Below are 72,089 nucleotides of genomic sequence, written 5' to 3' on the forward strand. Positions count from 1 at the left end.
TGTCAGGAAGTTAGATAACACATATTGCCATTAAGCCTGTGCTTCTTTAACAGCCATGTTCTCTTCTAATTGCTTTGGGCAAATAACCCAAATGAAGCCAGTTTTTTTGATGCAAATATAAATGAACTTGGAAACCATACATTTTTAACTAGCAGACTTTAGCACGTGGACCGTCATCCCACATGCTCATAAGCTTCGAACATTTTTCTTCATGTTAACCTGCATTTGGGAAGAGGTTATTTGAGGTCTGATCTCCAGATATTTTGTTAGACTGTTATTATTAGAATTTTATAAGCTGGATTTTACAACAGAGTTACCCTCAATCAACACACACATACACACACACACACACACAATCATGCTTTTTGCTCACAGTGCAATTGCAAAGGACAGACTCCACTCTAGCTGGTCTAAACTGCACTGACTAATAAAAGGTTTACAAAATCACCAAAAGGGATAGAGGCACAGGCTGTAGGCTCAGCTTCCAGGAGCAACTCTCAGCTCCTAGAACCATTCTGCCTGTGCTCCAAGTAGGAAAGGAAGCTGCTACTGTCACTGCGAAGCCACACTGTCTCCAGTACAACCCATGCCAGTTGAACAGATGCCCACATGCAATGTGTTTCCCTCCATATCAAGTCTCACACAATAGATAAGTGAAATCTGGTATATCCTGAGCCCCACCTGCAAGGGACTCTGGGAACTGTAGTTCTAACCTTCCAGCATCAACACTGTAGGAAATAATTCTAGAAAGGATTTGGAGCATGTATTGAGAAGCCAATCCATAGAACGCCTCCTCATATCTCACAATCTTGTCATACCATTGTATATAAACAACTCAAAAATTATCTAGCGCAAAAGAACTATTAAAAAATTCCAACAAAGTGCTAGTGGAGTCTATATCTGATAAAATATTCTTATTTTTATGTAAGTCTGTATATGTGTGTATGTATGTGTATCTGTGCATATACATGTGACATATATACAATCGGGGGCACTGTGGCAGGAGACAGTCATGTTGTACCAAATATGGCTAACCACGCCACTCTTCAAGCACGCTCTAAAGGTAGACCTTAGGCTTACAAGGGGTGGACTGGCATTTATCAGGCTATGTGCTAGGTGCTGACTATACAATTTTGTCCATGTCATCTAGTAAGAAGAGGGAGACACCCATGTATGAATAATTATAAGACAACAGGGTAAGTTTTATGCTGTGAAAATATAACTCAAATTTTTCATCAAAATATCCCTGAACTATAGACAAGGACAGAATAGAGGTATAGCTAACAATGGTTCTCTGTAAAAAAAAAAAAAAAAAAAAAAAAAAAAAAAGAGTTTTTTGCTATCCATGTGAATTTTGTGGTCTGTTTTATATTTGTTATCTTTTAAAATGTAGGTATATATATGTTTTAAATAACTTGCCATCATGAAAAACACATTTTATCTTTTGGAAGAGGAAATTCTTTTCTCTGTGCTGGTGTCAGAATATTTCTAGTGGTGCCTGGGTGGCTCAGTTGGTTAAGCATCTGACTTTTGTTTTCGGCTCAGGTCATGATCTTGCAGTTCATGGGTTCAAGCCCCGTGTCTCACTCTGTGCTGACAGCACAGAGCCTGCTTGGGATTCTCTCTCTCCCTCTCCTTATGTCCCTCCCCTGCTCACACTCTCTCACTCTCAAAATAAATAAATAAACATAAAAAAAAAAAGAATACTTCTAAAATCTAGGCCCACCAAAGTATATGCCTATTAGTGGCAACTGTTTCCAGTACTTTTATGAGATTTATGATTTTGTGAGTTATCCTTTATTCTTATGATTACCAATGAACTCATTTCCTTTGTTCAGGTTTTCCCCCTTTGTTGCACTTTTTTCTCATGGAGAAATATACCATGGAAGCTTGAGAATACCAACTCTAGGGAAGCACCCAGTGTCTGTAACAGGGGTGAGCATGGGACTCCATGTCTGTAACAAGGGTGGGCATGGGAGGGCTGCAGGGGCTCTACCCCTGTAGGAGGAGTATGTATTTTATCACTGAAATTATCTGCGATTGTTGGGACATACAGTGATAATAAAAAACAAACCAAATTCATGGGCTTTGCAATGATTTTTCAATTCTCTACAGACAATGCGTCCCTTTATTGCCTGTCCCCAGGACAGATGGCTCCTGCTGACCAATTTAAGAAGCCACTGCTGTATTGTGTGGGCAAATCTTCAAGTTATTTCCCATTATGCTGCCGTGTGGCTACAAGATGATTATTCAGTGCACTTTTCTCCTTTGTGAAATCTATCATTTTGACCACCTCATTGAACATACACAAATACTTCATAAACATCATCTTTATAAACATAGGGAACAAAGAAACCAATACAGGCAACAGCTCATTACATCTAAGCACACATTCAAATGTAACACAAACAACCAGGTTGAAATTGTTTTCCAACCAATTGTTCACATCTGTCTGTGGAGAGGAACAAAATCATCATCTGGTCGTGGGGGAGTATCTAATACACCCTGTGGCCACCTTTGAGTCAGAAACAGCTGAGGCCAGAGCCAGAGCTCCATCCTCTTTTCCTCTGCAAAATGTCATTTCTAATGGGCTTGTTCGGTTGTGTTTTACATGGTTTCCTGGCCAACACTTGCTTCATTTTCATTGCAAACATTGCTGAAATTATCTTTAAATTTGCACATGGCATATTTGAAAATATCTCCATAATAATGATAGTTGGGGGCAAGAATTGCTCAGGATGTTTGAGAATGTGGAGGAGCACAGGTAGGACAAACAATAACACTGGATTTTCTAATAACCCTGAACTTTCCAGTCAAAATCGTTTACTTCTTGGGCTTTTTTTCTTCCTTCTCTTATTCACTGTATCAGTTAATTTTTGCTGCATGGTAAATCATCCCCAAATGTGGGGTTTAAAACCACAGTACTTGAGGGGCACCTTGGCGGTTCAGTTGGTTGAGTGTTTGAATCTTGATTTCAGCTCAGGTTGTGAGCCCAGGGTCGTGGGATGGAGCCCCACACAGGCTCCATGCTGAGTGTGGAGCCTGTTTGGGATTCTCTCTCTCTCTCTCTCTCTCTCTCTGCCCCTCTCCCTTGCTTGTGCGCTCTCTCTCTCTCTAAAATGAAATAAAAACCCACAATCATTGATTTACCTCACAATTCTGTGGGTCAGCAATTTAGAGCTGGGCTCGGTTGGGCAGTTTTTCTGATACGGGCAAGGCTGATCTTTCCTGGGCTCACTCATGTGTCCTGTGAGCTGACAAATTGCTCTGGGGCTGGCTGACAGCTGGGGTGCCTCTGTTCTTCTCATGGCCTTTCATTCTCCAGCAGCCTAGGCTGAACTTCTCACATGGTGGCAGTATTCTAAGAGCAGTGATCCCATGCACAGAGCTTTTCAAATCCCTTCGAGCATCACATTTTACACATACTAGGGTCCTCCCAGGCTCGAGGGCTGGAAGAAGACTCTACCTCTTCATGGGAAGAGCTAAAGAGCCACCTTGCAAGGATGTGGATACAGGGAGTGGAAGCATTGGTATCCATCTTTGCAGACTACCGCACTCACTTACATTCACGTCTAAACACAGCTGACACACAGTTTGGGGTAGGCCAACATAGGAAAAGTGGAATTCTACTAATATGTACTTGAGTATAAGTGCACCAAAAATATTTACGAGATTGGGGCTCCTGCGTGGCTCCTTTGGTTGAGCATCCAACTCTTGATTTTGGCTCAGGTCATGATCTCATGGTTCGTGGGATCGAGCCCCACATCCGGGCTCTGCACTGAGAGCACAGAGTCTGCTTGGGATTCTCACTCTCCCTCTTTCTCTGCCCCTGCCCCCCCCCCGCCCCCAACTCTCTCTCTCTTTCTCAAAATAAATAAATAAACTTAAAAAAAAATGTTTAAGAGATTAAAACAAAAGCTTCCCAAGTCTTCAAGTAAAATTGGCACTGAGAGAAATCATTCTATGCAGCCCACTGTTTTTGGCTGCCACCTGGCCCCCACGGTGTGTATCCCTAGGTGTGAATGCACTGTCCTTGAGAAATGAGTTGTCAGAGGTGAATAACAAACCTGTGATAGCATGAACAAGACACGGACTAGCTGTCCCTAGGAATAGGGTGTTGGAAAAGAAGGGAGGAGTCAAACAGTGCAGATGGAAGAGATTTAATCAGGGGAAGGAAGAATGAAATAGATACAAAGGAGGGAACAAGAGCTCCCAAGACTAGAGAAATGCACAAATACAGGAAACAAACTTACTGCCTAATCTCTTTAACCCTGAAGGTACCGGATGAGTCACATAGTGCAACATACATCAATACAGTGAATCTCTGTTACCTGCCACTTTGCAAAACTTGAGGCTGGGATTTAAAAAAAAATTTTTTTAATTTACGTTTATTTATTTTTGAGACAGAGAGAGACAGAGCATGAACGGGGGAGGGTCAGAGAGAGAGGGAGACACAGAATCTGAAACAGGCTCCAGGCTCTGAGCTGTCAGCACAGAGCCCGATGTGGGGAACTCACGGACTGCGAGATCATGACCTGAGCCGAAGTCGGTCGCCCAACTGACTGAGCGACCCAGGCGCCCCGAGGCTGGGATTTTAGATACCTCCCCTGAATTATTTTTAGAAAGTTAATTGGGACAGAGTAAGAATAGACTAACCAGATGATGCATCTCCTATCAACTTTCTAAAGAATTATTATTTATCAGTCATGCTGCTTACAGATAAGTAATATGAAGCATAAATACATACGATGGGAAGGCAAGATGGAATTCTGTCTAGAAATGCCACAGGTGGAAGGTTCTTCAGAGAGCTTCATGGAGGAGACACTTGAGCCAGGCCTAAAAGTATGATGGATGAATAAGAATGTTCTCTCAGTCTGGGAGCCTGCCTGCACTGGATCAATCTGTGAACCTTACCTTGCATACCAGATACTTCATCTGTGGCCCACAGTGACTTTTGGAGATAAAGAAAGGGAGCCAGAAAAATCAGTCCCACTTGCTAGTTGGTCAGGGGATCCTCATGATGGATCCACACTACCTTCTGTCTCTCGCATTGGGCTTGGGTCCAGCATCTGCTTCTGTTGGTGGTGGCACATTCATGTATCTCTCAAGGCTCAGTGCTGAAGGTTCAAACAGCCCTTTATCCTAGTCAATGGACTCCAAACTACTGAGCAAGGGAGTGTTAGGTGTGTGCTTAGTGGGAGGCGTGGTGACCATTCACTGTTGTCACCTGTCTACGTAGCTGTCAGCCCTGACTGCAACCCTGGAGCTCCTCTCCCCAGACCCTGAAGGCATTCAGTCCTCTTTACACACCCTGTTTCCCCTTCTTCCAGCACCTAAGTCCTGGTAACTCCCTCCCTGCAGGGGCTGTTCCCCAGCACTCTTTGGGTGAGAAGTCTTCAGTCTCCAGTGTGAGGTGAGAGTCAGAGTTCCACTGCCTGTTGCTCAGAAGGGTGAAGGGAACGTGTCCAATGGTGAGGTTGGGGAGAATAAGGGGACCCATGTGGCCTCTGGCTCTCCACCACCTCCTTCCTCTTGTGTTTTGTTTCTTTGGGTGGCCATGATGTGAGATAATAGGAAACACACACACTGGTCTCTGCCCCCATTTCTGATACAGGGCTCCTTGCAATCCAGCTTCTTTAGTTCTACGAGGCAACTCTGGGTGGACTCCTGGATGTTTCCTGGATAGGAGCTTGTCACCTGAAAGGCCAAATCATGATTAGAAGGTTGGAATTTTCACCTCCATCCACCCCCACACACTTATCCAGAGAAGGGGGAGGGGCTGAAATGTAGGTAATGATCCATCACGCCCTTCCTGAAGAATCCTCCATAAAAATCCCAATGGTACAGGGTTTGGAGAGCTTCAGGGGAGTGGACACTTCCACATACGAGAGGGTGATGCACCCCAGATCCACGGGGACAGATCTCCTGCCCTCAGGACCTTCTCAGACCTCACCTTATGTATCTCTTCATTGGCTGTTCATTGTGTCTTTCCTCACGTCCTTTAATAAACTGGTAAATGTAAGTGTTTCCCTGAGATCTGTGAGACTCTCTAGCAAATTAATCAAACCCAAGGAAGGGTCATGGGAACCTCAGATTTATAGTCAGTTAGAGCACAAGTGATAACCTGAACTTGCACTTGGGTTTTCCTAACACACCTGGTTATTTAACAGAAAGTCAAAGACCTCATGCTGTGAAGAAAGAACAATATGATAATCTCCTCTGTTGGCTTGTGTGTGAGGAGTAAATGCGTTAAGGCCTGTATAAGCATTGGCACAGTGCCTGGCACATACTTGGTGCTCAATGGCACCAGCTGTTCCCTTCTCGGCCCTCCCAGTACCCAGGCATAGACAGCAGCCTCCACAGATGCTGTGCATACACCAGGAACTCTGCCACCTTCAAGGGCACAGTGTCCCTCCTGTAGTTGCCATGAGGTCTGGGAGGGTCCCAAACAGCACAGTGTTTGACGAAGTTGCTGGAAATAACGTCTTCCCTTTGGCGTGTTCCAGTCCGTCATCATCATACCAAAGCAATACCGCCTTGTGTCTCACAAAGTTTTGGATAAATCTTGAGCGAAAATTGCTCTTTTTGTGTTTACCCATAGTTCATCCTGGGTTGCAGGTCAGGGTGAGTATCACGGCACAGAAAATGTAAGCGACAGACACATGCTGTGTGAATTCATTCAACAAATATATATTGAGTACCTACTACTACATGTCAAACAATGTACTAGGAGCTGGGCTCCGTCAGTGGCTGGGAAGGGAAGAGGTATGACATCTGCCTGGGCATTCACTCCCTCCTTTTACTGGGGCAACACTCCCTGGGGGAAGAAAAAGTAGGCAAGTGATCCTTCCAAATTTCCTCATCAGCTAAACAGCTGAGTTGATGGATGAATGATATCTGCTAGGAAAAAGGGCCCTAACTATTGGATGACCTTAGCTGGATATCCCCGGCTAAGGACCACTTGCAGCATTAAACCCAGAATCTATGAGGCAGGGGTCCCTGCAGAATGTCCCATACACTCCACACCTTTCTGGGCTGTAAGCGCTGCCTCGTGTGTGTGGGAACCCAGCAGAACCTCACTTAGAGACCTCCTCTATTATTCTGGGCCAGAGCCCAGGTGTCCAAAGTGGGAATGACACTAGCTGTCACATGGGCCTGGGAAGTCACACAGGTGTCTGGGCTTTGTGCATCTTGATTGACTGTGTCTTTGAAATAATGAGCAGATCTTGATACTGGATGTGTTCTAGGGGTTCGCATGAGCCTGAACCAGCCACCTAATCCTGTGTTAATTTCACAGTTTATGTGAGCACAGCAGACAAAATCCCTGCCCTTTACGGAGCTTCTTTTATCCTGGGGAGTCCTTCTTTCTTCTGACAACTCAGGCTTTGCTGCTGAGTCAAGCTCAGTGCGTGACAGCTTGTGGGTAAAGATTGACCCCAGACTGCCGAGGGTAGCTGTGTGACTTCAGGCTACTTACTCTACCTTTCTGAAACTCGGTTTCCCTGTATACAAAATGGGGATTATTATGGTACCCGCCCCATGGGGTTGCTGTGAGCTGAGCTAACCCCTATGAACACAGGATGTGCTCAGAATAGAGCTAGCACATGGGGCAGCTACGTCAGTTTCTTGAAAATTTCCTTTTTAGGCATCTTAGAAGTCTTCAGTGCAAAATAACTCTGGCTAGCCACCTAGCACTCGTGTCTGGACACCATTCATGGGTGCAACTTAGACTTGAATTGACTGACACCTTACACTTACGTAAGTCACTGTCACCTTCATGTCTGTCTGTATCACACATGGAGTTTGCTTGGAACTGAAATCACTTATTGGAGCTTCATTTTTAAGACCGCATCAATTTGAGGTTTAATGGGATATTTATTTACTGTGATTCCTCCCCAACCAAAATATTCAAACTTTATTTCTAGAAAAGCTTGCAAAGCAAAAGTATGTTCAGATTAGGAATAATTATACAAGTCTTTCACATACAATTTTAAATAATATTACTTAATTTGCTGTAAACTGAATCTTCCCTGTGGATACAGTGTTAGGAAAAAATTATATGGTACATTATCTACCAAAGTCCCTGTTCCCTGCACACCTCCAGCAGACGCATTTGAATGTGGCCTCAGGTGTTGCTGTTTGAAATGCAAATAAGCTCCACTAAGGCTCAGCAGCTGGGCTCCAGGGCTGCCGCCCACGCCAGCGGGTTTAATAAGAATTGATTCGTCAGTGTGTGTATTTTGGATAAGTTATAGGATTGCTTAGTATTCTGGCATCTGTACCGTATCTCTCCCTACTTTCTGAATGAGATGGTTCCCACACACAGCCTGCTATTGTCTTGTTTTGTGCATTTTATTTATTCAATCATTTATTTATTTTCAGAGAGAAAGAGCACGGGGGAGAGAAGTGGGGGGGGGGGGGGGAGAAAGATGGAGAGAGAGAGAGAGAGAGAGAGAGAAAGAGAGAATCTTAAGCAGGCTCCACACTCAGCAAAGAACCCAACCTGGGACTCAGTCTCACCACCCTAGTATCATGACCTGAGCAGAAATCAACAGGCAGATGCCCAACCAACTGAACCACCCAGGTGCCCCATTTTGTGCATTTTAAAACACATTTTCCTTTAATGGAGAGATCTTGCCTTCTACACCTGCAGTCTCTCTCAGAACCTAACACATGGTCTGGCACATAGTGGAGGCTCGTCTAGTATTCATTAATAAATGCAGAAATGACTGACGTGCTACTTTCTGGAAGGTCAAAGAATTTGGCTAAGTTGTACCTATTGTGCCCTTTGTAAAATTACTTTTTATTTTGCAAAGAAACTCCTATCTGTATTCTGACTCAGACACAGTTGCATTCTATTTAAAGGTATTGTGACATTGGCCCAACAACCCTGATTACTCCCATTTTACAGGTGGGAGTACTCGCGCTTAGTGTGCATTCACGACTCGACCCACGTTACTGACTCAGCCACTGAGAACCTCCAGAGTCTGTGCTCTTCCCGCGTCAGGACACAAGACAAATTATAGGCAACTGGTAAACATCTAACAGCTAGAAACAAATGGAAGAGGAGAACCTGAAGCAATTTGAAAACTGTCAGGGAAATCACTGACTGGAAAATGTAGTCACAAATTGTTCTGATGAGCAACCTCATCCCTGTTATTTTCCCATACCTCCTTTAAAGAAAGCATTTAAGGGTTCCACTGGTGCATGGGGGGATTCTGGAGGGGTACTCACTGATTGATGGGGAGGTATACCTGAGTCCATTCACCCATGCAGATCAAGCACAATGTCCTTCAAACTCCTGCACATGTAGGGCCATTTCTCCCAAGAGATCTTAAAATGCCTGTCTTCCAACTACCTACAGTAGGCCCTCTTCTAAAAACCATTGGCTGGTGGGGTTCCTACCAGAAACAGCTCTAAACGAGTTTAGCCATGCACCCAAACCAAGAAGACTGGACACCATGAAAGCCCTAGGTCAGACGAGGTCCACCAATGGACCAGCCACTTATTCTATGAAGAGAGGGCCCACCCTTCTTCACCGCACATGCTACATCTTTTTTCTGAGTACCTCTGTGTGCAAAGGAAGGTTGGTCTTTTGCAACCAAAGGCCAATTTTACTCATGTGACTTGAAAAGAGGATAGAAATGGAAAGGCAGGGCTGCAATGTAATATCTTGGCCATCATACCTACAAGGGACTTCAGAGCCCCGGGCAGAGTATGGAACTCAATCTGACATTGCATTGAGATGGAAAGTGCTGTCAGTTCCAACAAGAGGGCCCTCTGAGCCCCTACCTAGGGAAAAAGGGCTGAGGAGGGGGTGCCATGACTCCAACCAGCAGGATCCAATCGGTTAAAGATCCAGGATTCACCTCAGGAACATCACCATGAAGTTATTTCCTGTCTCCTTGTCCTTTTCGAAAAATGGAACTGTGGGGGGTGGTCAGGGAGATTGCTCCAAAGAAATGATGCCAAAAGCATTAAAGGCAATGTTTTCTTGGAAGCAGGAAGTAGTCAGCAAGAGTTACCTCTTCTAGAAAGAGAAAATGCTACAAGATGCTGCCCACGCGGGCTTTTGGACAGAAAACCATGTGAAAGAGCGGACCTACGCTGGCCGACTCCATCTTGTTCTGTGTCCTCCACCTTGAGTGACTATGTCCCGACATGCCCCCTTTCCGGGAAAATCGCAGAAACCTCAGACCACGCCTCCTCCCCTTGAGTAACCTCCCGCTCACCCGTTCAAACTTCCCGATCAAAACACGCCCAGCGACCTGCGTAACAGGACTCCGACCCTTCCCCAGCCAATCGGCTGAGGCCACAGCCATTACCTCACCAACTGCCCCTAGACCCCTATAAAACCTTTGTGCTTTTGAAACTCGCTCTCTCTCTCCGGTATCTCACCGCTGTGTCGGTGCAGGTAGGGGATTGAGCTCGAGCTAGCTCGAATAAAGGCTCTTTTGCTTTTGCATCGGACTCGGCTCCCTGGTGGTCTTTGGGGATCACGAATTCTGGGCATAACACCATGCACTATGGATAAGTTTAACAAAGAGTCTACCTCTAAGATAGAGAATTATGGGGGACACTGTGTTGGCTCAGTCGGTTAAGCATCTGACTCTCGATTTCAGTTCAGGTCATGATCTCACAGTTCATGAGTTCAAGCCCCACATTGGGCTCTCTGCTGTCAGCACAGAGTCTGCTTGAGATCCTCTGTCCCCCTCTCTCTCTGCCCCTCCCTGCTTTCTCTCTCTCTCTCAAAAATAAATAAACATTTAAAAATATATTTAAAAAAAGAGAATTATGGATAATTAGACCCTCATGTTTGGGGGGGGGGGAAGAAATATCTATGTAAATACAGACTAAACAGTTACCTTGTAACCTAATTATATTAACTGCTTTGTGTCTTTAAGTGTTGGTCTGAGTTGATTTGGCCTTTTCAACATGTTTGATTAGGTTTAATTAACAATTTTATTAACCATTTACAGTTTTAATTAACAGAAAAATCATATTTAAATGGAACTGGGTAACAAATTTCCTAAATTTTTCATGTGTATAGAAGATGGACATTATGGAACACATTTGTAACACATAGAGTATATTTTATCTGAGTTTTATGTGTGGAAAAGGCAAGGAAAAATAAGATTTCTCCTTATATTCTGACCTTGCAAACACAGCTTATAAAGTGAAATGACTCTTCTAATAGTAGAATTTCAGACCCAACAAATACCATGTGCTTTGGGCTTAATAGACAAATGATTAAAAAGAACATTGTGTTTCTCCTGAAATTTTGGACGGCTGCTCTCAATGAGTATTTCTCAGTTACATTACCAAGTTAAGCATTTTGGTGCAAACATCCTCCGATTTGGTAATGTACAAAGTGAAATGTAGCCTCACATCTGCCCTGTAAAATGACATTAAATAATCGAAATGTAATTAAGGTTTAAGATGTTACAGAAATTATGCCAAGATTCATTAGACCCCAAAATCACCTCCAGCATTTATTTTATAGGAAAACAATGGTAGATGAAACTTGGGAGTTACTCAGAGTGACCTTGAAGTTCTTGGATGGAAACTCAAGATATAAAATCCAAGGTTTTTTTCCATTTATTTTAATTAATGGCTCTGATTATAATAGAGGCGGGCCACAACCTGTTTATTTGCCTACACACATGCCAGAATTCCATCTCCAGGTCCGTCACTATACGCTAGAATGATAGATTCTTATTGTTCCAGCTGGAATAAGGTAGGATGTGCTATGTGGACAACCAGCCTCCATATTTTGATAGATTACTTTTCTCCCCTGCCTTCAAGTGCACTGTAGATTTGCAAGGGGCTCTGCTCCTTGTCTCCTCTTTCCAGGACTGATGTCGTCTGAATGGCGATCATCACAAACAGTGTTGTTGCTATGGTGAAGGGAAAGGGTTTCAGAGGATCTTGCACTGGCAATTAAACACTGAGGTCTAAAGCAGCACTCCTCACTCCCACTTCTATTTTATTCGCCAGATCAGTCACATATCCCCACCCAATCCCAAGGTGGCAGCGAGATGCATCGACACGTGTGTTCTAAAAGCAGAGAGCCAGAGATCTTTGTTGAAAGTCACTAATCCCTGTCATGCTGGACACAGGAAGAAACAATTGCTGAGAAGAGTAAGTCCAGCATTGAAAACGAGTTAAAGAAAAGCAAACTTTTGTGCAGAGTTCTCAAGAGATTTCTTTCTGTAAGGTATGTCCTTACAGAGAAATTCACTTCCTTAATAAGAAGGTGCCAAGATCAGAGCCTGCTCACCACACAGTAGACACTGTGCTGTATGTATGTATTATATTGGGTTGAATTAATGATTGAATAAAGACAGAGCCCATGGGAGTGAAGGTGGAAGGGGAGAAAGAGAGGAGAGACACTGGGAAAGAAACATACAGTGCGCTCAAACAGGCAGGGACAGAGGCCAGAGGATTGAGCACAGAAATGTAAAGACCTACGGAGAGGCAAGAGTAGAATCTTCTTCAAAAAAGTGGGCATCTGTCCTGTGAAAGATAGAGCATCTGATCATAAATTCTTGCTTGACTCTCTGGTCACAATTTCATTTCTCAATGTACAGAAGCTTCTGTTCGATACTTAAGTTCTTTGGTTATTCATCAAAATTATTAGCAATACAGAAATCAAAAAATAATCTTAGGCAAAGTATTCTGGAAGTGTATTCTGCAATAGATTATTAACACTAGACACAGATTATCAGACATATGTCTAGACTCTGGGAAGACAGACATCAAAAATATTCAGAAGAATTAAAGTGTTCATTCCATGGACAAAATTCTGAAAGGGAACGTGGCCCACAAAGGATGGAACATCATTACAAAAATGTACTTCTGCTCATCAAAGAGCCATCAAAAGAATTCAGACTGGTGCTTCACAGGAGCACCCTGATTAAAAAGTCCATCTATAAAAGACACTATCAAGGTTATGTGACCCAAAGAATGACACTTTTTTTAAAGAATGACAGTTTTTAAGCATCATGAAGACCAAAGCCTCAAATGAACTAAAACCCATTATAAAAGTCCAAAGTAGGCATTTTGTAAAAAAAAAAAAAAAAAAAAAAAAAAAAAAAAAAAAATTAAACAACAGGAGATAGATCCACTGCTAGATGTAGAAACTACTAATGAATAACCAGGAAACTGCAGAACCACTTACTATTACTTTGCTTCATTTTTCTTCAGCCAAGATGGTGGGCTCTACTTTTAAAGGCATAGAACAAGTAATTTCAAGAAGGGATACTGCCAAAGAAGTTATAACAAATTTGAGGTGGTGGGGGAGGGTTGTCCTGAGTGGGATATCATCAGTGCTTAGGTGTTGGAGGAGGCATCTCAGAATGGTTTCACAGAATGAATGGAAGTTCTTAGGTGTGGGAGCAAGGGCAAAGATCCATCATACCAAGCAGCAAGGCACATCGGAGAGCTGAGAAAGGTGGATAATGATGGCAGCAGTGTGAAGTAATTAGTGAAGTCAGGAGACCAGGAGCATTCAATCTGAGGACGGGAGAAGCCTTCGAAACAGAGGAGAAAGAAATGGGCAAGATTTGGCCAGAGGCACATCGCAGGGAGGGTGGAGGGGCTCGAGAGGGTGGCGAGTCTTGGAGACTTGCCCCAGAACTGGAAATAGGAGCTGAACAGGGAACTATAAAAAGATTGCCAGAGAGCACTGAGAGCCCAAATGAGTCTGTGCCCAATGCCTTATAATAGCTCTGCTGTGTTATCTGATTGGTTGTAACACAAATAACATTTCCACCCCAAAAGACACACAGTTCAAAGATTGTGTCTTTTGCTCAGACCCTAGTAATGCAAGATGAGTAGATCTCATCTTGTGGCTGCCCAAGACTCACTTCTGTCCCTAAGTCCTTTGAATAAACCATTTCTCATCAACCTGGGTTTATCAGCCTTTTCCTTCGGTCTTATGGCTCCCTTAGGCTTTGGAGATGATTTTGCATATACCTTCCTTGCATGAAACAATTGCAGATTCCCATGACCCCCGCTTTGGTTTCAATAATTTGCCAAATCAGCTCACAGAACTCAGGAAAGCACTTTACTTACTCTTAGCAATTTATTATGAAGATGTTTAAGAGACAGAATGAACAGCCAGATGAAAAGATAAATAAGGGGAGGTTCAGAAGGCTCCTGAGGGCAGAAGCTTCTGTCCCTGTGAAGTTTGGGTACACCACTGTCCAGGCATGCAGGTGTCTTCACATGTCTGGAAGCTCTCTGAACCCAGTACTTTAGGGATTTTTATGGAAGCTTCATCTTGTAGGCATGATAGATGATTAACTTAATCTCCAGCCCTCTCCTCTTCCCAGATGATGGGGGCAGGGCCATGAAACTGAAAGTTCCAAGCTTTTAATCATGGCCTGATGTTTCTGGTGACCAACCCCCATCCTGAAGCCATCCAGGACCCAATCAAGAGTTGCCTCATTGGAATAAAAGATGGTTCTGTCACCTAGGAAATGCCAAGGGATTTGGCTCCCTTAGGAGCTCCTGGGTCAGGAACCACAGCCGAAGACCAAATATTAGAACAAAGAACCCTCCTACTACCTTTATCACTTAGGAAATTACATAGGTTTGAGGATCTCTGGCCAGGAACCAGAGGCAGAAACCAAATATATGTTTATTATGTCACATACTCATGCACACAGGCACACACACACACACACACACACACACACACACACAAATCACATACACATCTATTCTGTAGGAAGCACAGATTTTGGAGGTAGATATTAATGGCATCACCTTGGACAACCTCTTTAAGTCTATTTCCTTGTCCAGAGAAGAAGGTGATTATAATTGCATTTCCTTCTTAGAGTTACCTGAGAGTGGAATTACTATTTACTGAAATCCCCTTCCCACCAGCCTACCTGATGACAGCCTTCCAGAAAGGTTATCAGTATGACTCCCTCGACATGGTAAGCTGATTCTCATTTGATGTGGGAGTACATCAAGTAAACCTTGATCTTTATCTTCATTTTACAGGAAATAAATGGAAGAGATAGGTAAATTTTTGCACTGATAAATTTCATATAAAAATGCAGACTGGAAAGTAGCAGAGCAACCTGTTAGTGAGAGAACCTTCTTAAAGCAGCACAAATACATTCTTAAAATTAGAATTTAGAATTGGATTCCATAAATGGTCTTCCATAGCACACCTATTAAGATTTACTTTCTATTTTTCATAAAATATAGATTTATATATTAAAATCATACAAACATTAGGTAAATAGGAGTATACTTTCAAAGGACTCAAAAACATTTCCAAACAATTTGGAAGACAAATGTCGAAAAAAGCACAATGCTGTACATTTTCAAATTTCACAAGATGAGAAATTTCCAAAAAGGTAAGTTTTTAATCTAAATTATGTCTTAACGGATTGCTAACGGGGGACAGTGGATATTTCAGGGAATGGTACCCCCACAGCATTCAAACATTTCTTAAATTACTAATTGAATTTCCCTTAATACTTTTAGAGATATCTTGTTTTCACAGACTATTTTTTTTTAAGTTTTTTATTTATTTGAGAGAGACAGAGACAGCGCAAATGGGGAAGGGGCAGAGAGAGAATCCCAAGCAGGGTCCATGCTGCCAGTGCAGAGCCGGACAGAAACTTGAGCCCGGGAAGCCATGAGATCATGACCTGAGCCAAAACTAAGAGTTGGATGCTTAACTGACTGAGCCACCCAGACACCCCTCGCAGACTGTATTTTTAACATTTACTAGAATTTTTGTTTCAGTTTGGTTTTGATTGATTCATAACGTGACAGTTCCCATGAATACTGTTGTTGTTGGTGGTGGTGGCCATTCTATATGTGGTCTTAAATTATTTAAAATTTTACAAACTTTTTTTTCTTTATTGCTGTCAATTGGAGGCATCTTTAGAACACACCTTAGGTTTTTTATTTTTCAGAACTTTAAAGACTCTTAGAAGAAAGAAATTTTGAGCTGTTTAAACGTTGAACTGTATAAACCATGGAGTACTGAATAACACTGAAAATGATAAACTAATCTATTTCTATCATTCTAGGTCACCAGAAACCATATAAAAGCTATTGCTCTAATCCCAGTACAAAGTGGCAATGGTTATTTACAAGGGACTGTATTCCCATCTAAATGTTCCCTGGCAGTTTAAATCACATATCAAAAGCACGAGATGTGGTGACATATCAATTATTCAGAAAGTGAAAGCCGGAAGCAAACCCACATCCCCTCTATATATATGCTGGGGAATAACATATAATTTTTAATATACCTTATTTGTGGAAAAGATATCACTGGAATATAAGCTTCATAATGGCAGAAGTTTTATCTACATAGGTTACTGAACAAGCCCTCATGTCTAAAAGACTAGCAATGATAGGCCCCTGGGAAACATTTGTCAAATTGTTGGGGAAATGTTATCAAAAAAAAAAAAAAAAAAAAATCTTGTAGTGGAGAAATCCTTTCCACAAAGGTAGTAGAGAAAGAAAACATTTTTGTTATCAAACAAGAATTAAACCAGAGCATGATGCTTGTCACAGGCGATCCACTGAGATCCACAATCCCCAAAGACAGAAAGAAATGTCACTGTCTTATACAGCCAAGCAGATACAATCCACTACCTACACGTTGTCAAGAAACACTATGTTTCTTGATGACTGAGGACTGCGACAGCACCGGTTGTCATCCATAGTCCAACCTAACTGTACCTACTAGATGGGTGACCATCTGTGTCATTTAACTGGCTTTACCAAGAGGAAAACACTATCTTCTCATATCTTTATGACAGGAGATAGTTTTGCAGACTGGAGGAAGGACCCCACTGAATAGACTCCTACTCTCACAGAGAGTGGGGACATAGTGATGTACTCCCTCCTTTGATGTTTACATTGAAAAGAAATGGCTCACAGGTCTTGAGAAAGACATTCCTGGATCAGAAAGCTGACAAAAGGTCTACCTGGTCTTCAAAAGGATTTATATACATTTCAAAGAAAGGAGAAACATGTGTACCCTGACTGGTTTTCTAAGGCAAAACACTCTAAGACAAAGAGATAAAGAGGAATCCCTTTCTTTATTTTCAATAGGAAGAATTAAGCCTCTTATTTTTTTTTTTAATTGTTTTTTAATGTTTATTCATTTTGCAGAGAGAGAAAGAGACAGCAAATGAGTCGGGGAGGGGCAGAGAGAAAAGAGGCACAGAATCCAGGCTCTAGGGTCTGAGCTTTCAGCACAGGGCCCGACACGGGGCTCAAACCCATGAACCATAAGATCATGACCTGAGCCAAAGTTGGACACTTAACCAACCCAGGCGCCCCTAAGTCCCTTTTTTTTTTAATGTATATTTATTCTCACAAAATGAAGGAAGCTACTTCTATTTCTACCATTTAGACTGTATTTTATCCTAGAAGGTAAGCCTGTTGCCTCAATTACTGGTGTCAAGATCTCTATGCTTCAAATTGGGGTTTTACTATAAAAACAAGATTGGGAAAAATCCAGATATGTTATTGTTTGCTTTTGGTAAAAATAAACAAAAAGATTTACCTTGATATCACTTTTTTTAAATATGAAATTTATTGTCAGGTTGGTTTCCACACAACACCCAGTGCTCATCCCAATAGGTGCCCTCAATGCCCATCACCCAATTTCCGCCCCACCACCCCCCATCAACCCTCAGTTTATTCTCAGTTTTTAAGTATCTCTTATGGTTTGGCTCCCTCCCTCTCTAACCTTTTTTTTCCCCTCCCCCATGGTCTTCTGTTAAGTTTCTCAGGATCCATATAAGAGTGAAAACATGGTATCTGTCTTTCTCAGTATGACTTATTTCACTTAGCATAACACTCTCCAGTTCCATTCACATTGTTACAAAAGGCCATATTTCATTCTTTCTCATTGCCAACTAGTATTCCATTGTGTATATAAACCACAATTTCTTTATCCACTCACCAGTTGATGGACACTTAGGCTCTTTCCATAATTTGGCTATTGTTGAAAGTGCTGCTATAAATACTTATATAAATAGGAGCCTAAATTGTAAGCTTGATAATTGTTCTTTCCTATCGTGAACATCAGCCTGTATGTGTGTTTGTATGTGTGTGACTATGTAAACATTCATTAATGAACCTGTGATGCTCTTCCAGGATCAGGCTAGGATTTGCAAAGCAAGTACCATAGTTTGGCAAAGAAACAGATTAAATTAGGGGAGGTATGTGATAGTCACTCTCATTTTATCTTTCAACAGTGAATTAATCACAGGTACAAGAAAGCTATCTTAATTGAACTAAAAAAAAAATCTTTGATTAGAGTTATCTTAATGATAATTCCAGTTGACTTTTCATGTGTAAATCAAACCACAGGGTGCTCAGATGTTAATTGGTGATGAGATTAATCATTCCTTCGGGTTTAATTCACTTGATACTAGACCTTCTCCCCACCAAGATTTTGAAGTAACTCTGTTTCTTCCCTCACCACTGAGCATCTGAGATGGAGCCCTGAGAGCTCCGACTTAAACACCACTAGTGAAAAACGATGGCAAAATAAAGACCATACTGGCTGCTAGTGAAGAAGTTTTCTCTATTTCCCAAATGTAAACATGGATTAGGTTGCACTAAATTTCAGTACTTCTTGGGTACAAATGGCACATTGTCAGACACCAGAGGGATTCCCAGAATTACTGTGTTCTAAGGATTTTTATCAACCTGGGTACATCCACTGATCTCATGTATAATTTGGCCAAAAAATTCTAGTCCTCCCTTAGAAATGTGTATCACTAAATGCCACACATGCTGCTTGTGCCTCAAGTATATATGCGGCATTGTATGTTGTCCTCACAGAAATACAAGTGGATTTTCACAGATGAGAAATGGAGGCTCAGGTGTTAGGTAAGTCACAAAGCTTGGGAACAGCAGAATGGAAGTTAAGCTTGGCCATCAGGCCAACTTCAAAGCTCACGGTTGGTAAGGCACTTCCCTTCCACAAAAAAACCATAGCCGATGAAAAATCAGTTAAACTACATACTACCTTAGGTCTTTAAGCCGGGGCCACCTTAAGAAAATCTCAGATCATTAAATATTAATGACACAAGCAAGGGCTTAGCTCCATTAGTGCCAACTGAGAGCTGTAGGTAATTAGAAATGATTAGGTGGCTGCCTTGCTTTCTAGGTTTTCATTTGTGAGTTTAGAGGTTTCAGGGAAATTTGGTGGCCAGCTTCTCAGGGGAGCAGCACCTTTCTATCACCCTCACACTATTCTGAGTCACAGTTCACAAACTGCTCTGAAAATATTAGAGAATGAGGAGGAGGGCATTTCACTTGTATGAACAAATGTCTCCTGGGTAATAGACAGTAAAGTCCTGTTAGCTGGTCTAATTTTCCACTAAGTGAGCTTAAAGAGAAATGAAAGAGGAAGGTGCCTTTTTTCTTGGTGTAAATGTGTTTAAGTTACAGTATATCTATTGAGTTAAATAACCTGAAACCAGCTCCAGGCTCTGTGCCAGCAAATCCCATCAGGCTCTTTGTATGGAGGAGCAGCCGTGTGGACAAGGAGAATGCTACTTCCCACCTTTTGTTTCCTAGAAAAACTTTTGTAGAAAACATCCAAGACCCTCTGGTTAGTTCACAACCAACTACAATGCAAGTGGCAGTCACAGAGTGGCAGAGCTTGTACAGGAACTGGGTACAGCCATGTTTAAGAGCCATTCAGAAGGACTGAAACACAGGAACTAGTACCAGGGAATACACTGAGACCAATGGCTTCCATCAGGAATTATCACCATCTTGCCATGAAAATATGTTCTTGAATTATATCAGAGTGGTCTGGTTTTCTCAGCCAAGTTTCAACTGGAGAGCCAGTGTGAGTAGATACAGCACAAAAAGCAGAGAAGCCAGTACATGTGTACATAAAAAGGAGCTGGTCTGTTTAGAGATAATTTTCTCAGGTAAATATGCATTTATTTGGCACCTGTCACTGTTCTAGGTCCTGAAACCAAAGACCAACAGTCCTTGGGGGCTCTCACAGTAGATTTATGACAAAGGTTCTCAATCTGAGATTCACCTGAGTTTCATAGAGACTTGTGACCTCCTGAAAGACTAGGACAAGTTGTGTATGAACTTGCGGATTTAGGTTTACATGAGAGTTTCCTATGGGATGAGGCGTAGATTTCATCAGTTTCTTTAGAAAAAGGATCATGATTCTAATAAGTTTAAAACAATATCATATAGATATTTTTGAATATAAATCCAGCAAATTGATGAAAACAAAGGGCCAGCGAAAGCTCTCAACTTAATTTGATCATTGGAATTATAAATTCAGAAGGAATATCTATTGTTTGTTTGGGACTCAATCTTTAGTCTCAGACCATGCTAGGTGCTACCCCACAGGTAGTGATGGATATTAGAAAAACTGGGGAAAAAATGGAGCAAGTAAAAATAAGTACATTTGAGAATAATAGGCCTCAAGCAGAGAAGTACGTAGAATCCTTGCGTCTTGACGGAATTCGGGAATTCCACATAAATATTATTGGATTTGTACCCCCTTCAGCCCCTAAAATCAGCCACCTTAAGTTGGCTGCTTCATCTCTAATCAAGCAACAATATTACATCTTATCTGAGCCAATTTCCCTGCTGAGAATTTGGAAGCTCCCTGCATGATTCATTCTGCATAAAATCATTTGGTTTTTGCTCGCTGTAGATAATTGGTTCTTGGCACCAGAACTTAAACTATTTACGGTCCAAGCCTGTTAAAATGACATTGAAATTTAGCTTAAACAAATAGAATCCAAGTTAAGGGTATGTTTTCTTAATGCTGTTGGTTGTACCTGTTAAAATTAAATTTTAAGATGCCTATGAAGATCTATGGTAGAAATGGTGGGGAAAACATCCTCCAAATCTAATCCAATGATACATTTGATGTGGTGTGCCTAAGAAGAAGGGAGAAAACTGAGGGCCAGAGTGGAGTCTTCTTTCTTGGGGAGGCATCCACAGGGTGTGTCAGTGACACGTGGTGTAATTTGAGGTATAGCTATCCAACGTCTCCTTTATCCCCTCATCTATTGATGGACACTTGGGTTGCTTCCATACCTTGGCATTGTAAACAATGCCACAGTAAACATATGGGTACATATATCTTTTTGAATTAGTGTTTTTGTTCTCTTTGGGTAAAAACCCAGTAGTGGAATTATCGGATCATATGTTATTTCTATTTTTAATTGTTTAAGGAATGTCCATACTGTTTTCCACAATGGCTATATGAATTTACATTCCCACCAACAGTGCATGAGGGCTTCTTTTTCTCAACCGCTTCACCAGCACTTGTTATTTCTTATATTCTTGATTCTAGCCATTCTGATAGATGTTAGGTGATTATCTCATTGTGGTTTTGATTTGAATTTTTCCCTGATGATCAGTGATGAGCATCTCTTCATGTGTCTGTTGACTGTTTGTATATCTTCTTTGGAAAAATGTCTATTCAGGTCCTCTGCCCACTTTTTAATTGGATTATTTGTGTTTCTGGTGTTGAGTTGTATAAGATCTTTATATATTTTGGATATTAAACCCTTATTGGATATGTCATTTGCAAATATTTTTTCCCATTCAGTAGGTTGTCTTTTTGTTTTGTTAATGGTTTCCTTCACTGTGCAAAAGCTTCTTACTTTGTTGTTGTCCCAATAGTTTGTTTTTGTTTTTGTTTCCCCTGCCTGTCAAACAGTATTTAAAACAAAACACAAAATAATAAAATCTAACAATTTTCTGTTTACAAAAGATACATCTAAAACAGATACATTCAGAAAGGTTGAATGTAAAATCATAGACAGAGATGAATAACATAAATGCTAATAAAGAATAGTGAAACTATACTTGAAGCTGAAGAACATTCCTATTGATAAAGATGCTCACTTTCGAAGGGTGAAAGTTTCTATTTGCCAGGAAGATACTGCAGGTTTAAATTTAGAAGCACCAAATAATATCACTTCAAAATATACAAAGGAAAATTGGCAGAACTAAAAAGGAGAAGTAAATAAACCTTTATAGTAGGAGATTAAAGTACAAGGCTTCTAGTATTTACAGCATAGGCAAGACAGACCATAGATTACTGATTTCCGGAATATCTGAACAGCATGATTAACACATTGACTTAAGGGACATATATTGAACATTGTATCATGCACAGAATGGGAGACTAATGCTCCTTTTTGGCACCTTGGCAAGGGGACTTTCCTAATAATTGAGAGTAGATATTTTCATATAGTAGGCATATACAGTTTGCATATAGTCACAGACCACATAGAAAGTAATATTTGTTCAGGTGTCCCTATCTACTTCAAGCCTGCTTAATTTCCCCATGGCCGAGGAGATCAGTATCTCAGAACACCTTTAACTAACTCAGGGTTCCCAGTGACACACTTCGGAAGCTGTGGCATAAAGGATGCTTGGGGGCTCTGAGTGTGGAGGTTCAAGGGCTTTAGGCCACAGTATGGTCACAGGTCACCAAAACTTCATACACTGAGTTTCATCTAGAAAACCCTATAATGAGCTACGGGGCTGTAATCTGTCTTTATCTTCTCCTTTTGTGGTGACGAGACTCCAGCATGTCCCCAGTGATGCTCGCCACCTGGTGTTCTCTCCTGCAAAGAGTCTCCCCCCACACCACACAAAGGACTGTCTTGTATAACCCAAAGGACACTGCAGTGATGTCAAAGTGTGACTTCTGGGGCATTGAGCTTTTCACCCTGCTCTCCTTTGGATTACTCACCTAGGGAAGTCAGCCAGCATGTTGTGAGGACACCCCAGCAGCTTCATGGAGATGTCCACGCAGTGAAGATGGCAGGCCTTCCACCGACAGCCAGCACTAACTTTCCAGCTATGTGTGTGAGCCCCCTTGAGACCTGAAATTCTGGTCCAACCTTTAGATGACTACAGCTCCAGTTCAGCCTCTGAATATTAAGGTAATTTGCTACACATCAATAAATAACTAAAGCAAAATAGAGCATGACACTTTTGTATTCTTGAGCCAAATTTCAGGGTCTAATATTCCATATGGATTCAAAGCCACAGCACAAAGTCTGGAAGTTGTATTGCCTTGTCTCCAATTTCTTATGGGCAAGAGCAAAAATGTTCCAGAGATTGTGGCAGCTGAAGCCATGGAGCAGACATGACCTGAAGCTCCTTCTGCCTTACCAATGACCTTTCCACACAAAGGCTGGCATTTTCTTCCCTCAGCACTGTTTCCCAGGTGAAGTGATTGCTGGGTAACCACCAGAGCATCTGTGTTGCCATAGCGATGGGCATGTTTGAAGCAAGAGTATCCAGCTCTATCTGAGGTGGGTGGAGGAGACCGCTGGAAAAACCTGTAGAGGCTTCTGGAGGATCAGGACTGCGTGGGTAGGAGGAGCAGAGAAATATGAAGGCAAGTTCAATCTATGGCTGAAGACACAGCCAGAGTCCAAACCAGAAAAAGCTGACCTGATGTCCAATCTCCAGGGTGAGGGTGGGCCTGGGCGCAGGAGATCAAGTGCAGATCCAGAACGAGGACCACGGTAGAGCAGAGAACAGTAGAGCAGTAGAGCACAGAACCAGGGCAGGTGAAACAGAAGCGGGCCAACGCCTGCCGTGAACTGAATGGGGCTGCCAGGAGGCTCATTTACAGGGGCACCAACAGGGCCTCTCAGGTGTCTGGAGAGGCCTGGATGATTTCCATTTTTTGAGGCTCCTGAGCAAACATAAAAATGAAGAGAAGTTAAAATAGGATTGCGAAACACTGTTGTACGTTAAATGTTTGTGTTCGCCAAACTAATGTTTAACAAAAATCAATACAACGTGTGTGACACTTGCAAGATGATAATAGGTTTGATTTCTTTTTTTTTTAAGTTTTTTAAATTTATTTTTGAGAGGAAGAGACAGTGCAAGTGGGGGGAGGGGCAGAGAGAGAGAGAGAGAGAGAGAGAGAGAGGGAGAAAATCCCAAGCAGGCAACTACACTTAGTGTGGAGCCTGACACAGGTCTCAATCCCACAACTGTGAGATCATGACCTGAACCAAAATTAAGAGTCAGGTGCTTAACCTAGCCACCCAGCTGCTCTTGACTATAGGTTTTATTTAAGAATAGTGGCCAACGTTTAAATCTAAAGCTCCCGATGAATATGGAGTACTGAGATTGATGACACCCCTGTAACACCCCATCGAGGAAGCGTTAGGTACCAGCTATATGGTACTGGGCTGGCCTGACCTAATGTAAGGCAGAACACTGAAACAGATAAAAGCATGAGCTGGGGGAATGAGGCCCTGAGAGGGATGGTGGGGGGGGGGGGGCAGCGGAAAGAACAGACTCTGTTCCCAGTGCTCCCGGGGTCACTGGGAAAAAGCAGGACAAGTCCCCTCGAGGGTCGTTTCACCCCAGCCTGACTTCATCATTCAATGCTGTGTTACTTTAGAACCACAATCCCATCCCTTTCTGCATCGATTGCTTTTCTCATTGGAACAAAAGGGCTATGTTCCAACCCCATCAAGAAGCCTATAGGCAAATTTCAGTAGACTAGTTGGGCGTACCCTTTCAGACAGTGTCCACTCCCTTGGTGATTCAAAACTACTCTTGATGCTGGCTTTAGCTAAGCATTGTGAAAATCATTTCTGCCCTACAGAGAATAGTTTCTGCTACATTTCAGAATCAGTGGGAAATACTTCAAGTTATTTCACACAGGTACTTTTTTTGCTCAGTTCATGTCCGAGACAATAAGGTCTTTGCACTACTCTTGCAGGGAAAATAAAGGAGCAGGTGTTTCTGAAGGAAAGAAAGGGTAAGTCTCCAGATGGGCCCAGTACCCATTGCTGTTAACACTCAGCCATTTCCTGCTTCCCACAGGGTGAGTGGCCTCAGGACCCTCACCCCCTCCTCCTCTGTGGGCTCCCCGGGGAATGTTGCCTTATTTTCCAAGGTCTTTACAAAGGACCATAAATGCCCAATGTTAATGGCTGTGAACTTTTAAAATATGCAGTGGTATATAAATGTCACATTAATAAAATAATGTTAACCTTTTTACCATTATATAAATGATTTAAATTCTGAACTAACTGGCCTAGCTGGTGAATCCCTACATCTTCTCTACGGAGTTTTCATAGGAAATTTTGAGTGCTGGTGTGATCTGGAGAATGAATGTTTACTTATTTACATCACAAATTCTTTAAACTCATTCCATTATGCATAGAGGCCGCTTTTAGGCAACAGACTTAAGCAATGGAATGTAAGCAGGGCTCCCCGGTGACCACCTGGCTGAACACAGACCAGCCCATCAGGCGACCCACCTCAAAATATCCACTGGCCCTAACTGATCAATGGGCTACTTACAACCAGGCACAGTTACCAAAAAAGGGAAAATTCTACATGTCCCCATACTTCTTACCTTCCGCCTTTCAATACAGCCCCCACCGACTGCTGTTGCACACAGTGTCTCCCCTCGCTGTCCTTCCTGTCCACTGCCCCCTTCAATAAACTTCCATCTCCTTTGTTCTGCCTTGAGAGAATTCTTTCACTGCCTATGCCACCTGCTTCCACCGGATCATTGCCCCACAGTTGGGGGCTCCCAGATGATCAGGAGAGATGCCACATTATTGACATCTATATGGTTTATTTGGAGTATGTATTCCAGTAAACACTCACCCACCCCACTGCACGCACACACACACACACACACACACACACACACACACAGATGCCTGTCTCTCTCATGTAGTTATTTCTGGCTATTTCGATGGCATTAACTGTTAGGACATCTTTTTACTCATCACAGGGGGGAGTGCAGTCTGGAAACTTGTAGGTGGCTGGGAAGCTTCCAGAAGCAGCTCCTACACACCCTGGGTGGCCCTGTGGCCCACAGTTTGTGCTGGTGGCAGTTATATGGGGAAGTTTCTCTTCTTAGGTCATCCCATGCTTGGTTCAAGGGTCCTCTGCATTTGCAGCATTCAATCATAACATCTTATATTCGCATTGTGCCTGGGGAATCTATAAATCAGAGGCCACTTGCTACCTTTCTTGGTCATGATGTTTCCTGGCTCACCTCACACAACACCTCCCACCCCCAGTCTGCCTAAATGTAATTTCTGAAAAGTGGGCTTACATTCTTTCAAATTTTACAGTGAAACTCTCAGATATAAATATTCTTTTTTCACTCCAATCTAGTCCAAGTAGGTGACCGCAAATCCCTGATTCTGGAGTCATACTGCAGTTAGATACCTCTTGTTTAACTCCGAGTGAATCCTAAGAGTGCCCCAAAGTCCAAGGTGAGCTAACATCAGGGCTGCGGCTAATTAGCTCACAGAAATGCAAAGCAGTTCCATTTGAGAAGCTTGACACCTTTTCTAGATACAAATTTTCCAGGAAGTGAGAACACTGAACAGAAAATGATAATGTCCATTATTTTCACTTATAGTCACTATGTATCATACGATGAGTCTCTTACTTTCAGTCTCAAATACCTGTGGGCACCTCGTAGTGGGGTGCAAGGGAAAGGAAGCTCCTGAGGGGTTTCTGGCTCCTAGGGTTGTTCCTGAGGAGTCATTGGGATGGTGCTTGTGGAGAACTCAGTCCAGTGCCTGAGTAAACCAAGCCAGTGTTTTATGCAAAATAAGGATGAGTAAGCCAAACTCTGTCTCCTTGTAACTTCCAACAATTTGAATGTGCCTGCCCTCCGTAGGTACCCAATGAAGTCTCTCTTCCACATGCTACCCCTTCAGATGTGTCCCCTGTGCTCTGCATGGTCTCCAGGGAGGGGAGTGCAGGAAACCTTCCCCCAGGAGAGGACCACCGAGCTGGGCTGGTGAGGCAAGCAGGAGTGGGCTGTGGGTGCGTGTTTTAGGCAGATGTAGTTACTGCCAACAACCTGAAGGCCGTAGTCTGTGTCTTTTGAGTGAAGATGTGGTGAAGATAATGGCGGAAGAGAATATGGGTGAAGACCCTGCATGCTAGGTTGCCCAAGACCTGTGGATGGGGAGCCTCTGAAGGGATTTCCGCAGACAAGGAGCATCATCTGACTGGGGGGCTGAGAAGTACTAGTTGGGCTTCGGGGTGGAGACTGGATCGAGGGCCCAGTTAGAACCAGGCAGTCTGGTTAGACGCCAGTGCAGCATCCACAGGAAAAAGAACCAAGGTCTGCTCTAGGGTGGTGGCAGTGAGGATGGAAAAAAGCAGTGTTTTCTCATATATCTTTCCTGAGGGAGATCTGCTCTGATCACCTTATACACTGCAAACTGCTTCCTTCTCTGCATTCCCATCCTCCTGACCCTGCTCTGATTTTTTCCCCAGGACTATGATCATCTCTCACTAACTACATCATTTATTTGTCTTGCATTTTGTTCTCATCCCAGTGGAAGATGCGGTAATTACTAATCAGGTCACAAGTTTGCACTGGTGGGTTGCAAGGACCCACAAGTGCCCCAGCACATGGTAGGCACTCGATTCGTATCTATTGTCATCATTTGAATGAATGAATGAATGAATGAAGACTTAGGGCAAAGCCTACAAATTTGGGAGGCTTTCCAAGAAGTTGAAAGATGCCAGCAATAAAGACGGGTGATGTATCAAGATGAGATCAACCTTAAATCCAAGGTTTTTGACCTGATGGGTGCTTCGGTATTAGGCGCTTAAGGGAATAATCTCCTGAGGGAGAGAACAGTAAGCCGTGGTGGGGAAAGATTTATGTGAAGCCCCAGAGGTGAAAAATACCACAGGAAACATGAGGATGTGGGAGACCCTGATGCCTGGGATGGTCCCAGGCATCTGAGTTTTTATATCCCCCGTGTGACACAGCCCAGGCACAGCCCAGAAGGTGGGTGATGAACCCCAGACCCAACCCTGGCCTGCACACCACCTCAGGGCAAACTCCAAGGATCCCAGGACAACTGTCATGCAATCTATGCAACAAAACAAATAGTGACAATGATAAAAACCACAACCACATCCACAAAAACCAACCCGACTAACAAAGACAGCAACACAAAAAACCCACTAGGCTTTCACACACACATCTATCTCTGCATCATCTCCACAAGATCTGGAGCTGAGGTACAAACCCACACCATTCCCTGGCTTCTCCCCGAGGTCCTCTGTGTGTCCAGCCCTTCCTCCCAGGCTAGGTCAGAGCTGGGGCTCTTGCTCTGAGCTTCTATAACCCACCGCCCTCCATCCCTTACCAAAACCCTTGTCACACGTAGAAGAGATCATTTCTTGTTTAGTATCCAATGTCTCACTTCACCAACTGTGACCTCGTGAGGCAAGGACTCTGTCTTGTTTATTCACTGCGACACACCCAGGACTCTGCACATGCCTGGCACCTAGAAGACATTCAGTATATATTAAATGAAAGAACAAGTGGACAAATGAGTGAATGGGAGTCCCCATTTCTCACTCTCTGTTTTTAGATGTACCATCCTCAGGGTCAGCGAGGCACTGAGCTCCCTGGGGATGAAGGTTCATGCTGCTTCCAGTGGTGTGCAACTGTGGAGCACTCTGCCTACCGATCTTGAGTGGCACGATGCCACATAAATAGTGAATGTAAGCCCGCCTTTAGGACAGGACTTGGTTCTGTGTCCTGAAATATCTAGTACAGTGCCTTATGAATAGCGTATAATCAGAAAGAGTCACTGAATGGAGAGACGAATATTTTTCCTCATAGAAGTATATATATGCATCACAACCCAAAGAAAGCCACAAAGAAAGAAACCCCAATGCAGAATCTATAATGATAGCAATTCAGGCACTGTGCCACCCGGGTGATAGAGATACCGTGGAGGGCAAAGGAGGCTTTCTGAGGGCCTTTGAATCATCAACTTGTTTATCCAACAAATATTTGTTGAGGGCTTGCTGTGTGCCAGGACAGCTCCAGGCATTTAAGGTATGTCAATGAATCAGACAAAGATCCATGCCCTTCCAGAGCTTACATTTTAGGGGATACAGTAACAGTAGGTGTGATAAATAAGTAAATTTTAGAGTGTGTTTAAAACGCATGAGTTATCTGGAGAAAACAGAAGAAGAGGTGATGAGTGAGGTCTCAGATGCAGGGTTAGGATGATGTGAGGTGTTGCAACGCTCAACTTAGTGGTCAGAGTGGCCACGTATGACTACAGCCTCTGTCTGTGGGGACGAAGTCAGCCTGAGTAGCTGGGTTTGCACAAGAAAAGCTTCTGCATGCTTCAAAAGCATAGCTTGAATCTGTAGAACCAAAACATTTGTTCCAAATGGAGAGAAAGGCAGACCATAAACAACTTCAAAAAGTCTTAATTAGCCCTGCTTATAAATACTTAAGGAAGTAGAGCAGAACAGGAAGAAAGAGTAATTTATTTGATTTGATGAATATTTGCTGCAAACTTTAATGTGCATTTTGGGTAATTAGAGGTTGCTTTCATTATAAGCAATATTCATTGCCGTTAAAAACAGACCATTCTTAGTAAATAAGCCTGTGTTTGGGAAGAGCCAGGGGCCCGTCTCTGCTAGAACTGCCTCTGTAGACTGAACTAAGAGACAGGATGAGTCCTGGTCTCTTTTCCCTGGAACAGTCTATGGGTGCTTCTCCCTTCCAGGCACCAGTGATGGGAGGGGCCTGGAGGCCTGGATTTAACAGAACAGGAAATCCAGTCTGAGACTAATCATGACCCACAATTTCTCTCTGCTTCCCTCTAGAAACTACTGTTTAGCATTGACCTGAATGGAAAAGCATTGAATTGGAGGAGAATGCACTAGCTCTACTTAGTGGAAATGGGTTTTAATGTAGAGAAGATAATGGGAGAGATTGACCAGTTTCCTTGCCTGTGAGCTCAGAAACCAGCGCTCCCATTTGAGACACCACTATGCAGGCACCAGAGCTGGTAGCCAGGCTTAGGGCCTGCTGCTTATGTTGATACTACAAAGAGAAAAACCACTTGTAAATGAAGAAAGTAATACTTAGAGGGTGTGTTCTGACCAGATGGACTTTGGAAGAAGGTTTGGTGGGAGTCTGGAATACATGTGTGCAATAGAGGTTGAAGTCATTTAAGGCTTGTCTTGAGTCGTAAATAAAAGGAATTGTATTGGGGCACCTGGGTGGCTCAGTCAGTTGAGCACCGACTTCGGTTCAGGTCATGATCTCATGGTTCCTGGGTTCAAGCCCTGTGTCGGTCTCTGTGCTGACAGCTCAGAGCCTAGAGCCTGCTTCGGATCCTGTGTCTCCTGTGTCTCCCTCACTCTCTGCCCCTCCTCCGCTCACACTCTGTCTCTCACTCTCTCAAAAATAAAACATTAAAAACATTTTTAAAAATTAAAAAAAAAAAAGGAATTGTATTGAACCACTAGATTAGCACATTCCTTGGTGTTGAGATTCTACTGTTCTTGTTGCCGATGTGGTCATGGAGTCACATGGATTCTAAGACTTCAAGGAATCACATGGCCCTGGCTATCCTGTGGAGTCTACACCTTCTGAGGGAGTAACTCATTCTCCTGGGATGGTGGCTTTTGATAGATGGCTTGAGTTTCTTGCAGTTTTAGCCACTTACAACCCGAATTATAACCCTCATTGGCCTTTACTACTTTCGAGGAGGGTGAGCCAAAGGAAATGGGTAAGGATAGAATGAGGAAGGAGTCAGAAGTAACCAAAACTTCTTGTCTCATTCATATATGATATAATGACTTGAATAAAAAAATTAGAGCTTAAGGCGAAGTCAATGTAGAGACTTTTTAGATTTTTTAAATAAAATACACTGAAACCTCTATGTAGTAGCTGTGAGCCTGTTAAAGAGATGGATGTTTTAAAAGGAAAGCTCCAGCTCCATAAACAGTTTTTCATTTTTCTTGAATTTGCCAGATAAGTATGACATAAAAAGAAATGAGCTGAGTTCCATAAACTTGCCTGATCTATTTATTACTACATATTATTTATTCATACTAATAGTAGTTTTAAATATGCAACTTATATACATATTCATTTTAATCTTCATTTTTGAAAAAGAGAGAGAGACAGAGCATGAGCGGGGCAGGGGCAGAGAGACAGGGAGACACAGAATCCGAAGCAGGCTCCAGGCTCTGAGCTGTCAGCACAGAGCCTGACACGGGGCTCAAACTCATGAACTGTGAGATCATGACCTGAGCCAAAGTCAGATGCTTAACTGACTGAGCCACCCAGGCATCCCATACACACTCATTTTAAAAAATCAGAAGAATATAGAAAAACAAAAGTAAAGAGATAACATATCAATTGAAGTGTATAACTCAGTGGCATTTAGGATAAGTAAATATCACTCATAATTCAGAGATGAGCACTATTCTGTTTTGGTGTATATCTTTCTGGATTCTCTTTTTAAAATCTTAACATTCATCTTATTTTACAACCACGATCACTGTAAAACAAATGGTAAATCATTTCCTATATGTCTGTATCATGTGGTTTTTCATCATGTAAAGTGGGCACCCCTGAAGGGCACTATGCTTATAAACTAGGAATAGATAAATGAAAATAACCATGAAAAAGAGCTGTTATTTGATTAAAACTATAAACATTTTGAATAAAACATAGAAGAAAATCTTTGTGATATGTGGTTAGGCAAAGTTTTCTTAAGATGCAGAAGACACCAATCAAACCAAACTGCCACCACAGCAAATAGATTCATCAAAGTTAAGAACTTCTGTAAACTAGGTATCTCACAAAGAGCTTGTATGCAAAATATGTTTTTAAAAACCACTCAATCACATCATTCATCATCAGGGAAATGTGCATCAAAACCACAATGAGATATCACCTCGCACTTGTCAGAATGGCTAAAATCAGAAACACAACAAGCAACAAGTATTGGCGAGAATGTGGAGAAAAAGGAACCCTCATGCACTGTTGGTGGGGATGCGAACTGGTGCAACCACTGTGGGAGACAGTATGGAGGTCCCTCAAAAAATTAAATATAGAGTTACTGTATGATCTAGTAATTCCACAACTAGATATTAACCCAAAGAATACGAAAACACTTATTCAAAAGGATACACGCTCCACAATGTTTATTATTGCCCCATTATTTACAATAGCCACATTATGGAAGCAGCCCAAGTGTCCACCAATAGACAAGAGGACAAAGAAGTGGTGTAAACATACGATGGAATATTACTCAGCCATAAAAAAGAATGAAATCTTGCCGTTTGCAACAAGATGGACGGAGCTAGAGAGTATAATGCTAAGTGAAATAAGTCAGTCAGAGAAAGGCAAATACCCTATGGTTTCACTCATAGGTGGAATGTAAGAAACAAAACAGATGAACAAAGGAAAAAGGAGACAAAGCAAAAAATAGACTCTTCACTATAGACAACACACTGCTGGTTACTAGAAGGGAGGAGGGTGGGGGGGATGGGTGAAATAGGTGAAGGGGATTAAGAACGCACTTATAATGAGCACTGAGGAATGTACAGAATTGAATCACTATATATTGCACACCTGAAACTAATATAACGCTGTATGTTATATTGGAATGAAAAAGAAAAACTAAACAAAAAAGAATATAATAACAAAGGAGAATGAAATAAAATGTATGATTATAAAAAAAAAAGGAAACTCAATCACAAGAAGACGAACAACACTTTACCCCAACTGAGAAATGGACAAAATCTTTGAACAGGCTCTTTACAAAAGAAGATATATGGGTAGCCATTAAGTACATGATGCATTATTAGTCCCCAGAGAAATTCAAAGATCTACCACTGTACAATTTCTAGAGTGACCAAAGTAAAAAGTACTGAACATACCAAGTGTTGACTAGGATGAGGAAAACTGGAATTCTCATTCACGCTGCTGGGAATGTAAAATGGGATAACAAGTTTGGGAAACAACTTGGCAACATTTTATAAAATTAAACATATATTAATCATACAACTGAGCAATCTCACTCCTAGGTATTTATCCAAGAGAAAGGAAAATAGCCACCGACTGGGTGGCTCAGTCGGTTGAGCATCTGACTCTTGATTTTGGCTCAGGTTGTGATCTCACGGTCCTTGAGATCAAGCCCCGTGTCAGGCTTTGCACTGACAGTGCAGAGCCTGCTTAGGATTCTCTGTCTCCCTCTCTGTCTGCCCCTTGCCTGCTCTCTCTCTAAATAAATAAACTTAAAAAAAATGTTTTAAAGAGAAAAACAAAAATATGTGTTCACAAAAATACTTGTACGTGAATGTTTATAGTGTCATATTCATCACAGCAAAAAAATGAAATTAATCCAAACGCCTATCAATTGGTGAACGAGTAAGCAAGTTCTGTAACATTCATACAGCAAAGGAATAAGATGTTAAACATACAACATGAACGAATCTAAACAACTGTGTGTTGAAGTGAAAGAAGTCAAACGTAAGACAGCACGTTGTCTGATTGCATTTACATGAAATCCTAGAAAAGAAAGGTAGGTCAGTCCGGTGCGTGGGGGCAGTGGTCGTGGAGGGGAATGGTGGCTACACGACTATGTACAAGTTGCATACTTAAGATGACTTTATTGTATTTAAGTTACACCTAAAAAACTGAAAAAAGTGTGGGAATACATACATGAACATTACCATAAAAAAGTCATTGTTTGGATGCCTTGACCATGCCAAAGCCACAGAATCGCTGTCCCTTTCATATCCGTATCACCTCTGACAGATAGCACTTTGAGAAAAGACACTTCTGGGCCTTAATCAGTCATTATTGATTTGTGTGTTGGACTTTTACAGCCAATATTCTATGGAGCCTGAATCTTGTCTGTTTTCAATATGCGTGAAGTATAAACAACAAAAGAAATTAAGGATAAGCTAAAGGAGCGAGGGTGTGCACGAACATAAAACTCAAAGAAATTGGTAGCAAGCTATAAAGTACAATCACATCAGCAACTGCCTCATGTTTGAGGATCTTGTGAGTCATTACATGATGGGCACAGATATGGGATTCAATTCAACTAACGTTTATGGAGTCTTTTCAAAGTACTAGGCATTTTTTGAGATCTAGTTCAAAAGCACCAGACATTTTGCTAGAGGTTCAAAGATCAGGACACACAGGAACCTGGTCCTCAGATGCTCCCAAAAGCAAGGCAATGTCTCAACAAGAGAAAATACGTTCCGAGAAGAAGAACATGGTCAGAGATATTCAGGATGGCAACGGCTTGGAGGAGATGAGTCCTGGGGATTAGCCAATCGAGCTGGTGATCTGGAGGCTGGAAATGACTTTGAGAAAATCATTTCAATCTTCAGTGGGGTTGCTGAGCCAGGGAGTGAATGACGATTGAAAGGGAGAAGCCCTGGGGAGCCTGGGTGGCTCTGTCGGTTAAGAGTCCAACTTTGGCTCAGGTCGTGATCTTGCAGTTCATGAGTTCGAGCCCCACTTTGGGCTCTGTGCTAACAGCTCAGAACCTGGAGCCTGCTTTGGATTCTGTATTCCCCTCTCTCTCTGCCCCTCCCCTGCTTGTGCTCTCTCTCTTTCTCTCTCTCAAAAATAAATAGCCATTAAAATTTTTTTTTTTTTTTTAATGAAAGGGAGAAGCTAGAAGCTTTGTGCACAGGCTTTTACCCTGTAATTTCTTTCTGTGTGCTAACCACTGGGGTTCTTCTTGCTCACTCACACCCAGTTTTCTGTTTGGGCTGTGGAAGTGAACCCTGCAACTGTCAGAGAGCAGACGCATCTCTGGACTGGGAGGCACAAGAGGCCCAGAAACTTTCTAAAACTGTGATCAAGGAAGATCTTAGCCAGTCAACCAACCTTTCCATCCACTGCACATCCGCAAGCAGTCGCTCAGACAGGTCAGAAGGCCCTGGGAGCCCTTGCCCGCTGCAGGCCTGAGGATCACATGCCGGGATCCTGGAGCCAGCACGAGCCTACCTGGCCCAGCCTGGGGTGCCACACTGCATCTCCAGGAAGCAATGGTGCCCGGCACACTGTACATGAAAAATACATTTCTGTGGATCGTAACGGTCACAGGAGGATGAGCCAGAATGAAGACAAAGGGTCCAGAGAAAGCTGTACCCCCCCCAAAACTGCTCTTTTGTTTTGTCTTTTTCTGTTTCTTACAGCCTTCTTTCTATTCCAGGCTTCTTTCTTTGTGTTGGGTTAATTCACTCCTCTCATTTCTGTTCCTACATCTGCAAAATACTGCCTGATTTTTAATATGGAGGAGAAAGCTGAAACTAAGGAGAATCTGTGGGAAATGACTGCTGACACAGACAGGATATGCTGCTGGGCCTGGGGCATGTGCCTCCTCATATCGGCTCGGCACCACTGGCCCTGGGGCCTGTGCACCTGCTCAGTGCAGGGCAAGATTGCCACCACCCGGCTTAGTCTCCTAGCACCACAGGCTTTTTCAGCTTCCCTTGGGGATGAGGGCCGGGATGAGCAAAGTCTCTATCTTGCCTGACCTCACCTGACCAGACGGACTATGGTTCCCAAACAACTTCTAGATGCAGATAGAGAACCACACTGGTGTTTCCAGCAGCTGTTCCCAAGGGCCAGGCAACACAGCCTAGAAACTGAGGTGCAGCAGAGTCAACATCCATGAGATCAGCTTTGATCAGTAAGAACCAGGAGATAATTTCCCCTTCCTTCTGACCTGCACCAGAGGCATGGTGTTTCTGCCCAGCCTGTCTAGAAGATATTCTACCTGGTCAAACCCTGGCTGTGTTTCTTGTGATGCTGTAGCCCGTGGGGTAGGGCACTACCTGGAGTGTGTTCTTCCCTCTTTCCTGTATTACATCTTCTCTGACAGCCCTGAAAATGGTCTCGGGCTCTGCTGTTTCTGTGGAACGCAGGCTGAGCCAGAGACACAAACTTAGAAGAGAGAATCGTTGGTAGAACTTCATTCTTTGAAGACCACTCAGCTCAAACTCCCACCCAGCAGAGGAAACTCACATGCTTGGGCAAGTCTCATAAAGAGACACTCACTTCCTGGAGAGTCCATCCATCCCATTCTGGAAAACACAGTCTATGGAAATGTCTTTCTTGTATTGGGACACAAATGGGCTGTTTTTTGTAACTTCTACTCATTGGTTGTAGAGTTTATTTCTTCTACCGGAGCGTCAGGCTTTGAAGAAAAGCGTGATCCCAGAGCTACCTGTTTGAAAACACTGACCCTGAAAACAGAGACATAGGAGACATAGAAGTTACCCCGAATTCAGTGAAAACATACGAGTAAGGAAACTTGTGTTATCCATCCCTACCTTATTACAAAAATTCAAGGCGGTATAACCAAAATAAATTAGATTACTTTAAATTAGATTACTTAATTGCCCTGTTAACCATTGGCAAGCAGGTGCTGGTTACATTTTGCCAAATTGTATCACCCTCCCTTTCAATGTTCCAAATGCATTTTAAGTAGAATGAAAGGAGGTCAAGCTGTTCCATAATGCTCCCCTAGAGACTGCACTTCAAGCCTGGTTGGTCACTGAAGCTCCCAGTCACCCTTCTACAGAGTGTCTGCCCCTCCTCTGCATCTCCACTCATATTGAACCTGTCTTTATCATGACACTCACTGCACTGTGCTGGAGCCCCTTGATCACGTCTACTCCTCCCCATTAGGTTATGGCTCCTCAAAAGTGAGAACCGTCTTCTTTGTTTTCTCGTTAACCCCCTGCCTCTGATCTCCATGATGAAACCAGACATCCTCCGTGTAGCAGGCCTCCAGTGTGTGAAGCCTGGATTAATTAATAATCCTGTTTCCTCATGTTCAAGCTAAGACTATAAATGCAGGTAGACCTGTTTCTCTGCCAAGTTAGGATGATTGTGGATGAACGACTGAGAAAAACATCTAAAACTGGTCCGAGTTTTTCTAGAAGTAAAGGGAAATATAAAGTAAAATATTTTGACATGTCCAGCAGCATTTGGGGTAAGTGGTTTGAATGAGATTTGTAGAAAGAATGTTACTTTTCTTTTCTCTTCTTTTCTTTTCCTTTCTTTTCTTTTCAAAGAGGGAGAGAGAGAGAGAGAGAGAGAGAGAGAGAGAGAGCAGGGGATGGGCAGAGGGAGGGAGAGAGAGAAACTTAAGCAGGTGCCAGCTCAGCCAAAGCCCCATGTGGGGCTCAATCTTATGACCTTGAGATCATGACCTGAGCTGAAATCAAAAGTCGTATGCTCAACCAACTGATCCACCCGGGTGCCCCAGAAAGAATGTTATTTCTTAATTCCCTTCTTTTTTTTTTTAATGTTTTTTTTATTATTAATTTTTGAGAGAGAGACAGAGCATGAGTGGGGGAGGGGCAGAGAGAGAGGGAGACACAAAATCTGAAGCCGGCTCCAAGCTCTGAGCTGTCAGCACAGAACCTGAGGTGGGGCTCGAGCCCACAAACTGTGAGATCTTGCCCTGAGCTGAAGTTGGATGCTTAACCAACTGAGCCACCCAGGTGCCCCTTCTCTTCTTTTTATTCTTAATTCTTTCCTCTTTCATTTTGGTGACAATGAATTCTTTTTCCTCCAAACAGAGCTCTTTGGTCCTTTTCCCGGTGCCCTAAAGAAGGCCTCAGGTCTGGAATGTCTGTGTCAAGGACCAATTCACCTGTGCAAACTGTGCTTTACAGAAAAAGCATCCCCTCAATGCAAGCACAATCATTCTTTTGTTCTCAACCTCTTATGTTGACATATCTCCCAGAGCTAAAGTTTGGCGCACTTATCCTTTTCCCTCTATTCCTTACAGACTCTAAGTGAAGAGTCCTGTTTATAAGTGAAGATTGTGCCACTAACTCGTTTACAGCAGATTCTGCTTCGATTTCATTTTCCCTCAGTGGTGATGAGTTTGGGCCTTTCCATCCACCTCTGCCACCTCTTCCTCTTGTGAGGGACCGTGTACATGCGTCAGAAAGCTAGCTTAATTTGAGACTGTGGTCTGTGGCCTTGAGTCAAGCTAAGGTACTGACCTCCTTAGAGCCACCTTTCACCAGGCTGGCATGGGAGGACACCTGCCTGGTTTAATCTGATGGATGTTCGGAGGGTCTCCCTGAGGGAAATTCACCCTTCTGTATCCAGAATCACATTTTGGTAGCTCACTTTTGTCCCTGCTAGAAGAAGTAAGCATTCCGTAAAAATGCACAGTTACCTGAGAAGGTTAATTGAAGGTCATTCCCAACCATTCATACCTCATTCTACTTATTTTATCAAATGGATTAGCCGGGAATGGGGCGGGGTCAGGGGGGGATTTTGATGGGGCAGGACAGGAAATGTCCAGCTTCTCTCTCAAGCCTGGGATAAGATAAAGGGAGTAAAGCCCGACAAGGGACAACAGTGGGGGCTTGTGCTTGTAAAACAACCAAAGGGAGCCAGATCCCAGGGCTTTGAGGGGAAGCCCGGGGCTTCAGAAGGAATTTTATAGGAGACATTTACCTGCCTCACGGCTTTGCCCGGAGCCAGTCCTGCCTGACAACAACAGCAGCCGCCCTACCACATTGCTTACAACCAAACATCAGGAAGCAGACACAGGGGCAGGGAGAGCTAAGTGCAATATGATTTGAGTGTGAAATTCCAGCCTAGTTCCGTTCATTAGACACGGTCTTTGTTAGAGCTGCCTGGGATATATCTTGGCAACAAAACAAACACACATACACACACACTCATTCTCTCTCGCTCACTCACTAACACACAGCCTTGGAAAGGAACTACTTAAATCATGTATTTAACATTTAATGCCTCCTACAGTGGATATACTTCTTTATGCTGGAGTTAGCTGGACTAACGCAATAGCTTCCCATGGTTGGATAGATTGTGGAGTGTACTATCTCCTATCCTGTAGAGTAATATAAGGCAGAATCCTCCAGATTTTCATAAGAAGTGACAATGAGTTTGCAAGAATGCATGCTCCTGTGCTCTGTGTTCATTTAGCAGTGGGTAAAGAGGGACGGGGGGAAAATGCTTTGTCCCTGTATGGTGGGGGGACGTTGGATATGGTCACCTGCCTTCTATCTGTGAGATAGACCTCTGCGTAATACAAATCTGTGTGTGCAAAATCAGAGGGAGACTGCACATGGCAGAGAATATAGCCACAAGGCATAATTTAGCCATCAATTTAAGATTTGCTCCTCTAGGCAAATCCTTCATATTCTTCTTCGAATAAGACGGTGGACACCGTCTACAGACAGCACTGGGAAGAATCAAGTGGAGAAAGTCCCTAACCAGCCTTCTGTTTTTTATTGAGATGGTGAGAAGACTTTCCATAGTAGTTCTTGATGCTGTTAAGAATTATTCTAAACGGTTGTAACATAATCGCAGAATTGTCTGCCATCAGTATCCATGCCAGAAGTACATGCCAGAGGAATTCTAATTGTCCTACTGTGATTTCTTCATTGTCCGCATCACCAGCAGCAGCAACAACCATGTAGAGTATCATAAAACTTAAGGTACTGAAAGTCACTTGTATTAATATCACACTGTTAAAGGAATATACCAATTGCTAATATATCCATAGATATATATGATAGGCATATATATGTATGTATGTATGTATGTATATATTTCTCAAATCATGGAATCGTCTTCAGGATTAAATGAGATAATTCACTTAAAGCACTTTCTGTCTGTCACATAATATTCAATAAGTGGTAGTTCCCATCCCCCACCATAAGAATGAATGAAGGCAGTGAGCACTTTAATTTGCTCAGTGGTACTCTTTTAGGGGCTGATTTACAAGTACTCTGGGCCAGTGAGAGGAAGCAGCAATAGGACAGTTCGCATGAGGCTCAGCAACATCCGGTTCATGCTCTTATACTCTCTCTCTCTCTCAAAATAAATAAGTAAATATTTTTTAAAAAATAAAAAATAAAAATTTATAAAAGGTACAAAAAATTCACATATTTACTAGAAAAATACTATAGAGTATCAATGCAGTGGAACACTACTGAGCCGATAAAAAGGAATGAACTAGGAATATACACAATGACATGAATGCATCTCAAAAGCATACAATGCAAGTGAAGGAAATGATAGAAATAGTCTCAAAGTCTACAGGTTGATTCCATTTTTATGACATTCTTGAAAAAGCTGGGTCACCACAACAGAAGGCAGAACAGTATTTACCTGGGGCATCAGGAGGGTATTGGTTTTTAAGGAAACTTTTGGGGGTGATGGAAGTGTTTTATATCTCGATTGTGGTGATCAGACAATTGTATACATTTGTCAAAGCTCATTAGACTGTATTCTTACAGTGATGTGATTTAATGCCTGTAAATGATATTTCAATAAATCTGACTATAAAATACTGGATATATAATCTCCAATGTCTTTGTACTATATTTAAACTCTATTTTTAAAAATGATCTCCCTTTATTCAAAAGCTATCTTAGTCAGAAATTTAGAAAAATACAGGAAGGAATGTGGGAGGGTGGGAAAGAGGGAGGAAGGAAAGAAAGGAAGGGAAGGAAAGAGGGAGGAAGGGAAGGGAGAAAAAACAGCCTTAGCTTATCCAATTGAAGCACAGTTTGGAGCCCTGAGGCCCTTCCCATTCAGCCCCCCTCCTCCCCCTCCCGTACTAACTCTGAGCCCTGAGGTCCATGCAAACAACCTTTTAGACACAGTTTGAAAATTATTGTTTCTGAGCAACTCTCGGTTCAGGAGCAAACTTTGGAGTACTGGAGGACAGCAATTAAGCCATTTGAATTCTGTGTTTAATATTTAATTTCTAAGGAAGTTTTTCTCAATCTAAAAACCTAGAAAGCCTGAAAATACCTTTACCATTGTATCTACCACAGCTAAGTACTCTAAGTACCTGTGAATAAAATGCCCACCTAATATATGAAAGTTAACACGACTTATTAAGCTTTTTTCATCCCATATGTCTACTAGGTGACACCAGATGATGCCATTCATGGGTTGAGATTTGGTTTTATTCTTCAACTGTCCATTGCTTAAATTTATAATAAAGTCCTTTCTAAGAGTGCAGCTGTAGGGTATATAGATTCCAAAGTCATGGGGAGCACTTATTACCAACATGATTGAATCCAAGGTATAAAAAGCTATAAAGTGGAAACAATGGTACAGTAAAACCTCAGGAATAAAACACTGACCAATTAACTCTGTGTATGAAAGCCAAAGCTGTTTCTGCCATGCTGTGTTCTGCTCTCTAAGATACTGAGAAGCAACATACCAAACAGAATTATGGCAAATAAACCTTGGTCTTTGCTAAAACTCCAGATGTATAAGGAATATTGTCTGTATACAAGTATAGTATTATTAACCTCTGTCTGAGGCTCTGTGATGTGCCCTGAAATGGCAATAAAACTGATATTTACTGCTCATTTATTTTCCTCTATAAGCGTGCCATAACAATAAGGCACTGAACCGAGCATGAGAGACAATGGTTTCATCTCCTTCTCTGCACCCATTCTCTCCATGACAGTGATCTTGGGCAGGTCATTTGAACTACCTGAACTCAAACTGTCTTATTTGTAAAATGAGGTTATTAGACTAGATAACCTCCATGGCCCTTCATACTAGAAACATAATGCCCCTAGAACTCTGCCAATGTTGGCCTCAACCATGCCCACCTTCTCCTTGGCACCTGCCTCATTGCATTTTAAACATGGGCAAGATGGTAGAAGGGGCATGGGGAGAATTGGAAGATGAAGTGAATCCCAAGGCAAGTTTAAAGCCAGCAACCAAAATTGGAAGAGCAGGTCATGCTCAGATTCATAAGAAACTTGGAAAAAGTATGTCGAGCAGAAGTCATTACCTCTCCACCACCACATGTCCTCTCATATGAAATGCATGCAGTGGAGAGAGGAAACCCAGGAAAGTTGTCTCCACATTGCTCGTAATTTACTGCCGCACTCTGGAGAGAGAGGAAGTCAGGGGGAAGGAACTGAGAAAGAGCCCAGGGAGAGATTAGAGCTTTCCCAAACTGAAAAGTATGAGATTGGATTGTGAAGATAGACTGGAGACTTATTGACTCTGAATAACCGTGGGGTAGGACCATTCTCTACATCTTGGTTTTGCTACCTATATATCAAGGGACAATACTAAAAATTTTCCCCAGCAAATATTAATTGAGCATCTACTCTGTCCTAGGCACATGGACACCCACCTTAAGGAGCTCACAGTCCAGCAAGGATGATGGACGTGCACACAACCGACTCAGCACCAAGACAGCCAGTAACAAGGGCTAAATTAGGGGCACAGCGAAGTGTTGAGGAGCCAGAGGAGGGAGAGATTACTTAGCATGTCCTTGCCCTTTCTACTATCTAGAACAGGGTAGCCTTTCCCCATTATCTGTTGGATTTTCTGGAATGAAATATCTCCTTTCCAGAACTTGGGTCATTTGTCTTTGCCTTTCACTAATCAGTCATTGCCAAGCAATCTGTTAATGATCAATGAAAGACTTCGTTGACTGCCATTTCTGATTACAGATGACTCTGGGAGAGCCTCACCAATCACAGGGACTGTGGCAGACAGGGAGAGAGGCTGGCAATCCCTCTTCACCAAAGCCTCATGTGGCTGCCATTACTCTTGTGCAAGTCATGTCCCTTTCCTGGTTCCTGGTCATCCTCTGTGCCCCTGGGCAGCAGGGTTTTTTTTTTTTTTTTTTTTTTTTTTTACCATTTCAGAAGTAGGCACTGAGATATATGAACATGCACTGAAACCCTTTCAGAAAAATAATTAGCTACTCTTGTGGGGAGCAGGGCTCAAGGATACAAGGGGAAGAGGTGGAAGAGAATATGTACAGAAAATTGATTTTCAGACTTCCTGGGTGTTTCTATGTAGCCCAAATTTTATAGCCACAAAGTCACTTCTAATGTGTAATCCAAAGTGCCCTCCTTTAGTTAAAAAATGTTACCACTGTCCTGCCTTCAGTGGAAAAGGGGCAGACTTTGAGAGGTCCTTCTCAATCACTATTGCCTCTAACAAGTGCATAGGGTTGGAATTTTTATTTGAATCTCAGGTGCCATTAACAATGGGTCACTTTCTTTGTCTGAACCTCTTCCTTCTTTTGTAGATCAGTTTTCATCTATAACATGGGGATAATATTGCATCTATTTCATAGGGTTATTAAGAGTGTTCAGGAGATAATACATTTGAAACACTTAGAACAGTAACCCAGTATGTAGAAAAGCACTTAGAAAATGTTTACTGTTGTTATAGAAAGATGCACTCTTAGTATGCACTCAAATGTCATGGGAACACCTTATCTCTACTCTTTCAGATGATAGAGATCTTTACCCTCGAAAACAGTTGGCCCGTTAAACTATGGGCTTTGGGGACATTTAAAGCATAATAATCTATATTGGAGTACTTTCTCTGCTACTTAAAAGCTGCATGATTTGGGGATTAATCTTGCTAAGTCTAAATTTCTTTTCCTACAAAGTGAGGATAATAATATCTACCCCATATGTTTGTTGGAGGATTAAGTGAACTAATGTATGCAACTTTCTTAGCAAGATACCTAAATAAATTGGCTGATGATAGTTCTTGCCTTACTAAGGAAAATGGTTCTTCTCACAGTCCCTATAGATGAATTCACCTTCACCAGACAAGTTACAACACCTTATAGCAATGTCCTCTTTGGCTGTGCCTCCTGGAATTGTGAGTAGCAACTGACTCAAGGTATGCACAAATCAACTTGGTGTAAAAAAGAAACATGCCTAAGAAACATTGGTTGAACCATTCAAATACTTGCTTTTGGAAATTTTAATTGGGAAAATGCCCAGAGAATTAACTGTCAACAGTGGGATAACAGAATGGGAGACATAATGAGAGACAGTCCAGACCAGAGGGAACATGGCAGAGTTAAATTAGGATTAAACAAAGCTGTAATCATGAGAAAAGATACACAAAATAGAAGCTAAGGAGGCTGGCAAGAGGAGACTAGAAGGAACATTGGAAATTATTAGAGTTCCTTAAGAGTGGACTACTTGGTTGAAGATCCATGACATTTTGCCACTAACCCCCCCTAAAGCATCCTTTTTCTGAGACTGGGTCAAATTAGGTTTCCATCCTTGGCTTCCCAAGTAGCCCTCCCTTCCTTTGTCTACAATTTTCCCTCCCCTCCTTGCCTCCCTTTTCCTTTCATGAGCTAATCTCTGTTCCTGGCATCTGAGAGCCTAACTGAAATACAGGCACACAGGAGACCTTCAATACATGATGCATATTATTATTAGTTGGAAATGCATGAGGCACTGTGACTTAAACCAGGAAAACCCACAAATAGAAGATATGGTTAAGACAGCAGAAGGGGAATTCCAAGAGACTGTGTTTAAATATATAGCCAAGAGTTAGAAACACTCAAAATTCCAAGGTTAGTAGGGTGAAATCTCAGGGAAACAGTACCAGAAATAAGGCATAATTTCTTGATAAGAAATACCAATTATAAATTATCCTATTTAGAGAGTGTATGAACAGACAGTGTGGATGGTCAGCATAGAAGAATAAAGTACAAAAGCCTGATATAGTTGTGTTTATTTAGTACTATCTGGGAAGGAAGACAATAAATTCTGGATACACACATTTTCCAGTCACTGGGGAAACGTATCAGAGCAGGGATGATTCTCCCGTTCTCCCCAGAGCCAGGCAGAATATCCCTTAAGGCTATGCATTTCTTTGGCTTTAATTTCATCCTCACAAAGCAATCTTTTGATCACTATTTTGTCTTCCCATGTATTCTGCCATTAGAAGATGGTATCAGGAGGAAGACACGTGCATTTGAATGGCAGAAAAAGAAAAGTTTCTTCTGTAAAGCAAATATGTGGCTGGTTTAGTTTATACACTTCAGATTTGGTGAACATGATAGATGGAAGCCAGTCTCTCTGACTAGGACCATGTCTATGGAACTGAAGAGGTTGAGAGACAAGCTTCTTAGGGTAAACTCAACAAGAAAATGCCCCTTTGGTCAATATGTTGGTAGAAGTCTTATAACCTTGTGTGATTTCATAAAAATATATATTTGGTCTAAGTATATAAGTATAAAAGAATAGACTGAATCAAATAACCTAGCCAAGAAGTCAAGAAGTCTTTGTATCAGGGAAAGAGAAGCTGTAGGTTTGGTGGTGTGGTGGAATAGAAATATATATTTGATCTTTGTTCCTGGTTCCAGAGCTTCTAAAACTGTTGGATCTCCTGAGTGGTGAGTGCCTTTTGTAGCTAATAAGGTAACTTCTGGCAAGGTCCTCAGTATATCCTCAGGATGGGGGCTCGTCATCAGAAAGATCAAGCCACAGTTGGAGGGTTAGAACTTTCCACCCTACCCTTGACCTCCAGGGAGGGGAGAAGGGCAGGGGATTGAGTTCAGTCAGCAATGGCCAATGATTTGATAATCATGCCTACATACTGAAATCTCCATAAAAAACCCTAAATGATGAGATTTGGGGGAGCTTCTGCGTTGGTGAACAAAGGGAGGTGCTAGGAAGGTGGTGTGCCCTAAGAAGACACTGAAGCCATGTGCCCTCTCATCCCATACCTATTTATCTCTTCCATTTGGCTATTCCTGAGTTGTATCTTTTATAATAACTGGTAACCACAAGTAAAGTGTTTTCTTGAGTTCTGCAAGCTGTGTTAGCAAAATGTCAAATCTGAGGGGGTGGGGGTCATAGGACTCCCCTCCCCCAAGTTTGTTGTTGGCTGGGCAGAAGCATGAATGGCCAGGGCAGCCCATTTGCAGTGGCCATCTGAAGTAGGGGCATCTTGTGGGACTGAACCCTTTAACTCCTGGGATCTGACACTAGCTCCAGGGAGATATTGTCAGAATTGAATTGTTGGATTCCCAGTTAGTGTCAAATAATTAGAGACTTGGTTATTGGTAAGGGGGGAAAAAAGCACCTTGTTATCTTTCTCTGTCTCCTCTTTTTTTTTTTTTTAACTTTCAACACTTGGTTATTGAATGAATAGACATTATTTGATGTGTAGTCTAACAAAGTTAGGTGGGTAAATATATGTCTGTGTTTGGGGAGGGAAGTTTTCTATTTACAGTCTTAGTGATATGTATTCTTGCTGCTCTAGAAAGATACAAGACAGTTTCATATCCTTAGAAGTAGTAGCTACTGAATATGAATTTCATACTGTACTTGATTGCTAGATGCTACCATTTCCTCAGTAGCTAATGAAGCACCAAGTGCTTAGAGATTAAGAAAGAATTAACTTATTAAAGATAAAAATGTAATAATACCACCACATACTTATATAATTTATAAAGAGCTTTCATGGACCCTCATTTTATTTTCACAGTTCTGTGAATTATGCCTGTTTCAGAGAGGAGAAGTGAAAGTTTAGGTCATAAAGCTGTTAAAAGATAAACAGAGGCACATTAAAAGTTTTAAGAGTTTACAGGGGCATAAATTGATTTGAATCACCACCAAACCAGAAGTGGTAAGGAGTGCTTGGCCCACAAAGAACCACAAGAAATACTTTTATAGAGAAGAGGAAGAAACAAAACAAGAAAACCATTTGACTGGCTATAGCTTAAGGGGTTGCCTTGTTTGGGAAAGCCTAGTTGGCTGTATGTGATTGGTTGTTCTTAGAATTCTTAAACATTGAGGTGTTACAGACAGATATTGGTTTGTTTACACGGCCTCCTAAGGCATTCAACCCACCTCAGTTCAATGACCTCCTTGTTTAATTAATTCAACCAAGCTAATAAACTGTAGCTCCAGCATTCAAACTCATTTCTTTTTATATCAGCTCCAATATTTTCTTCTAGTCGGTTACAGAAACCCTAAATAACCATGAATCAGAGCACCCCAAGAAAGGGATATTGTCTGTGCCAAAGCGTTGGGGGCACACTCCAGAGCACAAATGAGTGGCACCATTTGGGTGAAGAATATGATTCTAGGACAGAGTAGAGAACAGAATAGGGCCCAGGTCGACCCGTGTGCATGAAACAATATTTTCCTGGGAATTATGCAGTAAGTCCCTCCTAAGACTTCTCTTCTCAATCATAAGGCAGTCTTGAAGTCATTGGGAATGCAAACTGTGCAGTGTGCAGATTGTCAACTGAAGAAAACCAGCCTCTCCCAGTAAGCTTGGTTGGAAGACTGGATATAGAAAAAGCATAGAAAAATATTTCTCCTTTTGATAGAAGATAGAATGTTTCAAGAGGTTTTAAGACACATATATATGATGTACCATAGAATGTATATATGAAAGTTCCTTGGCTCCTTCCAAAACCTGTTAATGTATTCTTATATCTACAACCCTGGATTTAGCCTTACCCAGAATTCTCCTTTTCAAATTTAATCTCCCCTTTATGTTCTAAAAGAATACCATTAACTACTATTTTTTTCTATTTTTTTATGTTCTAATAAAAAAAATAGCTATTTATTGAGGGCTCACTATATTCCAGGGACTGTGCTGAGTGTTTTTCATACATTATCTCAGCTTCCTTCTCCAACCTCTATGAAGTAGGTATTATTATTATCCATAGGATGAGTGAGAAACCTGAGTCTTAGTGGGAAACAGCAGATTTGCCTCCACATTGTCAGTCTCCAAAGCCAGTCTGCCGACCACAAGCTCAGCTGCCTCCAACACCAGCCCTGTTTTGTGCCCCACGAACACAGTCGCTTCCCACTCCCAGCCATCTCTCCCTCTTGTATTTCCTTCCTTTGCCTCACTTTCTTCCTTTGGAAAACTTGTTTCTCTGTGGTCAAGAACCACCCTGTAACTGCAATTCTAAGTCTAAAGGAGCACACTGGGGTACCACCCTCGACTTAATCCTACACATTTCACAAGCGACTCCATTGGAATGTCCCCCTGCAAGGTTAAAGCTGACAGGTCCAAAATGGTGCTCATTACCAATTCCTCCTTTCTCATTTCCCCATCACCATGGATGACACACTCCCATTTGTTGGGCTTCAAGCCTGGGAATGGCCCAGGACCTCTGGGTCAACCAGAGCTAGCGTGGTGGCTCCCTCCTCTACGGGCACATCATTAGACCGGCCAGAAACATGGCAGGGGCAGAGAAAGACAGCTTTGCCCGACACCCTTTCTATCTCCACTGGAAGACCACCAGCGCCCACACCCTTACGTGTCCACCAGTCAAGCTTCTGTCTCCTTGTCTCCCTGGCCACCATCTCTGCAGATTGCCCCTCCTCTACCCATGTCTGGGGTGGCCTTCCCTCTTCCATCCATCGCCATCTGGACATAGGTCTGTGGCTGGTGCTGGATAGTGTCGTGCATGTTTATTACAGATGGGTGATAACGGCCCTCCTGTTCACGTCCTACATCTTGATGACTGCCCTGTGGGTACCAAATGGGCTACCAGGTTTGCCCAGAATGAGAGGAACAATACAGAGCCGGGGCAAAGAGCAGCGTCCTGGCCTGGCCTCAGCTGCTGAGAGCTCATCACCACTGGGGTCACGCCCCAGCCCCTACCTGCGTGGGGCAGAGATTCCCCCCTCATGACCCGCCCCAGCACAGCCATGACAGGGTGATGCTCGGATCTGTGCTGCCGCCTCCCGTCATATCCGGCCCCTCTGGGCACATCGGGCGTTCTCATCACACCTGCCACAGGTCACTTTCTGAATGCGGTACAAGGCCTAGGCAGGGGGGTGGATGTGGGTTGGGCTCCTGAAAGCAGCAGGTCATTTAATACTTCTCACGGACACACACACACACACACACACACACACTGCTAGGAGGTGGGTGTCATCACAGATTTCCAGGTTCTCAGATGCTCCACTAAGTGAGGCCTTGAGAGAAAACATAAAAAGCACTTCATCTTTTTGGAGGTTCAGGGGAAATGTATTAGCACTTGAATATATGCCCAAAGGGGGAAAAGAAAAGAAATCTTGCAAAATTGGGCTCTCTCAAATGCAAATGAAACTAAATCCCTTGAGGAAATTAAAATACTATATGCTGGGTATGAAAAGCTAAAAGGATCGTACTCCCTGTTAACAACCCAGACCCAGAGTTCTCCACTGCCTCTCAGGTGCATTAGCATGTTAACCCCCCAGATAAGCCTTTCAACTTGCCTCACACAACTCTGTGCGCAGCCGAACCTTTACATGAAAGCGCTTTGGACAAATGCTTCTCTGACACCTTTAATCTTCAAACCACTGTGGGCTCCCGGGTTCCTAATGATCCAGCCCGTCCTCCCCACAGATAACTCAGGATACCTCTTGTGCATGTGGCCTTGATGTCATCTGAACATCAGAGTGTGAACGTAGGAAACTACTTTGACCTCCCACAGAATCAGAAGATACAAGCATGTATGCAGGCGTGAGCAGAAAGACAGGCAAATAAACACAAATATCACCAGAAATAACTCCCAAGTCAGTAGATAGTATCTTTGTTTTCTTTCAGTAGAGAACAGAGCAACACCCTAACGGCAAAAGATGAAGTACTACTTTTCAAGCGTGTTTGTTCAGAAATATTCAGAAGGTTAGGGCACCTAGGGGGCTCAGCTGTTTGAGTGTCTGACCAGCTCAGGTCATGATCTCATGTTTCGTGAGTTCAACCCCCACATCGGGCTATGTACTGACAGCTCAGAGCCTGGAGCCTGCTTCAGTTTCCTACGTTCACACACTGATGTTCAGATGACGTCAAGGCCAGATGCACAAGAGTGTCTCCCTCTCTCTCTGCCCCTCTTCCGCTCACGCCCTGTTTCTCTGTCTCTGAGAAATGAATAAACATTAAAAAAAATTTTTTTAAACACAAAAATATTCAGAAGGAATTTTCTCTACAATTAATAGCCTTGCACATACATTATTTCTTTTCTTTTCTAGCCAGTGTGACTGGGGAAGAATCCTAGAAATAGCATTGCCAAGTTGGAAGGTAAATTGGTATAATTTTTGCTGGATATTGCCTAATTCCCATTGAATGGGGTAATAGTTTAAACCTAATTGCTTACCGACAACATAAAGATGTTTTTGTCTTGTTGCTCAAGCTTCAGGTGCAAAACAAATCAATGGGAACTGGGCACGCTGAGCTGTGCAGTCACTCGGGGACCCTGGCTGTTGGGGGCGTCATGCAGCCCTCCGGCTTCACCAGGGAGAAAGGACGCTCGTGGAGAACATGCCTCGTCCACACAGAGACACAGATATGTCTGCTCATGGCCCATTGACCAGAATTCTCATGTGAACTGCTGACCCACACAGGATCACAACTGGGAAGACAACAGACCCCGGATATCTGGCAAGCACTTGCTTCTCAAAGCCATTTCATCTTTGAGGTCACGTACCAAGACTTTGCCACACGGATGTTCATCAAAGAGCTGTTTACTCTCGAAAGGAGTGGAGAGAGAGAAGAATAGAAGAAAGAAAAAAGATAATTTTCAGGTCTAACAATAAGGAAGGGTTAAATATATGATAGATTGTGCACACAAAGGAAAAGCTGAGTGATACGATCCAGGGCATAAATTCTCTGAGTTGAAGCGCTTGGATATATGATTTTGAATGAAAAAGAAGCCTCAGAACTCTTTGCTGGGTATAATAAAGGTCATTTCAAAATCACAAATATATGCATAGAAAAATCTGGAAGGTGGGCCAGAATGTAAACAATGATAACCTTAATTTATGCATTTCTGGATTTTGTGTAATAAAATAAAATCCCATCAAAAGAAAAAAAGACAGAAATTACACTTAGATTAGATGTACAACATGAGCCAGACTGCTTGTAGATTGTAAGACTTTCCTCCTACCATTTCTAGTTCCTATGGCTCACTGGGGAGACTGAATCTATGTCTTCAGTTACACTTATAAAAATGTGAAATTTTATGTTCCAAGAAACTAGCCCTCCATGCAATCAAACACACATACTGCCCATGCCCAGAGGACTCTGGCAAGTCTCATGGTTATTTTGAAAAGAAAAAAAATAGTGTACTTGTAAGACACAGTTGCATGTACTTTCCTTTTTTAATTGCAGTGTCATTTCTGAATGCAATGTCATTCTGAAACTCTGCTGCTCCTTTTTTTTTGGCAACATCTTCCTATGAACAGCTGCTGCAGACATCTCCCATCACTATGTGCCACCCTATCTTCAAAGAATGCTCTGCCTCTAAGGGATCTCAGAGCAAAATAATTCATGGTCTATGTGGCATTTGTATTTTCATTGTTCTATGACTGTCACTACTAATTAAGAGGTTATGACCCCAGGTTCATGCCAGTATTACTATTTTTAACTGCCAGACTACTGCTGCTGCTACCACTAATATACTGCGACTATGATATGAAAAAACAGCGATTACTTCTACTTAAAAATATATTCTCAGGCACCTTTCTGGCTCAGTAGGTACAGTGCATGACACTTGATCTCAGGGTTGTGAGTTCAAGCCCCATGTTGAGTGCAGACATTACTTAAAAAAATAAAATCTTGCAACACCTGGATGGCTCAGTCAGTTGAGTGTCTGACTCTTGATTTCAGCTCAGGTCATGGTCTCACAGCTGTGAGACCCAGCCCTGCGTCAGGCTGCATTGTGGGTGTGGAGTCTGCTAATGGCTCTCTCTCTCCCTCTCCCTTTGTCCTTCTCCTGCTCTCTCTCTCTCTCATACATGCACTCTCTCTCTCTCCAAAAAGAGAAAAGAAATAAAATCTTTTAAAAATATCTATAAATATATAAATATATGTGTGTGTGTGTGTGTGTGTGTATACACACACACACACACACACATATATATTCTCAGCACTTATTACAACCTTCATTCATTAAGCCTCTGTTTACTGAATGACTACTTTGTGTGAGGTTTCATGCTAGCTACTAGAGAAACACTCCTAGTTCTCAAAGTGTACATTCTAGTAGTGGGGGAAAGATAATAAATCAGCAAAAAAAAAAAAATCAATTACCAATCTTGGTAAGTGTTATCAAAGAAGCAAACAGAGCAAAAGAGAATAATAATTTTGGACAAGCTAGTTTAGTTAGATCAAATTTCTCTTGACCTCCCTGAAGAAGCCATCTTTCACTGAGAACTGAAAAATAAGCTAGAATAAGCTAGTCAGAGCCAGGAATGAGTATTCTAGGCAGAGGGAAGAGAAAGCTTGGCTTGCTCTGGAAACAAAAAAAAGCTCCATAAATCAGGAGCAAACTGAACATGTAATGAGGTTGAAGAAGTTATTTTAACTATAAACAGAATTTAAATTTTATTCGAAGTCCCATGGGGAGCCATTGAAAAGATTTAAAGAGGGGAATGACATGATTATAACTGTGCCTTTCAGAGATCCCCCTAGAATTTCATCTAACAGCAATAGCAGACCAAGTAATTTAGACCAACTACCTGAACTATAAGTAAACAAACCCTTCAATTATCCTAGTCCTTAAATTTTTCTTACAAGTAAAATTCCAAAAGCTATTTCTGGGACACAACAAAACATAACCAGGCACATTAATACTCTCTCTCTCTCTCTCTCTCTCTCTCTCTCTCTCTCTCACACACACACACACACACACACACACACACACACACAAAGGGAAAAGAACCCCTGGAGCTTCAGATATCAGAACCACATCTCGCAGATTGTAACTACACTTAATATGTTGTCTAGGTAGATAATTTTAGCCAAGAACTAAAACAATAAAAAGGACATAGATTTGAAGAATAATCAAATAGAAACTTTTAAATTAGAAAATACGATAATGGTGGGCACCTGGGTGGCTCAGTCGGTTGAGTGTCCGACTTCAGCTCAGGTCATGATCTCATGGTTCATGGGTTTGAGCCCCGCGTTGGGCTCTCTGCTGACAGCTTGCTCTGAGCCTGGATCCTGCTTCAGATTCTGTGTCTCCTTCTCTCTCTGCCCCTCCCCCACTCATGCTCTGTCTGTCTCTCAAAAATAAATAAATGTAAAAAAAATTCGTAATAAAAAAAAAGAAAGAAAATACGATAACAGAAGTTTGAAAACTTGATGGATGGGGTTTAACAGCAGATTGCACATGGCTGAAGAAAGAAAAATAGGCTGGACCTTGAGTCAAAAGAACATCCAGAATGATACATAGGAGGACAAAAAGTACACACACACACACACACACACACACCACATCACAATAAAGCTGAAGTACAACAAAGTTAAAGAGAAAATCTTAAAAGAAGCTAGAGAAAAAATTCAGATTGCATTAAAAAGAGCAACCACCGTCACCTGACTTCCCAACTAAAAAAGTTGAGGCCAGAAGATAATGAAACAGCATCTTCAAAATGGTGGGAGAAAATAGCCACTAACCTAGGGCATATAATATACATCATGCAGTCATTGAAAACTAGGAAGAGGATCTTATGAACAATTTTATGCCAATGCCTTTGAAACTTGAATTAAAAGTAATAAATATGTACAGAAAAGTACCAACTTAAAAACAATGACATAAAAGGAAATAGAAAGGCTATATATTCCCGTAATGATTAAAGACATTGAATCCATAACTGAAGTTTGGTCCAGATAATTTCACTAAGGAATTTTGCCAAATATTTCAGGAGTAAATAATGTCAAATAATACACAAAGTCTCCCAGAAAACAAAAAAAGAGAACACTCTCAAACATGTATTTTGAAGCCAGCATAACTTTAATAGAAAAGCCCAGAGGGGACATTATGAGAATTTCAGAAATTTTTCAGAAAAATTTTGTTCATGAATGAAATGGAAAAGTCAGCAAACTAATTTAGTAACATATAAGAAGGGTAAATCATGACCAAGTTGTGTTTATTCTGTGAATGCATGCTTTTTTGCTATTAAAAAATAAATCAGTGTAATTCTCTGTATGGACAGAATGAAAGAAAACTACCATCCACGACTCCACAGGGAGAGGATTACCAGAAGCTCCACCCCTTCCCAGACCCTGACCTATGTGTCTCTTCCTTTAAATGCTTCTCCTTTGTATCCTTTCCCCCATAATAAACATGTCTGTGACTATTAATAGAGTTATGAGTCATTCCAGCAAAGTTTCAAACCTGTAGTTGCTTTTGGGAAACCCCTGAAATTGTGCTTGTCTTGGGAAGACTTAGCAGTCTGGAGGACTGTGTCTTTAAAAAAAAAAAATTTTTTTTTTAATGTTTATTTATTTTTGGAGAGAGAGACAGACTGCGAATGGGGGAGGTGCAGAGAGAGAGGGAGACACAGAATCCAAAGCAGGCTCCAGGCTCCGAGCTGTCAGCACAGAGCCGGGCTCAGGGCTCAAACTCACAGACAGCAAGATCATGACCTGAGCCAAAGCCAGATGCTTAACCGACTGAGCCACCCAGGTGCTCCTGGAGAATTGTCTTTAACCTCAAGTTTGACTAGCTCCACATCTTACTCACAAATTATACACTTGTGCATGTAGAAAAAAAGTATAACCTGACAAATTGTTAGATTAGCGAGTTTAGCAGGATCTATGGATTCATGGTCATAAAAATTCAATTGTGTCAGTACCATCAGCAAACAAAATTTAAAAATATCATTTTCAATAACATCAGATACTGTATATCATATACCTAGGAATAAATTTCACAAAAGCTAAGCAAGATGGCTCTGTAGGAAACTATAAATTTTTTTTTAATTTTTTAAAATGTTTATTTATATTTGAGAGAGAAAGAGAGAGAGAGCATGAGCAAGGGAGGGGCAAAGAAAGAGGGAGACACAGAATCCAAAGCAGGCTCTAGGATCTGAGCTGTCAGCACAGAGCCTGACATGGGGCTTAAACTCACGAACTGCGAGATCATGGCCTGAGCCAAAGTCAGATGCTAAACCAACTGAGCCATGCAGACACCCCAACTATAAATGTTTTTAAGGGAAATTGTAAATAATCTGAGTAAATTGAGAGATATATCACCTTCCTGGATTGAAACCGCAGCATTTTAGACCTGTTAACAATCCGCAAATTGATCTATAAATTCAATGTAATTGTAGCTTATGTCCCAAGCTTCTCTGTATATCTTGATCAGCTCATTTGTAAGTACACAGAGAAATATACAGCCAAAAATAAGCTAAAGCACACATGAAGAAGAATGGCATCAGAGACACTGTTCCACTTGATAGCAATATTCATTCAAATTTGGGCCAATCTATTGTTGGATGGATAAACAAATAAAATAATAGAAAAGCGCAAAAGGTCCTGTTGGTCACTTATATTAGGTCACTTATCTATTGACACTTGATTTATGACAAATGTGGCATGGCAGAGCAGTTGGGAGAGAACAGCTCTCTTTAATATGCGGCGCTGGAACAATCAAATGGCCATCTAGACCCTCTACTTCACTCCAAAAATCAATTCCAGACCCAAGGTTGAAAAGAAAAATTTTTGCAGAGTAATATAGGAGAATATCTTCAGACTCTCATGATGAGAAGATATTTTTTAAACAAAAGAAAAATACTAAAGGCAATGGATAAACAATTGAATCCATTAAAAGAAGGTACTTCTATTAATCAAAAGTAATCATTAAGAGAAAGAAAGGGTTTTGTTAGTTGATTTTATTTCTTAAATTCCAAATATGAGTGAAATCATATGGTATTTGTCTTTCCCTGTCTGACTTGTTTCACTTAGCATAATACCCTCTAGGTCCATCCACGTTGTTGCAAATGGCAAGATCTCATTCTTTTTTATGGCAGAGTTATATTCCAGTGTGTGTGTGTGTGTGTGTGTGTGTGTGTGTGTGTGTACACACATGTTCTTTATCCATTCATCTACGGGTGGACACTTGGGTTGTGGAATTTCAGAAACAAAACATTAACAAACAAGTAAAGACAAAAAGAGACAAACAGAAGAAGCAGACAAATACAGAGAATAAACTGGTAGTTGCCAGCAGGGCTGTGGGGGATTAAAATTAAACTTATAGTGATGAGCATGGAGTAAATGTATAGAGTCGTTAAATCATTATACTGTAAACCTGAAACTAATATAACACTGTATGTTAATACCTCAATAAAATAATAATTTTTTTTTCAAAAAATCTGGTATTTTTTTTTTTTAAAGAGAAAAGGCAAGTCCTCTGAATGAGAGAAAATAATTATACATAAGGAATTTTTGTGGTCAGTAACAGTCCCTACTTCCCAGGATGCGATTAAATAAATTAATACATGAAAAGCTTTTTGAAACACATTTGGGATATAGAAGCACCAATTACAAATAAGCAAGTAAACTAAGTAGCATAAAATAAGATTTAATGTGGAATCTGCTCAAAGAAATGGTCATCTTGTATAAAGGAGTTAGAATGACATTCCAGTTGGATATAAGAATACTAAAGTATACATTATGTATCAATTTATGTCCCTCTTTTCTTCTCAAATGTAGACCAGGTCCAGAGCAGGGAGCTGGATAAGACACAGCCCCCACCTTAAACCTAAAGCCTAGAAAAGAAGAGAATTTGTTTACTCATTTATTCACTTAACACACATTTGTTGGGTCTGTACTATGTGTCAGGTATTAGAGACATGAATCGCATTTTCAAGGAGTTTACATACCATACTTACATACATAAATAAGCACATAAGAATAGAGATGCTACGCTGAGGGGAGCACAGTGCAGCGGTGGGGGCAAGAACTAGTTATGATCCACCTGTTATGTAAATGGAGTGCCAGAGACTCTGAATTAATTCATTTTATTTCCATGCCACACTCGTACGAGTTAGAGAAATTAAGCGACCAAAACGTACCCTCTCCAGACTCCCTTGCAAGGAGGAATCTGAATGCAAATTAGATGCGCTCAGGAGGTGTGGAAGACAGAACTGGGTGGGGCCATCTTTTGCAACTTCTGGCCCTTTCTGAGGGCTTGTGGAAGGCAGTGGGAGGCAGTGGAAGGTTTCCCGGCAGCAGTGTCCCTGTACGTGTTCCTGTTTCCTGAGTGCTGAGAGGTTGTGGAGGCATCACCAGGTTGGTTATCTGGGACTGGATTTGGGTGCCTATTCTCCAGCTGCATGGTTGTGAGGAAACTGTAGAAGCAACAGCAGCTCCTACCGCCCACCTGAGCAGCATCCTCAGCAGTAGCGTCCCTTCTAGGGGGACAGTCACGTTTTGTTCTACAACGTTCCTGAAGACACACATGGAATCAACTCCTTCCAATAGTTTTGTTAGGACCTACTTCCCCATATTTAATCTCTTTCTACTTTCACAGACTTCTCTTTTCTGCACCGGGGCCAGGAATAGGACAAAGGGAAGCATGAGTTTTCATTTGCTAAAATTCATTGGAATAAAGAAGTTTACACACTTGTCATTATAACGGCTATGAAGATAATGTCTATTGTTCTAATTACCATTGTTTTTTAGGAAATACTACATGCGGCCATTGGCTCTACAGATGCACCACCAAAGGGAAAACAACTGGTGCAAAAACATATCTTTCCCAGAATACATCTCTATAGTATTTAGTATATAGAAATACATCTTTGTTATTGCAAAGAATACTTTATCCTTTGTTGAAATTGAGTCGTGAGGTGTGACAGATGTGTCAAAAATGCTCATGCTATGTACACCTCAGAGATTCCCGCATTAAAGGCTAAATTTCCTTAAACAGGTGAACTGATACAATCTCATACTTAATTTCAAGGATGAAATAGGTCAAATAGATAAATAGGACACACGCATACACACACACATCCCGCTGCTCTTTGTTTAAGGAATTCTAAGCATTACATTGGAAATTTTCCAGGAAGAAATCTGTTTCTTGAATTCCCAAGAGCTGAGAATAAAGTGAATTGGCATATGCTGATTCACCAACACATCTCCTTGAAGCAAACAGTCCCCTGAGCATAATAAGAAACCATCCAGGTAGAATTTACACCGAAGCCTTCTAATCAGGGAAAAACATACTTCATCAGTTAACAAGGTACTGGTGTCTCATGTTTGCCACAGAACTTGCTCAGATGTGGAGAGTCCTTTTAGTGTCTATTTCTTCCCCTTCTTCCTGTGTCCCTGGGGCAGGATTCAGGAGAGAAAAATAAAGCACTGACCTTGTACACAGAAGGCTCTCAAAGAACGTGAGCCATGACCAAAACATAAGCCAGCCAGTGACTTCTCTGGAAGGACAGGAATGGCCACCATTTATTGAACCCTCAGGAAGTCTAGTCTGCACCAGCACTCAGAGATACTGTACTCATTCAATTCTCAGAGAAACCCTGCTGACTGGCTTCTACTGCTAGTCCCAGTTTGTGGATAAGGTAACATAGGCTCAGAAAGTGATTTTTGCTCAAAGTCACATAACCTAAAGGTTAGAGCCAAGAACGTAAATGAGGGTTGACTACCATCAGAGCCCATCATGATAGCTGTGGGCACAACACACCACAATGTGATTTTTCATTGGCATTGCGTGTGACCAGATGCACTGCTGGCCTGTGCTCAACCTCTGTGTGCTTCCAGACATCTTCTAAAAATTCTGGAACAGACTGTGACCATGAACTACTATTTCCAGGAGAATGCATTTTTTGGCAGGATGAGCCAAGGCCCCAACTTGTTTGCGTCTTTGAGAAATTCAGGTGACGGGGACACGTGCTTAAGAGCAGAATGCCTGCATTGCTTCATGGGGAGTGCTTTTGTGGTACCCTGAGGAGTGGGGGATGGTACACAGAACTAGACTTTTCATATGGGACCATGTCCAAGACCTCAGGTTCAATATGGAACCCCAATAAATTCCAAAAGTGAAATATCACAATGCTAATGTAAATTCAGACTTAATAGTGAAGGTTCATCAGTTATGCCAAGGAACCCTATTTTATTAAAATTCTACTCTCTTTGGTCCCACAAAACATGCTTTCCAAAACTGCAAAGCATGATGTGGAGACAATTCTAATAGTCCAGTGAGTGGTCTCAAATACTTGAAGTCAAACTAAGACTTTCCAAAGAGCTGTGTTATTGTAGCTCAAGATGTACGCCCCTCTTACCTACCTTTGAGGGAAGGCGTTATCAATCCATGCACACACCAAGCAATCAACTCTCATTAACTCAACATCTACCATATACCAGCACTGTTTCAAAGCTGAGTCACCATGCAATAAAAGTTTTTAAAACCGAAATATTATGACCTGCTTGGTTTTTACTTAATGCTTGGGTTTTTTTTTTTCAAATGTTTGTTTATTTATTTATTTATTTATTTATTCTTGAGAGAGAGAGAAAGAGAGGCAGAGAGAGAGGGAGAGACAGAGAATCCCAAGCAGCTCCCATACTGTCAGAACAGAGTCTGATGCGGGGCTTGAACTCACAAATGGTGAGATCACAACCTGAGCTGAAATCAAGAGTTGGATGCTTAGCTTCCTGACCTCCCCCCCCCCCCCCCCGCCAGGCACTCCCTTAATGCTTGTTTTTAATATCTTCCCAAATGTAATAAGAGTAAAGGCAAAGCATGGTGATCACTGACCCCATTTGTATCCAGGTGAAATTAGTTTAACTTGTTATGATGGAATGAGACACCATACTGGGGTCTTCCTTAAGCCGTGAAGGTCTGGAGTTACAGGTGCTATAGGACTCAGTAGCATGTGATGCTCTAGATTATGTGTTCTCATCGGATATGAGCTACCCAGAAACAGCCTGAACTCCCTGACTATCAGGCTTCTCTCTCTCTCTCTCTCTCTCTCTCTCTCTCTCTCTGGTTGATCTATAGGAGTATTTACATCTTGTGTTGCTGGATGTGGAAGAAGAACCCAAGTGCCAAGTGGCTAAGTTCTGGTTTGTGGACAGAGACGCCAGAAAAGCCCAGCATCTCAGCATCAGCTAGGACAAAGATTGAGGGCTGCGACACAAGCCATTTCTCCTTACTTTTCCCTTCAAACCCTCTGAGGTGCAAGGATTTACTATGGTGTGTTGGGAGTGGGCTCCAAATAGCATTTTGTAATAGGTTTGAGGAGGGTTTCCTTAGTCTGTAAGTTTGGGCTAAAACTACACCTTTGTAACAGATTTGGGGTGGAGGTTTGCTTGTTCCAGTCGTGGTTCTTTGGTTTGCCAAAAATAAAACCTCTAAAATTATGGCACAGCAAAATTGGCCTTTGTCTCTTTGTGAGTTCCTTCAAGAACATTAAGGCAGTAGCAATTATAAAAGGGGTCCTGACCCCCAAAATACACAAACACTTCAACCTGAAGGAGAAAAGGAGTCACTGAAGATACCTCCTGGTGGAGAGCATGGTTCTGGGGCAGAGCAGCCTCATGCTGTGGGCTGAACACTGGCTCTTGTGACACAAATGCCCCAGCCTCCAGCCCCTAAATCCACCACTGCCTCCATAGCCAAACCCTGGTCAGATTCTCACAGCAAAGCGGATCCCAGATGAATGCTGTCTTAGCAACGGTGCGGGGGGGTATGGATTTCATTGTTTTAGGGTGACTTGGAGCCTCTGCATTCACCAGTCAGGAAAATCTCCATCCTCCTCTCAGTGAAGAAGATAATCAGGGAGTCACATAGAAGGAGCCTGTCTCTGTGCAATCACCCAGTGTCCAGTGGCCAGATGGTTGGTAGCTTTCATCAGCACTCATATAGCAGAAAACAGGTGACTTGGAGTCTGGTGTGAGTCTAAGTTTCACCTCTGACACTAGGTCTGTAACCTTGTGAAACCATAATTGTTTAGTGAACTTCTATGATGTCGCTTTGCCATCACCACCTTCTCCTGGGCACTTGTGCCCCCATTCCAGCCCCCCTCCACCCAAATGGCTACACGGATGCCATGTTCTTACATGACATCTCCCTTCTGGCCACAGTGAGGGGGACGGAGGGTGGAGGAAGGGGGCACTTGACCCTAGATCAGGATCCAGAGAGTTAAGTTCTAATTCTATTCAGTGGCAGAGGATATAGAACTCGGTATCCATCAGAGGCCACATTTGTCACCCTGAAAAGAAACAACCTATAATAAGAAAGAGTGAAAATGATAGCCAGAGAAGATCTGGGAGAAAAGATGGAGTGATATCCCAGCTCCTTTCATGCAGCTGATTGTAATTTGTTTTGGTTTTTTCTTTGAGAGAGAGAGAGAGAGAGAGAGAGAGAGAGAGATGTGTGTGCTTGTGCATGCACATGAGCAGGGATGGGCCAGAGAGAGAGGGAGAGAGGAAGACAGAGAGACAGAGAGACAGAGAGAGGGAGAGAGAATTTCAAGCAGGCTCCACACACAGTGCAGAGCCCAACGAGGGGCTCGATCCCACGACACTGGCATCATGACCTGAGTCATTTGTTTAACCAACTGAGCCACCCAGGTGTCCCTGATTGTAGTTCTTAAGACTTAACTGCGTCTCTCCTGCTCTTGAAGTTTGGTTAAGATAATAAATACATTTTCTTATCAGAATTTGGTCACTTGAAGCTAAGAATCCTGAAAAAGTAAAACAAGATCTATTTATCAAGCCCCCACACTTGAGTATATTACACATCCCTGTTCTCTTACATGATATTAGCAAAAAACTGCAATCTAGGAACTATAACCCCTATCTTGTGTATAGAAAATAGAGGTTCAGAAAAATTAGTAACTTACCCAGTGTCACAAACTAATAACTCTCAAGCTATGCCAGGATGTGAACCCAAGTCTGTGTAATGTCTGGTTTTGCTTTTTTTTTTTTTTATAATTTTTTAAAATGTTTTATTTATCCTTGAGACAGAGACAGAGTGTGAACAGGGGAGGGACAGAGAGAGAGGGAGACACAGAATCTGAAGCAGGATCCAGGCTCTGAGCTGTCAGCACAGAGCCCTATGCAGGGTTCAAGCTCATGAACTGTGAGATCATGACCTGAGCCAAAGTCAGTCGTTCAACTGACTGAGCCACCCAGGCACCCCTGGTTTTGCTTTTTGTGCTGATCTTGTGTCTCACTGAGATGATTATTTTTTTCTTCTAAAAAAAAAAAAACAAAACCCTGAAATTTTAATAACCTCTTCACAAAACTTTTGAGAAGCAAATGATAATATGTGTGCAAAGCCTCTTTGGATCATAAAAGGAATATACAAATATTAAATGGGATTGCTTCTTCAGTTAAAATCTGACCAGTCCTTCACTGAGAATTTAAATAAAGACGGTGCCTTTGAGAGTAAGAGTCCCACTCTGGGAAAACTAAGAAATCACTTTACTGAAGATGTTTTAGCACCTCTAGATTTGAAATGACTCTCTATTACTCGCCTCGCCCACCGAAAAGCTGTGTCAAGAGTGAAGGGGTCAGTGTGTTGATGTTGCTTCCCTATCCCTGGTGTCTTCTTCGCCTGCCTCTGAGGGCTCATTTTCTCTCTTCTTGTACCTGCTCGTGAATTTACAGTCTTGCTCTGTGATGTGCCTGCTGCCCAGGGCTCCTGCTACCAGGCGCTGTGACACATGATTCCAAAGTCCTGGAGGCATTAAGAGAGTGGAATCTGAAGTCAGCCAGACCTGTTGTAAAGTTCACATCCTTTCTTGTAAGCTGTGGGTCTGGGGCTTGTCGTCCAATCCATCTGTATTATTGGGAAGCAATCTGGATTAGAGACATGGGCTAAATGTTTACGTATTGCTGCTGCAGTGTCATGGCTGGCATTTGTGACCACTCCTTTATCTTTTGTACCCACTCCTTTTTTTTTTTTTCCTGGCGGAACACTCCTTTGTACTCTGGAGATCTCCTGAGAGTTCTCTTCCCCACTGTCTCTGAATGCTACGGTCTGTATTGCATCCCCTGTCTCCCGTTTGCCTTCTTCTTTCTGTGGATCCACCTTTAAGGGTCTGGCACAAAACTATGCTTTCTTTCCCTTCTGGATGCGCTGGTGCTGTGTGCTGTGAACCTGCACCCCTGTCCCGCCCTCCAGAACTCCCCGGGGTGCTCCAGACTTCAGCAGATGCCCAATCCGCTGAATTCCGTGTTTGGGTTGTAGTTACTGTGGATTCATTTCACGATGCAAGGGGCGATTTAATGAGTCATTATTTGCAGTGGAATCATGGTGGGGTGTTCAAATATGTGGTGTAGCACTGAAAGGTGTGGTTTCAATGCCCAGGTCAGCCACTAACTAGGTGTATTGACCCTAGAAAAGTTGCTTAGCTGCCTGAATCTACAAATAAAACAGAGATGATGATCCTATTAGTTTTTATGAGGATTCAATGAGATCAAATGTGTTAAAAATTCGTTGTGAACTAGAAAATCACCACACATAAATTAGTTATTATTCTCTCGAAACAAACCATTATTTTGGAGAAAATAACATGATTCTGGAAGGATCCATCAGAAACGCCAATCCTCCAAGAAACTCAACAAACACATGCACTTTTTCACAGTGCTTCCCATTACCTACAAATCACATCAAAATCACTGCATTTTCTGCTTCAAAGAGTATGAGAAGTCTTTGCCTGGGCACAGGTGGTTTTGCCTTTAACACTTTCCGATTGCGTCCTTTTTCAAGATTGTCAGTCTAAAGTCTTACTAAACCATAACATTTGCCTCTCTCTCCTTGGGGAACTGGTGCACAGAAAAATCCATGTTAGTTTATATTCGTGTAATTTGGAATTGTAATAACTACAGGTAATGCATAGCTGTAGTTTACCTTTGCTCCATGTATGAAGAACAATGTTTCACTTTTTTTAAAAGTTTATTATTTTTGTGAGGTGGGGAGGTGGAGGGGCCAGGAGGGAGAAAGAGACAGAGAGAGAGAGAGAGAGAGAGAGAGAGAGAGGGAGGATCCCAAGCAGGCTCTGTGTTGTCAGTGCACAGCCCAAGGCGGGGCTCAAACCCATGATCCATTAGATCACGACATGAGCCGAAACCCAGAGTCAGGCACTCTAATGACTGTGCCGCCCAGGTATAATGTTTTCTTAAAAAATAATTACACAATAAGGGACCCCTGGGCAAGCCTGCTTGGGATTCTCTCTCTCCCTGACCCTCCACCAACTTGTGCTCTCTCTATCTCTCTCTCAATCTCTCAAAATAAATAAATAAACTTAAAAAATAATTACACAATATGGGGTGCCTGTGTGGCTCAGTCAGTTAAGCATCTGACTTTGGCTCAGGTTATGATCTTGCGATTCGTGGGTTTGAGCCACACAAGTGGCTCTGTGCTGACAGCTCAGAGCCTGGAGCCTGCTTTGGATTCTGTGTCTCCTTCTCTCTCTGCCCCTCCCCAACTCATGCTCTGCCCCCCTCTCTCTCTCTCAAAAATACACATTAAGAAAAGTTTTTTTAATAATTACACCATAAATTATACCTAGTTACAGTTTAAAATATGTAAATGAAATAACTATTTTGCATTTTTTCACAGGTAACTTGGAAGCATGTCTTTAATAATAATAGCTGGTACTATGTGAAAAGCATGCTTCTAAATGCTTTATATATATTCATTTACCTAAAAATAACTGACATGACTTCAAGGCATTCTTATCTAATCACTTAATTGCAGGAGAAATTTCTCTAGGCTAGAAAAGTAAAAAGAAACCCACATCTAGACATGCCATAGCCAAACTGCTAAAAACCCAGAGATACAGAAAACATTTTAAAATCACCCAGAGAAACCACAATATGAATCCCTCTGACTTCTGATCAGAAGCAACAGAGACAGAAGACAGAGGATGACATCTCTCCATGCAAAGAAAAATAACTGTCAACCCAGAATTCTATATCCAACAAAATATCTTCCAAAAATGAAGGTGGTCATTGCTGTGGGAAAGCAAAATGTCATAGCCACTTTGGAAGACAGTTTGGAGGTTTCTTATAAAACCAAACATACTCTTACCACATATATGGCAGTTTCAGTTCTTGGTATTTACCCAAAAAAGTCAAAAATTTACATCCACAGAAAACTCTGTGCACAGATATTTACAGCAACTTTATTCATCATTATGCCAAGTCTTCAAAGCAACTAAGATGCTCTACGGTGGTGGATGGTACAACAGTAGTAAATCCAGATGTTGGAATATTATTCAATGATAAAAAGAAACAAGCTATGAAGCTACAAACAGACATAGAAGAATTTTAAATGTATATTGCTAACTGAAAGAAGCCAGTCTGAAAAGGCCATATACTACATGTATTATCAGGGTTCTCCAGAGAAATGGAATCAATAGGAGATTGATAGATTGATAGATGATAGATAGATAGATAGATAGATAAAGAGATTTATTAAAAGGAATTATGGCTCACATAATTATAGAGGCTAACAAGTTCCAAGATCTGCAATCAGCAAACTGGAGACCCAGGATAGATGAAAATATAAGTTTCAGGGGCGCCTGGGTGGCTCAGTCAGTTAAGTGTCCAACTTTGCCTCAGGTCATGATCTCACAGTTGGTGGGTTTGAGCCCCCCGTTGGGCTTTGTGCTGATAGCAGAGCCTGGATCCTGCTTCAGATTCTGTGTCTCCCTTTCTCTCTGCCCCTCCCCCTCTCACGCTCTCTCTCTCTCTCTCTCTCTCTCTCTTTCTCTCTTTTTAATAAACATTTTTTTAAATAAGCAGAGAAGAAAATCTGTCAGGAAGAGCCCAAGTCCAAAGACAGGAGAAGATTAATGTCCAGCTTGAAGACAGAGAGACCCAGAGGGAGCAAATTCTCCCTCGCTCAACCTTTTTGTTCCATTCAGACCCTCAACAGATTGGATGAGACCCACCCCCATTAGGGAGGGCAGTCTGCTTTATTCCTTTTACCAAGGTAAATGTTCATCTCATCCAGAAACACCCTCACACACATGCCCGGAATAACATTTCACCAAATATCCAATAAGCAAATATCTGGGCACCCCATGGCCCAGTCAAGCTGACACATACAAATTAGTCACCACACTGTATGATTCCCACTAGATGACATTCTGGAAAAGGCACAACTATAGAGACAGTAAAAAGGTCAGGGGGTTGGAGAGGGATGAATAGGTAGAACACAGGCTACTTGTAGGGCAGTGAAACTGTTCTGTATGATACTCTAATGTTGCACACATGTCTTTTCACAATTGTCAAAACACACAGAATGCACAACACCATGAACCTAATGGAAACGACAGACTCTTAACAATACTGGATCAATATTGGCTCATCAACTGTAACACACATATTGAACTACTGTCAGATATTACTAACATGAGAAACGGAGGTGAGGGAGGCACAGATTTATGGGAACTCCCTGTACTTTTTACTCAATTTTTCTGGGAACCCAAAACTGCACTGAAAAGTCAAGTCTGTTAATTTCAAAGCACAATGAAGGCAAAATAAGATCAAAGACGTGCTGACGTTCCTTAGGCCGCGTGGAAACGGCACCAAATCTGGAAGGAATGAAGAGTGACTGGAATTCGTAAACATGGGGGCAACCATAAAAGGCTATATTTTTCCTCTTAATTTCTCTCCTGAATCACCTATTAGTCAACGTGATGTTACCCCGAGGTGACTTAACATGAATAGGAGCGAAAGATGCAAACTAACTTCTCAGAAATAATTGACACTTTTCATAATTAAAAAAACCTCTTTCATCCCAATGACATTGAATTTATGGGAGAACAAACTAGAAAATATGCCTGATGCCCCAAAAACAGTTAGACTGTAAAACACCTGCTCTTGACTTGAGTTGGATTGCTTGAGCCGGGCCCATTCTGGCAGCCATGGGTTGGGCCACTCAGACCCTCTGCAAGACAGAAGCTGTTTCAGAAGCTGATGGACTGCCATCAGCTAACAGCGTCCAGCTGCAGTGCCTTTGGGATCCACTAGGGCATTCCAGCCCGGGTCATGAGGGCATGCTTTCCTGGGCAGATGCAGCCAGTGACAGAGGGCAGAGGGTTGCAGGGAACAAGATAACGTAGGGTCTTGTAGGCCCCAGAAAGGACTTTAGATTTTATTGTGAATGATATGCATGGCCCAGGTGATCTGAATTACATTTTCATAGGATCTCTGTCGCTGCCATGTTGAGAGCAGAGGGTAGACAGAGAGGCATGCTCACCCTCAGGGTCTCTGTCCTGGAAATTTCTTCTGCTGAATGCTCTTCCTCCAGACAGCAGCATCTCCAATCTATTTTTTGGTGGAATTGATTCCAAAAATGTTCAGATTGCAAATGAGGGTCCATCCCCCTCCTTGATTTGTTTCTATTTGGGATGTGGCATTTGGAGTGTTTCTTTACATCCTATAAGCTCAGCAATGTATTAAAAGTCTCTCCTATGGGCGCCTGGGTTGCTCAGGCGGTTGAGCATCCAGCTCTTGACTTTGGCTCATGTCATGATCTCACAGTTTGTGGGATCGAGCTCCATATCGGTCTCTGTGCTGTCATCATGGGGCCCGCTTGGGATTTTCTCCTTCCCTTATTCTCAGTCCTTCCCTGCTCACACTCTCTCACAAAATAAATACTAAAAAAATATAATAATAATAATAATAATAATAAATAAGAAGTCCCTCCTCACACTCGCCCAGCTGTTAGGTGGTCAGTGGGTCCTGCTTCAGAATGGGCTGTACTCCTAGAAGCAGAATCCCCCTGGATTGGTTCTTTCCAGATTTAATCATTGAAACACTCCTAAGTGGCAGAACTTAAGCCATGAATGGCCGGGGCCAAGCAGGAAATTGGAATTGGATAAGCAAGCCAAGACTGAGAATGTGACAGTAAATCAGACGCCTTTACCATGCCAGATGCAGGGTATGACCCAGGAGACTGGAGAGCAGGGCATTCGGAGTCAACTCCTGGAGTCAGAATTGTGAAAGTGAAAATTACAGGCTGTCCATGACCCTGGGCAGGTCACTTCACCTGTTTCCGTTTCTTCATCAGATGATGGTAACAGTGCATCGGAGGGCGTGGCGAGATTAAGAAAGATGGTTTGGAGTACGTGCATGATGACTTAGCGCAGTGAAACAGACTGATGAATGTTCACCTCTAATCACCTGTCACGTTTGAAAATGTTAAATGGGTTCCCTCTTATTTTAGATGCTAGTGCTCAGATTTCATACTTTGATTAATTTCTGCCTTACATACGTCTATTATACATATCATTATATGTTAATTATTATATTGTTACTGCCTTTACCTAAAAGCAGATCTTCCTTCACTTAAGAGTAGCTGATAGCTCTTTACAGGCAGGGCGTGGAGAGTGGAAACCTGGGTACCCGAGTGTCTTCATTTTATTAAGGTCAGAGAAAAGGCAGCTGTACCTCCGGAAAGTCTTCCCTTCGTCATGGTGTGTTATCTAGATGCCCAGATGGGATTAAATGTGCAGGGACGTTATAGGGGAAATGCCTGTGGGAGGTAAACTAGGGAGTCTGGGGAGCTGAGAATTGACTATGTGATCCCAAGTAAAGAAGACTGGGAGAGATGGCAGGAAGGTGCCTAAGACTGTCATCCAGCTGCCTAAGGAAGGCTCAACAGAGCTGTTGGAAAACAGTGAAGCCAAAGGCAGCCACGTGAGAGGCCCTTACCTTTGGTCTGCGGGTTCCTGTTCTGAGGTGCTGTCAAAGGGGAGCAGCTGCTTGGCCCATGGTCGGGGGGGGGGGGGGGGGGGGGGGGGGGGAGAGAAGGTGAGCTCTCAGCCAGCCACACCTGAGCTGGGGGATGGGCAGGAAACAAATAACAACACTATCTCCTGGTGAGCCTTGAGGCAATCTGGTTGTTAAGACTGTGGTGCCTCTGTGTACCTGAATTTGTTAGCTCTGTTTATCCTTATTTTAACTAGGAGATTTACTTCCCAAGCTTCAGTGGTCTGTAATCCTAATGAGGTGATAGTTTATCTACAGAACCTAACAAAACGTTCCACGCTTGACGAGATTTTGGTGATTTATTAAGTCCTTGAACCCATTCATTTATTTCACTGTCGTGCATTAATAGTCTCCAGAGTGTGAAGGCAAAGGAGACACCGTAGATCCTACACTCAAAATGGATATTGTGGACTTTTTTATAATGTCTACGATTTCTCCCTGGCGTGTGATTGACTGGGGCCCCCTCCCCAAAGATAAATCTCTCTAAAGGTAAGCTTGAAAGATTATAGCATTATACATATTTGAGAATAAAAACAACTATCCCCACACATTTAAAGGTTTGATTTCTTCTTTTTCCTCACTGAAAACTCTTGGCAGAGGTGAGAATAGACCCACCCATCTGAGCATCATCAGTTTCAGCCCCCACCCCCACCCCCACCCCAAGCTTCCCCCTTCTCTGACAGGAATCAGTTTCTCTGGATTTCAATTTCATTTGCTGACAGGTTTGATGTGACTTACAATAATATTTACATCCCTCTCGTCAAGTCCTGTGCTGCCTGATTGAAACTCCGGTCACATTTTGATTAATTTTAGCCTTTATTTATTCTATGTACTCTCTCAGTGGAATTAATTATTTCTGGGGCCCCAAATGTCAGGACTGGCAGCACAATTGATGGGCACTACCCAGAGTCACGGGGAAGTAGAGTATTGCTTTCCTGGGGCCCATTTCTCCAGGGATGTATTTGTCAACAAAGATGGAAATTTCTTTACTGGATTTATATACAAGTTATCCCTAGTTGTACAGAATGTAGTGAGTGCTATAAATCTTGGGAAGACTTTATATATATCTCCACCTCGAAGCCTTTAATATCCTGATACCTTCTTGCTCTTGCTCATTAATGATATCACTCCTAGAGGGAAATCTGAGTTATGCCTTCAGATGCCGTAATGTTGGTAGAGTAGGGTATATGGTTACCAGTTGTTTGAATGTGGTGATCAAGGTCTTGGAAACCTAATTCTATTTGATACAAAAAGTCATTCATTTGTCTTAGATATGGAAATCAAGGTCACCTACACTGAACATTGTAGAACTGAGCCTCATTATTGTCAAATCCTAGTAACACTCCCACATATTGGATATTTGCTTGGAAGTACAAAAGAAGTCAAGAACCTGAGAAAGATTTTCTTCCTCTAAGCAGGTCCTAATATTAGTCATTCTAAGTGGTGAACTTGAAAAACTGCTTATCACCATGAAGAAGTCTGTGAATATATTCACCTCTGGTTGGGACCACAATGTGGTCAAACCAATTATTTTAAAGGGCATTTCTCTGCCCCCACCCTCCATTATAGATCTTTTAGCTTACTAGACCTTCCATTTATAATATGTGTGAGAGTCCTCTGTCATAAATGAGGTCTGAACTTGGGGCTTCCATTTTCATTAGAAGCAGGTGCCTTTAGATCACACGAATTCTCCATTAACCATTACTATACTTTGTATTACCCAGTGGGAATCCTATATGATAACTGACAGTTTTATTCAACCTTTGGCCTTTTCTCAGTGGCTAGGAGATGGTCAGAGGCTTACCCATATGGGCTCAGTTATGGACACCTGCCTCTAAATTCTGTCAGATTCAGGACCACTAGGAATGGCTCTGATAAGTCCAGTAACACTTTTAGAAATAGGTATAAAAAGAAAATCAAGGAGAAAGAGGGGTCAGCAACATGGCAGCAGATCAGAGACAGAGGAGAAAAGCTTGCCAAAGAGACATTCCCAGAGGGGAAGAGAATAGCTGAGGAAATTTCCAGAAGTGTAATGTCTGGAATTTAAGTCATCCCTGCCCTCTGCTGTGCCCTTTTTGTGCCCTCCCCCACTTCCTAGCTGAGACCTCCAAACCTGGAAGAGAGTTTGAGGGGACCCTGCGTGGGTCAGTCAGCTGAGCAACCAACTCTTGATTTTGGCTCAAGTCATGATCTCGCGGTTTGTGGGATCGAGCCCCACAATCAGGCTCTGTGCTCACTGTGTGGAGCCTGCTTGGGATTCTCTCTCTCTCTCTCTCTCTCTCTCTCTCTCTGTGGCCCTCTCCTCCTCATGTGCACATGCTCTCTCTCTGTCTGAAAATAAATAGATAGACATTAAAACAAGAGAAGAAAAGAAATTTCCAGGCAGTACAGCCTTCTGTTGGAGAATCGGGAGAAGTAAAGGGACAGACGATGCAGGCAGGTGGAGTCTTCTCTGTGTCGCCCTGCCTGCACCCTGAAATAGCCCCCACAAGAAACACTCCCCAGTGGGAATCCTGGGGTAGAAGAACATCTACAATGGTGGTACATCCTCTCCTTAGGCAGGACCAGAGATGTTAAACCTGGAAGGGACATCTGAGTGAGTCCAGCCCCTCATGTGTATGGTAGGTCTTAGAGGGAGAGGGCCTTTGGTGACCTGAGCTGAACTGGCTGTTGGTTTCAGGCTGTGGAAACTGCTAGTGTTGTCTGCCCCATGACTGCGGCCCCCAGAGCTCTAGCTGCTGGGATCCCCATCCCCAGCATCATGCTCCTCTACAGAAACTGGTCAGGATTATTTATTTGTCATCTACCTTCTTTCCTTTTCAATCCTGCCTTGCCTCCCCCACTCACATCCCCTAAGGTCCGAAGGAAATTGGCATTGTGAATAAGGACCTACCTCTTCCCTCCAAATCCTACTCATACAGTGATGCCTGACATTTTTAGGTGAGGAACAGCACACAGTAGGAGATTATTGAAATCTACAATTTGACAAATATAACTTAAATGATAGTGCCAGTTGAGGTATTGCGTGGATCTTAAAATGACTTTGGACATGGATCAATGGTAATGACTGACTGATGTCACATAATTCCTATCTTGCTGAGCCAATGAGTAAGAAGCAGGGCCCTAATTCCGTAGGGCTGTCTCCACAGAGGAAGACACATGAAAGCGAGTTGGTGGTCACTGAAAGCATGAGGCAAAAATGGCTAGTACCAAACCGTGTCTTCTTTTCACATGGGAAATGGGAAGTGGGAAGAGAGCCCAAGACCCCTGAACACAAGTAAATACTGCTCCTGAGTAGGCAGAGGTGTCTATTAGGGAAGCAGAAACACTGAACACCCTCCCTGGGCCTCTTGACGTAGCCCAGAGTTGTCCCTCCTTACCTTCCATTGGTGCGTATCAGTGGAGGCTCTGCTGGGAGGTATTTTCATCCTGTCCTCTTGAATGGGAACACTGTCCAGATAACAAACTAACCAGATTCTTGTGATTTTTTTTTTTTTTAAGCCAGCTTCATTGCAAAACACCTTTGTTTCCAGGGACTTGAATTATTCTCATTCTTTTTTTTTTTTTTAAGTATTTATTTATTTATTTATTTATTGAGAGAGAGGGAGAGAGAGAGAAAGAGAGAGGTTGAGTGGGGGAGGGGCAGAGAGAGGGAGAGAGAGACAATCTCAAGCAGGCTCTGCACGGTCATCGCAGAGCCTGATGTGGGTCTTGAACTCACAAACCATGAGATCATCCCCTGCACTGAAGTCAGACGCTTAACTGACTGAGACACCCAGGTGCCCCGAGTTATCCTCATTCTTTATCTCCTTTGTTGTTTTGTAGCCATTCTTAACTTTTATGAATTCTTTCTTTTAAAAATTGTGCTTGACGATTCCCCATTTTAGAGTGATGGAAAGAATTTAGGCTTTGCAAATCATCCCAGTTCCAAAGCCACCACCACTAATAGCAAGGTGCCTTTGGAGAA

At 42.3% G+C, this 72,089-nt stretch overlaps 2 long non-coding RNA genes across 2 annotated transcripts; one reads left to right on the plus strand and one right to left on the minus strand.

Annotated features, from left to right (window-relative positions):
* Window positions 1-4,728: 4,728 nt before the first annotated feature.
* LOC122235828 lies at window positions 4,729-22,998 on the minus strand. Its single transcript, XR_006213896.1, has 3 exons — window positions 22,757-22,998; window positions 14,898-14,999; window positions 4,729-5,697 (listed from the first exon to the last, which is right to left on the minus strand). It is a non-coding gene; the product is annotated as an uncharacterized LOC122235828 (long non-coding RNA).
* Window positions 22,999-24,780: 1,782 nt separating this feature from the next.
* On the plus strand, window positions 24,781-51,124 carry LOC122235920. Its single transcript, XR_006214040.1, has 4 exons — window positions 24,781-24,796; window positions 43,421-43,522; window positions 49,630-49,678; window positions 49,791-51,124. It is a non-coding gene; the product is annotated as an uncharacterized LOC122235920 (long non-coding RNA).
* Window positions 51,125-72,089: the final 20,965 nt, after the last annotated feature.

This window comes from Panthera tigris, chromosome F3 (assembly GCF_018350195.1).
Source record: "Panthera tigris isolate Pti1 chromosome F3, P.tigris_Pti1_mat1.1, whole genome shotgun sequence".
Classification (NCBI taxonomy): Eukaryota; Metazoa; Chordata; class Mammalia; order Carnivora; family Felidae; genus Panthera; species Panthera tigris.